The 65,604-nt window shown below is 39.9% G+C and overlaps 3 protein-coding genes across 4 annotated transcripts; 2 read left to right on the top strand and 1 right to left on the bottom strand.

Annotated features, from left to right (window-relative positions):
- Positions 1 to 5,839: 5,839 nt before the first annotated feature.
- Positions 5,840 to 35,228, top strand: vps11 (VPS11 core subunit of CORVET and HOPS complexes). Of its 2 annotated transcripts, none has more exons than XM_085288314.1 (16): positions 5,840 to 6,040; positions 12,331 to 12,438; positions 12,525 to 12,660; positions 12,745 to 12,908; positions 16,006 to 16,253; positions 16,455 to 16,656; positions 16,784 to 16,935; positions 17,189 to 17,375; positions 17,530 to 17,673; positions 18,915 to 19,112; positions 19,216 to 19,377; positions 24,990 to 25,123; positions 28,142 to 28,344; positions 28,480 to 28,651; positions 34,298 to 34,520; positions 34,691 to 35,228. In XM_085288314.1, exons 1-16 carry the CDS (start codon positions 5,855 to 5,857, stop codon positions 34,853 to 34,855), a joined length of 2,784 nt encoding a protein of 927 aa, XP_085144440.1. In that variant the 5' UTR covers positions 5,840 to 5,854; the 3' UTR covers positions 34,856 to 35,228. The 2 variants fall into 2 exon arrangements, with proteins under 2 accessions (XP_085144440.1, XP_085144439.1); XM_085288313.1 differs by lacking the exon at positions 5,840 to 6,040 and adding an exon at positions 9,103 to 9,693 and having other exon boundaries at positions 12,294 to 12,438.
- Positions 35,229 to 35,383: 155 nt separating this feature from the next.
- On the top strand, positions 35,384 to 52,461 carry hyou1 (hypoxia up-regulated 1). The gene is made up of 24 exons (XM_085288312.1): positions 35,384 to 36,252; positions 37,113 to 37,188; positions 37,382 to 37,475; positions 37,596 to 37,674; positions 37,788 to 37,942; positions 38,525 to 38,601; positions 38,698 to 38,879; positions 40,795 to 40,910; positions 41,767 to 41,953; positions 42,172 to 42,306; positions 42,426 to 42,508; positions 42,594 to 42,726; positions 42,876 to 43,063; positions 43,236 to 43,374; positions 43,719 to 43,776; positions 44,555 to 44,631; positions 44,791 to 44,964; positions 45,142 to 45,296; positions 45,374 to 45,461; positions 49,967 to 50,223; positions 50,298 to 50,382; positions 50,557 to 50,812; positions 50,917 to 51,015; positions 51,420 to 52,461. The coding sequence occupies exons 2-24, from the start codon at positions 37,119 to 37,121 to the stop codon at positions 51,467 to 51,469; spliced, it is 2,937 nt and encodes a 978-aa protein (XP_085144438.1). The 5' UTR covers positions 35,384 to 36,252; positions 37,113 to 37,118; the 3' UTR covers positions 51,470 to 52,461.
- Positions 52,462 to 54,566: 2,105 nt separating this feature from the next.
- On the bottom strand, positions 54,567 to 55,420 carry h2ax1 (H2A.X variant histone family member 1). Its single transcript, XM_085288315.1, has one exon. It carries the CDS (start codon positions 55,325 to 55,327, stop codon positions 54,941 to 54,943), a length of 387 nt encoding a protein of 128 aa, XP_085144441.1. The 5' UTR covers positions 55,328 to 55,420; the 3' UTR covers positions 54,567 to 54,940.
- Between the last annotated feature and the right edge of the window lie 10,184 nt (positions 55,421 to 65,604).

Genomic DNA, 65,604 nt, shown 5'->3' with positions numbered 1-65,604 from the left:
TATATATATGTATATATATATATGTATATATATTCATTCCACTGAGACTCCTGTCATGTATGTACCACGAGGAGCCTTCCTCTTTGGAGACCAATACTTAGATTCAGTCACATTTAATAACTTTTATAGCTTTTAGCTTTCTATTTGATCGTTCTTTTTTGGGTGTGTGTTTATGATATTCTTTCAACTAAGTCCCTTAAGAACTTCACTGTTTTTCCTGAGGTGAAGTTTACTGGATTAGGACTGTTGTTAAAAAAAAAAAATTAAGCTCACGGATGACAAATGTGTCTCTACTGTGATAAGCAGAGAGGCACCAAAAAATGCACTGTCTTCAAATAATGAGGTGTCTTTCAGTGCTTTCAGACACTTAATGACAGGAGACAGAAATATTGTAATATTGGATCTCAGAGAAGTCATTTTTTTAGAAATACATTATTTCAGAGTCATTCATATCTTATATAGGCCTTACAATGCAAATATTCCTGTACATGCAACAAGTCTTTAATTCATCTAAGAACTTGTTTTATTAAAAAAAAAAAGAGTCAAAGTTAAAGGAACCCCAAAATGCTTTATGATAATCCTAAGAATGGATGTATGTAGTTTTTTTCTGATATAAAAGAAAGTTACATTTCTGTCACTTGGTACAATGGTAAACTGTATAGTTCTTCCACTGGTGGAAATCAGTGTAGTTCTTTGTAAAGACAAAGAAGTTGTCTTCCCCCAGACCACACAGAGAAAAAAAAGAGACAGATACTAGCTTGTAGCAAGTGAGTATGTTGACATTTGCCAAAGAAGGGAAAGGTATATTCAGCCACAAATCCTGCTTTTTTTTTTTTTTTGGGGGGGGGGGGGTGCTCTAGATTGTTTCTTTTTGTTTGTTTTTTAGGTATTTAAATATTCAGGTAACATTATCAGCACAATTCATCCTGTGTGGGATACAGAGTTGGAATTAAGTGCAACAAAAAGGCACCACTAATGCCTGTATATATTCAGTATTTGCACCTTATGACCCAAGGCAAAATGGTCATGGTCTTGGAAGCATATATAAATTTTACCCACTCTGTGGAAATTATGCATTTTAATGATATATGTATACAGTGTCATGGAAAAGTATTTGCCACCTTGCTAATTTCTTTGTTTCTTTGCCTGTTTGTGAAACACAGAGGTTTGAGAGCATTAAACAAAACGAATATTAGACAAAGATCCAAGTCCTTGGTGGCAAGAACTCATACACTGCACTCAGTCATCTCTGATAACTGGTGATTTTTTTCATAGTGCTGTGGAGGAATGTTGTTACATTCTTCTTTGCGGAATTGAAATCTGCCACATTGGAGTGTTTTAAGAATGAAAAACCTTTGACTAGGCCACACCAAACCCCTCACAGGTGGACTTTCTAGTGTGGTCTCTGGTAAGTCCAAATTCTCCTTCAGGATTTTCTAGTAGAGAGCAGAATTAATAGTTTAAACAATCATGCAAAGTCATCTGGGTCCCAGACCTCACACTACCATCATACTGTTTAACTGTTGGTATGATGTACTTTTTATGAAATGCTATTTTGGTTTTATGTTAAATTGTACGAAATGTATCATTTCCAAAGGAGTTCAACTTTTCCCTCGTCAGTCCATAGAGTATTTTTACCAAAATTCTTGGATCATCAAATTGGAGTTTTTTTGTTTATTTGTTTTTTGACAGCAGTGGCTTTGACCTTGGGTCTCTTCCATAGATATCCCTTATTGTTGAATCATGAACACTGCTTCATAACTGAGGCAAGTGAGCCTTGCTGTTCTTTACAAGTTGTTCAGTGTACTCTTGCAGTAATTTTGGTAGGCTGGCCACTCCAGAAAAAGAATCCCACTGTTCGCTGGAGTCTCAAAGCCATAGAAATCCTTTCCAGTCTGATAGATGTCATCTTTTTCTTTAAGTTATGGGATGATGTCCTTTCGTTTAGCCTACTTTTCTTTGTCAGACAGGTTCTGTTTAAGTAATGTCTTAATTCAGCAGGTCTGGCAGGAGTGTGGATAGTGAAAGTGAACTCGGGTTTCTAAAAATGTGGTTCATCACAATTTATTATGTAACATGTTGGGGCAAATACTTTTTCAAGGCACTATGTGTGTGTGTCAGTAACAAAACCACACATCTACAATACAGCCATAATTTTGTCATTTTCCCTCACTTTTTCTACCTAGAAAATGCTTCTATAATGTTGAATTCCTATATTAATGACCTAAATGATTATAATACCCTTTTGTGTTAGCACTGTCTTCTTGAATGTAATCATTTTGTACCTGTATTTTTCTAATTCAGTCTTGATTGTACTGTATTGTATGCTATGATGGTATACTGTTTCTAAGGTACATAGTTGTTACAACCAACAGTTCTCATGACAGAAAAGCTGCTGCACCTTATAGTCACTGGAAATGTGGGGCAGTTTTAAGTCCAAAGGACTGTCATGTCACCATCCATAAGACTGATAAAAGAAAGATTTGTGCATATTGAGTGGTTGGAAAATCTCTTTCCCCGGTTTGTTACTTTTTTCCTTTGCAGTAAAAGTAAAAGTCTGTTCAGAAGAGTTCAACTGGGACACTTCTGCAATCACAACAATGAAATGCTTGAGTCCCGGTTTATTTATTACTGCTCCTTTTTATAGTTTTAGTCAAATAAAAAAACAAACAAACAGTGAAATATAGAAATGAATATGCATCTGTTTATACATGCACATGTATAAGGTTATTTACCCTTTACTGGATGTAGATCATGACTTTTTTGTGATGAAGAGATTGTCGGATCTTCTAAGTATCTTTCCTCCAATAGGGTTGTATATCATGTGCTTACTCTAATTTATGTTACTGTAATCATTATGAAACGTCTGTTTTTGATTGTTAAAGCCCAGTTGTTACATGCAGCCTTGCCTTACTGGAACCCCTGCTTAGTGTGGGATCCCTTAGCCACCCGACCTTCCATACCCCACATCGTCCTAAACTATGTCATGACACTGTTTGCTGATGCAACTGTTATTCCTTTGACACTTTCTTCTGACGCAACTTTTGCTTCTTGAACACCTATTAAAATAACATCTACTACATCTGTGTGGAATAAGTGTTTTTATATACATTCTTCCATTGCCTCATTATATTTATAATGAACAGCTAGTGCCCTGTTTTGTGTGTGTGTGTGTGTGTGTGTGTGTGTGTGTGTGTGTGTGTGTGTGTGTGTGTGTGTGTGTGTGTGTGTGTGTGTGTGTGTGTGTGTGTGTGTGTATTAGGGGTGGGCTATGAGGTGCCGTAAGGGACATTATTACTGAAACGCTCTCACACACACTACTGAAATTTTAGCTCTCACACACACTACTGAAACACTCTCACACACACTACTGAAACGCTCTCACACACACTACTGAAATTTTAGCTCTCACACACACTACTGAAACGCTCTCACACACACTACTGAAACGCTCTCACACACACTACAAACACAAATAAATATACCAAAAAAATAGTTGATAACTGTACATGGACCACAGCACAACCACCATACTAACGTTGTTTAAAACAGATCTGACCTGTAAAGGTGTCCTGTGGAATCTGCCAATACGGCGAGAGCAGCAGGTTCTTTAAGTCATGCAAGTTGAGAGGAGGGGACTCCATTGATCAGACTTGGGATTTGGGAGGATTATCCATTTGAAAGAGGCCACTGCCACGAAGGGGTGTACATGGTCTGCAGTACTGTTCAGGTATGTGCTATGTCTAGAAATGACATCCACGTGAAGTCCAGGACCCAGGGTTTCTCAGAAGAATTTTGCCCAGAGTGTCACACTATCCTTGCCAACTTGCTTTCCTTCCCTCTTGCTGCCATGGATAGCTGTGGATCAGTCCCCATCTTCTCTGGTCTGCATGCCAAATATCCTTGGGCAAGATACTAATCCCATGCATGTCAATGTTAGATAAAAAGCACTTACATAGCAGAGCATAGAAAAAAGTGCTTGTGCGAATGGGTGAACGAACCAAGTTGTCTAAAGTGCTCAGAGTAGAAAGGCGCTATATGAGAACCAGTCCATTTACCATCTCGTCCACAGATAAATGCTGCACATGCATCTGTCTGTCCTCATCACGTAAAAGAAACCGTGATTCACCAGATCAGACTACCTTCTTCCAGCGCTCCAAGGTCAAGTTTTGATGCTCACATGCAAAGGGACTGTGACTGACCTGTGACTTTGCAATCCCATACAAAGCAAGCTGTGGTGCACTGTGTTTGGACTCTTATATGAAACTCTTTTCTGCTATTTCTGTTATATTAGCTCTTTTTTTTTTTTTTTTTTTTTAAATATTGTACCACATGGGCCAGCCTTTGTTCCCTGCGCCAATCAATGAGCATTGGGCGCCTATGTCCCTGTCACCGGTTTACTGGTAGCCCTTCCTTGGACCGCTTTTGGTTGGTACTCACCACTGCAAGATATTTTTTAAAACACAAGTGTAATTTGGTCTTGCATTCTTTTAGTTTCTTCTCCACATTCAATGGCTGATTTTGTTTTAGGTCCTTTGATATCAAATATTCTATTTGTAATTAAACAAGAATATGTCAAATATCTCTTTGTTGTGTATCATGGATAAAAAGAATTCACTTTTTTAGTAGGATTGGAATTCAATTTCCAATATTTTTGGAAGATTACATTGGCCTCCAGCAACACTGTGAGGAATGCTGGAGTTGTTTTTGATCAGGATATTTCCTTCAATGCACATATTACACAAATATGCAGGACTGCTTTCTTCCATTTCCACAATATCTCCAAAATTAGAAACATTCTGTCTCAAAGTAATGCTAAAAACTAGTTCATGGAACTGTTACTTCTGGGACTTCTGTAATTCATTATTATCAGTCAGATTATCAGATTATTATTTATCCTAAAACTCCCTGATCCAAAATGTTGCAGTAAGAATCACTGGCATTGGCACTTGCATGCTCACTCAGCCCCATTTATCTCAAAGACCTTATAGTACCCTATCAACCCAATAGAGCACTTCACTCTTCAGATTACCGGCTTACTTGGTAAATAGACTGATTCTTATATAGCACTTTTCTACTATCCTAGAGTATGCCAACTGCTTGTGACTTTACTTGTGGCATTTAAAAGTAGAATGGGAAGCAAAGCTTTCAGGCCTCTCTTCTGTGGAGCCAGTTTCCAATTTGGATTCAGGAGACAGACACTATCTCTACTTTTAAGATTAGGCTTAGTGGCGCAAAGGTCAGCACTTTGTGAAATAGTCCATCTGTCACAAGCAACCTTGCCAAAGTCACTTAAACCACTTTTCTTCCTCATTCTGAGGTTCGATTAGAACTTAAACAGGTTTTTTTCAACATTCCTAAATACACTAAGGTACTGTGACTTGATTGGTTGATTAGATATTTTTGGAGGATCTGCTAAACAGGTGTACCTAACGAAGCCCCAGTAACCCCCCTCTCACCTTTATCTGTACCATATATAACCAGTGTTGGGGAGTAACGGAATACATGTACCGCGGTTACGTATTTAAAATACAAAATATGAGTAACTGTATTCCGTTACAGTTACCGTTTAAAAAGGTGGTATTCAGAATACAGTTACTTTGTTGAAATAAATGGATTACACTGCGGTACTTTCCTGTTTAATATTGTCGCGGGTCAGGACTGTTTGGGTTTTGTTTGACAGCTACGTGCTGTTGTTCCAGGCGGCAGCGTTACGGTTGCCATGGTTACAGGGCGACGCTCTCTCTCTCTCTCTTTTGACTGTGTGTTTCCTGAGAGCCTTTTCGTTGTTGTTGTTGTTGTGCTAAGCTAACAGGCTGAATGCTACAAGCATAGCTCTAAAGAATGTAGCATCATGGGCAGTGTAGTCCGTGTTGCAGGGAGAATGGACTGCCATACACGTTATGGGTCTGTGAGCGCGAGGAGGGAGAAAAAGGGGAGTGGAAAGGTACGAGTTGTCGTCGAGGAAAAACGGGAGCTGGAAGCATGTAAATATAATAATAACCACTGCAGCCAAGAAGAGTGCCTGACGAGCCCAGTTGTAAGTAAGCTATTAAGACTCGACTGTACACCGTGTTGGTGTTTTCCTCCGAAAACAATAAGTTCCGTTGGAGCAGTCTTTCAACGCCTCTCTCTGTCTCTCTCAAGAAAAGTTGACCCACACAACAAAGTAAAGCTATTTTTCGGCTGAGCCGACAGGGACCCCGCCGTATTAGTCAGAGGTCCCTTTACTACAGTTCGGAGTCGCGGACCTTCAGTAATAGTAATAAATCACACAGCAATAGTACATTCACGTTGTTGTAAAAAGCATGATAATATATTAAGTAATCCAAAGTATTCAGAATACGTTACTGTCATTGAGTAACGTAACGGAATACGTTACAGAATACATTTTGGGGCATGTATTCTGTATTCTGTAATGGAATACATTTTAAAAGTAACCCTCCCAACACTGTATATAACTGTAAACTGTATAACCGCTGCCATAGCTGGACTGGCCATCGGGCATACCGGGCATCTGCCCGGTGGGCTGATGGTGATTTTTCGTTTTTAATGGGCCGACGGTTACAATGAAAGGTGGTGGATTGGCCAAATGGTCATGATCGACTCTGGGCTGGACCAATTACAGCCGATGAGGTCGAACTTTAAAGTTCTGTATTTTGGTGTAAAGGAACGTCATTTGTCCCGAACTTCAGCAATTTTTTTTAATAAAAAAGACACAAAGCTGGAGTTATTCTGTGTCTTTACGCTGCATAGCTGCCTCTTCTTCTCTCATTCTCTCCCCCTCCATCTCCTGTTGCTACTTCAATCATGAAACTCATCAATGATCAGCTGATCGGCTTTGCTGTCCTAAGTCCGTCTCGTTTGTTTATCCCCCACTTTGCGCCAGAAAGACGAAACCAGCGGATGTCGCGCTAAACAACAGCAACACGTTTAAGCTTGATAAGCTGTTGTTATAATTTATTTGATATTACTTTCTAGTATCAGCTGATGTTTGCTGGAGCCACAGCCGTAAACTTTTCTTTCTTATTCTCATTTAAAATGTCTAGGTTTTAATAAATACAACCAAATCTTACAACCAAAGTGGTCATCTGATGTAAAATATATAAAAATTCATTATTGTATATAGTAAATATTAAGTCTAATATATGCCCTAATAAGCTATAGTACCATGTGTGCAGTCTGCAATTCTGTTGCAGAAAGATATTGAATCTATTTAATTACTGTAGAAAAATAACTGGTTTCTGTGCATTTGTTTTACCCTGGCAATACATTAAAGTCGATTACGTCGATTAAGCATCATGAGGCGGAGGGTGGGGGGGTGGTCCCCTATTTTTTTTACTGGGAGTTGGCAACCCTGCTAGTTAGGTATATGTAATTATTGATTAGGTTGTTTGATATTTCTGGTAAGTAAGTACCAGAATAGGGAGGATGGTGTAGGTTTAAGTTTATTAGATTGATACATATATACCAACAAGACAGTGTACATCACTGTCACAACAGCATTTGTTTTCATTCAAAGGCTTTATGGCTTTTCCTATAATACCTGGTGGGCCGTTCTCTAGTCAAAATGCCCAGGCTGATTTTTTTGTCCCAGTCAAGTCCTGACCGCTGCTATATGAACAAATACACACATTTTTCTCTGCAGGGCCCTATTTCAGGAAGCCGGTTTAGTGCAAACTTTGAGTAAGTATACCCTGAGTTAACGAAAACTCTGGGTTTTCGGTTTCACAAAGCGAGTTTAGATTAATTCTGAGTGAGTTACTATGACGACACACTCCGTGAAGCTAACCTGCCCCCTAGCAGGTTTACTTCAACTAACCCTGACGTTCTCTGCCTCTTTGTCGGAAACCTGACTGTAGGAAGTGTCAGACATGGCGTGCCCCTTCCTTGAAGAGCCAGTAGATGTTGAAGCCCAAATTCTCCGCAGAGCTCTCCGCCGGGAGAGAGTGATTAGAGCGCGTTTGGACATTTTATCATTTCCTGATGATTTCCTGTGTGAACGTTACCATTTTTCAGCACAATCTATCATTTATTTGAATAACATCCTCAGGCCTAATATTGCTCATGTGACACATCGCGGACATTCTCTCAGTTCTGTACATATTATTTGTATTGCACTTCGGTTTTTTGCAAACGGGAGCTTTCTGTATAATATTGGTGACGCTGAGCACGTTTCCAAGGCTACCGTCTGTCGGGCAGTCAGGAATGTTACAGTTGCACTGAAACGTCTCCTGTACTCGTTTGTGGTGTTCCCCGGTCATAGACCCACACGATTTATCAAAGAGGGATGCCACAAAATTGCAGGTATCAGGATGAACAAAACTTAATTCATGATGTGGTGATATTTGAACTACTACTTAAATTTTACATTTATTCTCACGGTTCCCAGGCGTGATTGGCTGTATAGATGGCACTCACATTCCAATCATTGCTCCTTCAGTAAATGAAGGAGACTATGTGAACAGGAAGTCTTTCCACAGCATTAATGTACAGGTACATAGTTCCCTGTAGCATTTCAAACTAACAAATTATTTCACTATAGTAATGGATGCTAATTTGTGTTCTCTGCACTGTGAAGATCATATGTGATGCTGCCAACATTATCACAAATGTGGAAGCCAACTGCTCAGCCTCTGTGAGTGGTGGTGGTGGAGGACCCCCACCTGTTTTTCGGGCCTCCGCTTTTTTTTCTGTTGGCTATAACGGGTCACATTTGAGCATACAGAGTAAGCAAATATGTACTTGTAATGTGCTCAGATAATTTCAATAAGTGCTTACAGAAAGAAAATTAATGTAGCCTCTAACTGCAATCGATTTACATCGGACAAACAGACCAAGCACTATGGCTCATAATACAATTACACCACCTGTTTGGACTATATTTTTATATTTCATTTTTACTTGCTGCCAGGAACGTTTGGGGCCTGTTGGGTTGCACCTGCGCTCACATCACGTCACAAAATAAAATGTATGAAATAAAAAATAAAATATAATAAAATAACGTGTTAAATGGGTGGAAATCCCTAGATCAATGTTTAAATTAACACTCACGCATTGACTCTGTCGGCTATGTTTTGCCATGCATGCTCCCTTTCTTTTGCAGCTGAGCCTGTGTTACTTTTTTTCCGCGGAATTTGCATGTTATCGGCATATGCTGCCATCAGAATTTCGGCCTCAAGCGCTGTAAAATACATTGACCGCGCCTTCTTTCCCTCCGTCTCCATGGTGACTCGCTTAATCTGTGCTCCACTAATCAGGGCTTTATGTATCCTCGTGCGCGCGCTTAACTTGGGGTTAAAGCAACTCCGCGTTGACTGAACTACTTGTTATCAGCCTTTCTGAAACCGAATATTCCGAGTTGGACAGTTCGGGGTTACTCAACCCTGAGTATCGTTTTTCACTCTGAGTTTTCTAAACCGGCTTCCTGAAATAGGGCCCAGAGGTCTGCCTCATGCCTGCTATAGCCAGGAAATGGAGAACCAGCGATTTGGTCATGTGACTCACGTGTCACATGACAACACCCCAGTCTGCAAATACTAACAAAATGGCAGCGTTCTTACAGTGGAGGAAATTTGTCTTCTTTGATAAGGATACGGTGAAGGACCCAGATGACAATGGGAAAAACTTTCTTCTCCCAAAAGGGATCTCGGCTTCTGACTCCGGTCGGGGTCATATCGTTCTCGGAGATATCCTTAAATGGCAACAGTTAGCTACGTTAGCTGATGTGATGCTAGCTTGCTGATAACTGACGCTAAATAACCCAGAATTCGTGACAGTAAAATTTTAATTCAGGTAATGTAGAGCATATCTTCGAGATAAGTAACTATTGTCTTTGCAGGTTATTGAAGCAGTAGGTTGTAGGCGGCGACAGAGCTAGGCTGGCTTCGTTTTCTGCGCCATATCAATCTACATGCAAATGTATACGTTATCGTTGGAGTTGAGGCTCGACTGCTTGTCTGAGACTGCACGAACCCTCGTGGACTTCTTTCCGTCTAAAGCTACATTTTACGTATTTCCCACTTAATCTTTAGCTTTACTGGGAACTTGTAGTTAGTCATCGTGTTTATTCCAGCAAGAAAAAGTAAGGGAAAAGCCGCGTAAAGTTCGTAAAAAATAGTGTACAACAGAAAGGGTTGACATGCACACCAGCACGTTAGATGCTAATCGAGCTTATTATAACCGCCTTGCACGGGTTTCCGATGGAGACCCACAGGGCTTTAGAAAATGATTAATACTGGCCTAGTATCCGCCTATATCCATTGTATCTACATAAATAATATATTTTTTAATATGCACCTTTTAAGACACACCTTGGAATGAAAATGTGTTTTAAGACTATCTTTTAAGATGAATAGATGTTAAATAAATGTTGGGAATGTGGTGCGGGAGACAGCTCCAAAGATTAGGGGCCACTCAACTGAGATGTTCAGAAAATCATGAAACTGCAAGACTGTGGAAAAAGTTCAATTAAGAAGCAGAATCTTAAAATTGATTCACTATTTTACATGATGCCAGTTGAATGACAGGAGTACACATGGTCTCTGAAAGTGTTTCTGGTAATGACATGATCACCAACATTTTGGAAGGTTTAAGGCAATAGAGGTGTCTGTGGTCAGCCAGAGAGGATGGATTTACTGTAACCAGAGCATAAACAAGAGCTGTAAGGGATGGGCTTAGCCAACTACATAAATGTAAATCTCCAGACGGTCTGATATAATTTTAACCTGGGAGGGAGGAAAGATTAGAGAATTTCAGCTAGGGCAGTGCGATATGACCAAAATCTCATATCCCGATATAAGACATCTATCATCCTGATAACGATATAAACCACAAAAATGTAACATTTTCTGTAATTCTGTGAATCTCGGGCAGCTCGACTTGCGTGAAGTGTTTCCAGCTGGGCGTTGTTTACCTGGAGGCGAGTTTTTTAACCTTTGTATGAAACTATACATTTTTAGACATAAGTTGTAACGGCCGCCATTTTTTGTGTAAGTATTTATTACACAGCCTGCTGCTGGGAAAAGCCTATTCTAACGTTTGAGTATAAGGTTTATTTTTTAGCACCTGACGGCTCTTTTTTCTGCTTCTCATCCGTAAATACTCTGCATAGTCTTTCAAGTGATTCAGTTTATTTTGAAAAGTCTCAACAGGATCTTGAGCTTTATTGTGAAAGGTTTATGTGGAAAATAAACAAGCGGACACGCGATGGTTATACCGTCATTGTTGCTAACAATGCATAAAAACAGGCGCTTGTCCGTCCATAGTGTGGTTATATTAAATATAAGAGAAAGAGTGAACTTTAAGAAATTAATATAGCCACTACAGTGACCATCAAAACGATGACAAAATATAGCCGTAAACAGTTTATTTTGCCACGCCTGGAAACAAACCATAGCGTAAAATGAAACGATAGACGTTTTTATATTGTCATCCGATATATATCGTTATATCGAACAGCCCTAATTTCAGTACACATAGAGATTTTTGGTTTCTACTAGAAGAACATCTGTTTTAGTGAGAGAAAAAGTTGAGACAGCGGAACTCAATTGAATGGCCATGAAACTATGTCATTTCTATGTCATTGGCATAGAAATGAAATTGAGTAAAAATCTGACCAAAACATAAATAATAAAATGGTGATCTAAGAAAGACCCACGTGGAAAAAAACCACTGACAACTGGAGCAGCACAAGTATAGTTAAAATCATAAATGATCTTAAGTTTCTGTGGCTGAAAACGAGACTGCAATTGTTTAAACAGGTTAAACATTGTCTAGTAAGGTGATAGTAAGTTTTTCTTTTGAAAGAAAAGGTAGTTAAGGTGAAAGGGTCTGCACCAGGTTCCTCAAGTGTTGGAATTATCACAATTGTTTTAAGAGCGGAACAGTTAAATTAGACAAGAGTGAATAACGTCAGGAGAGGGGATAAACAGGACTTCCACTTGAGTTGAAGTGGGTTAAGATGACAGGCAGAAGGCCTAGATTTATTAATAAATTCAGGTATTTCCTCATCAGTCACAAGTATGAAACTACAAAGGAAAGGAGTATGACACTTTCACAATATAATATAACTTGTGAAATTACTTGGAACCAGGTCTTGATGAATAATATTAAAATAAAATATACTGTGCATATAGTATGTAAGCATATACATTTATGTAAGTATATTGAAAAGAGAAAAGGATGGGGTATTTTTTTTAATTAATTTTGCAGCAATTTTATAAACAGCTTTTTTGTATTTTAGAAATTGTTTTGTAAATATATTTATCCTTAACCTTTGTAGTGTTACATATGGAAGGTAAGATCTGGCTTTTGATGCGCTCCTTGCAGCTGATGTCTTTTCAGGCCTACAAGTTGCGAGTTACACATCTCTACCAGCTTAAGCAACACAGCATCCTTGTGTCAGTGGGTCAGGATGAACATGGAATAAACCCTGTAGTAAGTCTGATGTTTCCCAGAGAAGTCTCATTTTCAAAACACACATACAGAAACCACTGCTAAACTGAATAATTCTTATTTCTTAGGTAAAGGTCTGGAACCTGGACAAGAGGGACAGTGGAAATCCTCTCTGCACTAGGATATTTCCTGCAATTCCAGGCAACAAACCAACTGAAGTTTCTTGCCTCAGTGTGCACGAAAACCTGAACTTTATGGCAATTGGTAAGACTCGAAGAAAGGTTCTTTTGGTCTACTGACCCAGTCGTCATTCTGAAAGGTTATAGCAGATTCTGTGTTTCCTGGCAGGCTTCACGGATGGCAGTGTGGTTTTGACCAAAGGTGACATCACCAGAGATCGTCACAGTAAAACTCTGACTCTGCATGAGGGAGCTAGCCCTGTCACTGGCCTCGCCTTCCGCCAAGTAGCAAAAGTTACCCATCTGTTTGTTGCCACCCTGGAGAAAGTCTACGTAAGTCACCATGTGCTATACAGAAATGAGGACCATCCTGTGCAATATCTTTGAAATGTCAATTAATGGAAGTGACCTAACAGTCGCTACATTCCTTCAAAGTTGAACACTTTGGCATTTGCTATTCAGGGATCTAGACTAACTTTTAGCCACGGTTACTTAACAAAAGTTAAGTCGCACCCAAATTTTTCAACTGCACCGCTTAACACTGCAGTTTTACATGTTCACTTTTTTGTGGGGAAAATTGCTGTCCATATAGACAATATTCATTTGTAAATGATTAACTAACAATCTTGTCAGCACAACGTTCTTTATTTGGAGCACAGTTCTACAAGAAAGATAAGTTACTGAAAAAGTGCTTGTGCTTAAAGTGCCAAAAAAGTATTAGTACTTGTATTGTAGACAATGTTAAACTTAATCATCATCTCTGCCTCCTCTGATGAGCTGTTTGCTGATTCGATTCAATTTTGCCTCAGACATACAGAAATATTATAATTCTGATCATCTATCAGTACTGACACTGTGAGACTTCATCAGAGGTGTGAGCATCACAGCAGATGCTTTTGTGTCAAAATAATTGAGGATAAAACAGAAAAACATGAAGCAGAGTTTCCTGGCCTGGCTTTTTATATTATATAACCTTAAAAATATTCTGCAATTTTGCATAATTTTAAAAGTGTAGTTTCTTTAGTATTGAACAGCAGAAATTAGGCTCTCTTGTCCGAGGCTCATTTGAGTTATTAAAAACAAACAAAACAAAAACAAACAAACAAACAAAAAAAAAAATATATATATATATAGCGGCCAACAGCGCTGTAAACAACGGTATGAATAATGCCGTTTTGCTTCGTGGTGGAAGCAAAATAGCAGAAGTTAGAGCGAATTAATGAAGACATTTTTCAAATGTGAAGCGTAGTTTGGATCTTCTTTTGCTGCTGGTTCAGTGAATTTTGGTTGGAGAGAGACAAAACCTGCAGCTCAGAATCTAGCGCAAAAAAGACATAAACACAAAGGGCGAACCCACCGACGCATCAGAATCAGTGAGCTCTTGGCTTTCAGCCCCAACGGCGTGTCCCTGTATGGGCCGTCGGGTGAGAAAGCCGAGTAAGAGAAAGCTGATGCGCCGGGTCCGTGCTCTGTGTTTACGTCTTTGTGTTTACCTGTTCTCATTTGCTGTTTGGTGGTTGTTGAAATAGTTTTGTGATCTTTAACCTCAGATTCTGGCATTTCTGGCAAAATACATTTATATTTAAAAGTTGATTCAGGATTTAATGAATCGATATCGCTTTATTCAAGCTACTCACCTCCCTCTATACACCTGCACTTTCAAACGTACACATGAAGGACTACAGAAATATCTGGACCACGGCCAATCAGAGAGGTCCCACCCTTGACTATCTCTGATTGGTTTAGACCACGATAGGGGCATAATGTGTGTATGTTGTTGACCACACGGAGACTTGAACAGCTGTTGGTCGCACCGGTGTGACCTAGGATGCTTTTTTCAGTCGTACCATTGAAAAAATTTGGTCGCATTTGAAACCACATTGGTCGCACTCTAGAGCCCTGCTTTTATGTAAGATTTAAAAGTGAAGGTTTACATTTACTAATATCAAAAAAGTACAGGACCCACAGTAAAAAACAAACAAAAAAAACCACACAGTCTGCTGAGCAAATTCTCCTCGCCATCCAGAGGTCCAGATTAAAGGATTGGGCCTTTGCAATTTGTGTTCTGAAACTGTGGCCGAACTACCCCTTCAGATCAGGAACTCTCCCACATCAGCTGCTTTCAAAACCCATTTGAAAACTAATTTTTATTCTCTGCTTTCAAATCAGAATGAGTTCAGACGACTTTTTTTTGTGTTGTTTTTTACTCGTGCTTTCTCATTTTATCTTATACTGTTATTTTGTTCTGTGATTTATGCTGTTAGAATATATTACATGTACAGCAGCGGTCCCTGACCCCCAGGCCAGTCATTTGGTACCGGGCTGTGAGAGTTGAGGCTCGGGTGTGAAATTTATGGTTTTCAGGGATTTTATTGTTTTTTGGGGTTTTTTTTAATAGTTTTTATCGTTAACTCGGTGTCCCTGGGATTTTCCTGTGTGTTATGAATGAATCTTTTTTTTTTTGGGGGGGGGGGGTGTACTGGTTTTATTTTGTTGCATTTATCCACGAGACCTTAAAGGCCAGTCCGTGAAAATATTGTCGGACATAAACCGGTCCGTGGCGCAAAAAAGGTTGGTACAGCAATTTGGTCACCAGCTGTTGTTTTTAAATGTCCTGCAGAAATGACTAAAGGTTAATCTTTCACTTTTGTGCCAAAGATTAAATATGTTTTTGTGATACTATGCAATATCTATAGCACTTAGCCATCTTAAGAAGTTGATTCAATTCACCTGGATATATAATGGAGAAAAGAGGAGGTAGAAGAAAAATTTCACCCAAGTGATGTCTTCAGAGTTATTAAAAGAACAATCAAAATCAGCACTACTGCATAGCTTTCAGCCACAATATCAGTTTCATGATCATTAATATATCAGTTGTCATGACCTTAAGTCATGAATACTATTTGCATATAGTTGGGGGATCACGGTATTGTAAGATGGTGAAAGATGTACCTAGTCCCCCTCAGTGATTCAGAGATTGTTGTTTGTTGGCCATTAATTAATTTCTCGGATTATTGAGCGTGTATCAAGACACATACCCATCTATTATTGAGTGCTAGATTGTGCAGAGTCTGTATTGTCTTTTCAATGGTTTACTGATGCGGCTTTGTTCCCACTGGGGATTTAATTGGTCAGTGATCTTAATGTTCTGTCATTACAAAGGCTGACAATCATCATGTGGAGCCAAAAAGAACACATGCAGTAAACGTGGTGTTGATGTTGTCTAAATGTTTTTATTGTTCATAAGAGTTGAGATTATTTGAAATATTGGACATTTAAGTGATATTAAACAAAGGTGTGCTCATTTCGGTTTTATATTGGATTACCTTGTTTATCCTGTAGGTTTTAAAGAGAATGTTCTCATAGTTTGAAGGTGAGCATACAGTCTTTCAGTCTTTTGAAGTACTCTTTGTCATCTTTATTTGTTTAGTGTTACACCCTGTCCATCAAGGAGTATCCAAAAGTGGAGCTGGATACACACGGCTGTGCACTGCGCTGCTCATCCCTGGCAGATCCATCCCAGGATTCTCAGTTCATTGTAGCTGGTGAAGAATGTGTGTACCTGTATCAGCCTGATGAACGAGGGCCCTGTTTTGCTTTTGATGGACACAAGCTATTGGCCCACTGGCACCGTGGATATCTGTTTTTACTCATAAGGGATGTAAAGTCACCCAACAAGTAAGAACAGGACTGAAAGAATGAGGTGACAGTAATATTCACGGAGTATTTCATCTGAAAGAAGAGAATATTGAATTTTAATATTCCGTTATTCAAAGCCATCTTTAAATCACAAATCTTAATTCAATAATCCATATTCATCAGGTGACTTACAAAAATACATGTCCTATGAGACAATGATTCTATTCATTTTTAATTCAGGACATGCTTCAGTAGTGGAGAGAGCTCGCCATCAGACAAACAGCTGCTAACTATCTATGACCTGGACAACAAATTCATTGCCTACAGTGCCTCTTTTGATGATGTCATTGACGTGGTAGCAGAGTGGGGTTCCTTCTACATTCTGACTAGAGATGGAAAAATGTTTGTTCTCCAGGAGAAAGACACACAGACCAAACTGGAGGTCAGTTCAGTCTCTGTAACTGCTGATTGAGGAGTTGTTTAAAAGCAGTGATGAACAGTGAATTGAATCATCTATAAATCTAGTTATTCAGGTAGAATAACTTTTACCTGAATGTTTGTCTTTAAAGATGCTGTTTAAGAAGAATCTGTTTGTGATGGCCATAAACCTGGCTAAGAGTCAGCACCTGGACAGTGATGGAGTATCAGATATCTTCAGACAATATGGTGATCACCTGTACCTTAAGGGGGACCACGACGGTGCCATTCAGCAGTATATTCGGTAATTGCATTTGCCAGGACTGGAACTCGCTGGATGAGAATGAGTTTTGCCATTATTCAAAGGCTCAATTTATTGAAAAGAGTGCAAAGATAGCAAGTGCTGAAATTGAGAAATTTCATTATTGAATGATGATATTATTATTTCTTAATTTTCAAGTGTTTTAATCACTGAACATATTTAGTGATATATACATTACAGATCAAATGAGCCATTAATAAAATCTCTCTTAAAAATACATTGTTTTCTCACACAGCACCATTGGGAAGCTGGAGCCATCATATGTCATCAGGAAATTTCTAGATGCACAGAGGATCCACAATCTGACAGCCTATCTGCAAGCCCTGCACAGGCAGTCACTGGCCAATGCAGATCACACTACACTGCTGCTCAACTGTTATACCAAGCTCAAGGACAGTTCCAAGCTGGAAGAGTTCATTAAGGTGACTGACTGGTGAACGTGAGCACTGATGTGTTGGGCTTTTGATGATTAAGACTGCTATTTAATTCGGACTGTCATTAAAACCCAGATTGGCAAGAGTCAATAATGGTTGGTATATCATAAATGTGTTGTCTTCCCACACTGTATTTAAACAGAGCAGTGAAAATGAAGTACACTTTGATGTTGAAATCGCCATCAAGGTTCTCCGGCAGGCTGGCTACCACAGCCACGCTGTCTTCTTGGCTGAGAAACATATGCACCACGAGTGGTACCTAAAGATCCAGCTGGAGGACTTGAAGGTACAAATGTTCAAACCTTTCTTTAGAGATAGATGTTCATCACTTCTCTGGGCTACTAGGAATTGTCCTCTTCTTTTTTTTTTTCTTAACCTTAAAAAGCCATCCAATGCATTACTAACGTTTCGTTTGGCAAACATTGCAACTTGTAAACATTTTTTTATTAGCAACTAAGAGTCTTTCAGTTCTTGTCTGAAAGATTTTGGTCTGTTTTTCGTTCAAAGTTTTCTGTTTCTATGACGTTCCTAGACTGTCTGGACTTGCATTCACTGTTTTTGTGCTCTTAGAATTGAGATGGTCTTCAGGTAAGGCATATCTTGGATTTGGGTTACGATCACTGTGATATTTGCATTCAGAATTCTTCCATTCCACTACAGGACTTGTTTGCAAAATGGATCTACTGACGCTAAATTTTTGTTATGAGTGGGTCCCACAAATTGGTTTGTTATGTTCATAGCCATAGTATTATATTCTCTAAGCAGTGCTAGACAACTGCTTAGAGCAGCTCATGGCTGATTATTATTGATATAAGGTGGTGATTAGTCAAAATAATTTTTAAAGCTAATTAAGACCTTTTAACATTGTAAAAGTTATTTGTGAACTTGTGCACAGTCCTGTCCTTTTTACCCCTCCACTGTAAAAGGTGAATCAGAATCAGAGAGACTTTATTTATCTGAAAGGGGGAATTAAGATAAGGGCAATTAATGAGGGGTAGTGTCCTCACCCAACCTTGGGCGGGCAGTGTGGACACCCGAAGGAGGCAACGTAGTATTATCAAATTCATTTCATAGGTGCGTCTACTATTAAAAGCTCAAACAAGTTGGAATTTTAGTAACTTTAGTGTCTGTAAGGTCAGATGTCAAGTTTTCTGAAAATCTTGTGAATGCAATTACTCAAGAAGAAAGTCAGCTAGAATTTTGGAATTTATACCACATCAAAAATAAAATAGTATTTAACATATTAACTCTCTTTCTAATGGAGAGTGGATATTTGGCAGAGAGTGGCAGCTTGATAGTTTAGTGGTAAGACTACACGTTTTTGGAGCGGGAGTTGCAAGTTCGATTCCCACCCAGTATTCAGTAAGGCTAGACCCCTCTTGCTAACCTAAAAAAAGCCCTGGAATGGTGCGGCTACGTCTGCAGCCTGTCCGCAGTACGAACACAAGAACATTTCACTACACATTGTACTCTATGATACCGTATGTGACAAATAATAAAAAGCTTGTTGTTATTATTTTCCCACAGAATTATCAAGAAGGGCTGCGCTACATTGGGCGTCTGCCTTTTGAACAAGCTGAAAGCAACATGAAGCGTTATGGCAAGACACTGATGCACCATGTCCCTGAAGGTACCACGCTCCTCCTGAAGGGCTTATGCACTAATTACCAACCCAGTGGAGACGCTGCTGAAAAAGACAGCCTGGACAGGAGTGTGGTCAATAAGGTCTCTGAGCAATACTGTTATTCTCCTAGATAATCATTAATTTTGATCATAAATTTGAAGTGTTTATCAGAAATATTCTCCTCCACTACTGTTTGTATTTTAGGCAAACTCTGAGGAATTCATCCCGATTTTTGCCAATAACCCTCGGGAGCTCAAAGCCTTCCTGGAGCACATGATTGAGGTGGACCCCCGTTCTCCCCAGGGTGTGTATGACACACTACTGGAACTACGGTTGCAAGACTGGGCACATGAACAAGATCCTGAGGTCAGTGCATAACATTTAGACAGTTATACAAGCTGCCATGAAGATTTTAAAAATCGAGTGTAATTGTCATTTCAGGAAATTGTTTTCCATTTACTTGTTTATTTATTTTAAACAAGGAAAGAATCCTTATAATAAACTTTTTTTTATATGGATAAAAGCATTTCAATAAATATTTAGACAAAACAAACCTATATGGAATATTATAAAAACTTGTGGATTGGCGAAATGATTGAAAATGTGATCCATTCTTAAAAATGTACCAAAAGAAACGGAAACCGATTCTCATGAATGGAAATATAGAGGGTTTGTAGCAAGACGCAAAGGACTGGTTATGCTCACAGTTCTTGTATAGTGCTTTTCTACTCTGCCTGAGGACTCAAAGTGCTTTATACAATCTTATTCACACCAGCACATTTTTCTATTCTGAAGTGCTTTCTATCTAACAATTGATGCATTGGTGAAGGGAGTATCTGCCATCAAACAAGAAGACAGCCGCATGTAACTACGACGGTGTTTGCTAGTTCACCTTACATGCATTAATGTAATAACGTGATTAGCCTACTCAACGTAAATCACACACAAACAACATTAAGCTACTCACGCAGAGAAGAACGGCTGCTGCTGCCATCATCATCCGTCATCATTTCTGCTACACTGGCAGGGCTAGGGGCCAGGACTCTACTCTTCAGGTTTTTGGGGGATTTTGCTAACTCCGGGTCTGATAACGGGCAACCCACCCACAGTAGATGTGCTCGGTGTGAGGTCTCGCAGCAAGCTATCAAATCCGGCGCATTTCTCGGCTTTTAACAAAATGCTATGCATCGCCAGGTGTTTCATCAGATTCGAGGAGTTACCTCTGCACAGTATCAGCTTAAAGCACTTGTTGGTCTCCTCCTGGTAGGATATAGTAGTTATACAGTGGTCCCTTGCTATTCACCTTTTGCAGCCTCGCTTTTTCGCTGATTTTTTTTTTTTTTTTGTGTGCAATTTTGCATGCTTTTTTAATTTTATTTTAAACAGCACATTGTGTTCTGTGTCCTGATTGGCTGTAGACCAGGGGTCACCAACTTTTTTGAAAGTGAGAGCTACTTCTTGGGTACTGATTAATGTGAAGGGCTACCAGTTTGACACACACTTCTGAAATAACAAATTTCCTCAATTTATCTTTAATTATATGTTATCATTAATAATTAATTATATTCATCTATGTAAAGACACTGATTATGTTAATTATTTTTCACCATAATTATAAAGAATGCAAGTAGGAAACAAGGTAGGAAACGGATAAATATCAATATGCAACACTTTATTTCTATAAATCTCTGCAAGTATTTACATTTTGAAGTGATCACTTCTACAACATTTTTACTTACCACTAACACATTTTAACAAATTATGCACTGTTACATAGGGCTGCTCAATTAATCGAATTTTAATCACGATTACGATCTGGGCTTTCAACGATCATTAAAAATGACTGAGCCGATTATTAGCCCCTCCCTCATTTATCCGCGACACCTTAAAGGCCGGTCCGTGAAAATATTGTCGGGCATAAACCGGTCCGTGGCGCAAAAAAGGTTGGAGACCGCTGATTAAGAGGACCCGAGGGAAGCTCGGAAAGCTAAGCAGAAGTTATTTGGAGAGTGACTGCCGTTGGTTGAAAAGAGAGTTAAAAAAAAAAAAAAAAACTTCAGTGGTGTTGCACACTATTTTATATTATTTTTTTAAAGTCATTGTTAACCCTTTAAAGCCGGTCAGAGCAGTAAGCTCCGTTTTGCGTAACTATTGTTAAATCCCTGTAGAACCTGAACCGTGTAAGCTAGCGCAATAATTTGTTTTGCATATGAAACCGGAGGAGTTGTACTCACATCTTATGCCATCAGCTTGTCCTCAGTCACGGTTTCGTTCCACATATAGCTTTGCAAAAATTGCATAAAAAGCGCTTGCAGGAACAAAAACATAATATTCCAGAAACACGCTTTGCCGTTCCTATCAGCTGTTCGTAACACTTCCCACAGTGAAATGATGCACATGCTGTTTTCTTTGCAAATTTGCATCATAGGATTGTTTTTTGTTTTTCCTGCAGTATATAAAAATTGCTGTATCTCCAAAATAAAACTATGAAGACACTCAAAATAAATTTCCTGTGGTGGGAAACTATTTTTTGCAACTTTACTGTATTTAAAGTTTTGAGGGATAAACCTCTTAAATTTCTCCAAGTAGAAATATATGTAAACAAAACAAAAGCGATTTTCAATTTTTTTTGTAGTTTATTGCACTTTTTTGCAATTTATGTAATTACTATGGACTTAATGCATACATATTATTAAAATATGGGCTATAACAGTTGTATTGATGTATAGCAACTTGAAATGCTCCCACAAATGGCACTACAGCATGTAAAAAAATAATATAAGCTCTGGTGGACTTGGTTCTATAGTAGGTCTTAAAGGGTTAAATAATTATCGTCAAATAATCGTGATCTCAATTTCAGTGAAAATAATCGTGATTATCATTTTTGCCATAATCGAGCAGCCCTACTGTTACATACATTATTTCTGTATGTATGTAACATACAAAAATCAACTTTCACATTTTACAGAACTTTTCACCAAATTTGCAGCATTTTAAAACAAATTATCATATGTTACACTTAACAAACACATTTGTTTTTCAATAATTAAATTCAACTTTGACATGACACTGTAATGTTGCCACTGAGAACATCTAGTATGGCTTTCTTTGTCTGTTAGTGGGAAACCTGGCATTGCATGCTGTTCACCAGTGTGTTGTAATCTGGGGTATAACTTGACACTGCAACTCTGAGTGAGTCTTGCAGATGTGCATCAGATAGGCGTGTTCTGTGTTTGTTCTTTCATTTCATTTATTTATTTCACACTTGGTACAACAGTTTCCACAGTTAGTTCTTTCAGACAAACCAACCACACTTTCTATCGGTAAAGCACTGCAACCATGTGTGAAAAGGAGCAGGAAGAAGAAAATATTCTTATTAAACCATGCCCCCTATCTACAATCCAATTTATATTGCAAGTGGGCACCAAAAATCAAGGAACAAAGTAACATTTATCTCCGGTCCTAACGCAAACCAAACAACAAATTTACAATCAGAATATACCACTCCACATAGTAACAAGGAGAAAAGATGAGTAAATAGAATAAAATGAGGCAAAAAATAAAGTTCTGACATGAACTTGATGAAGTTCATGTCAGAAAAGGCTGATTCACAAAGATAGGTTGAACCAAACAGGCTGGCAACTTTTGTAGCTGCTGTGCATACACCACTGTACTTTTCTGTGTCAACAAGGCACCAAAAGTTTGGTGTACCCTCATAGGCTTTGAGGTGGAGGTCATTTTGCAATGTTACAATTTCGATTTCCACCTGTCCAGCATCCAAGCTGAACACTGAACTTAGTTTCTCAGCAATGCATGTTGTGTCCACATTCATGAAAGGATTGGAAATGAATGACACGCATGGCTCAAGCTGATCAAGGTCACAAAACCTATTCTCAAACTCTTGACCAAGTCGGTTTATGACTTGTGTACTTTTCTGCAACTTTGTCAAAAGTCTCAGATGCAGAAGCATTGTCTTTCAGCACCATCTGCACAAACGGAAAGTGCAGCATCTTTTTTCTCTGTAAATTCACAGAGAAGATGCTCATCTGGGCTTTAAATCCATTTAAAGCACTTATCATGTCAGCAACAGTCTTACCTTTACCTTGCAGCTCACAGTTCAAATGGTTCAGTTTCCCAGTAATGTCCGTTAAAAACGCAAGGTGAAGTGTCCACTCAGTGTCCTCCAGCAGAGATGTGTCTTCCCCTTTGGATTGCATGAACTCTTTGATTTCACCCAAAAGTGACAAAAAATGAAGCAAAATCCATCCTCTGCTGAGCCATCGGATTTCCGTTTGTAGTAGCAAGTCACCATATTCAGCTGACAGCTCCTCCAATAGCACCTTGAATGTTCTGTGCTGTTTAGCTCTGGAGCGGATGCTGTTTATGATCTTCACAACGGGAGTCATGACGTGCTCGAAGCCGATCACCTTTGTGCATAACGCCTGCTGGTGAATGATGCAGTGGTAATGCATGAAGTTTGGGAACTCTGTGTCACCTTTACAGTGAGTGATGAATCCTGCATGTCGGCCGATCATAGCAGGAGCTCCGTCGGTAGTCATTGATACCAGCTTTTCCAGCGGTACCTTTTTCTTCGCAAAAAACTCCGTCACCGCGTTATAGATGGCAACTCCCCTCGTAGTTGTCTTTAACGGCAGTAATGTCAGAAGTTCTTCTTTTGTGGAGAAACCATCAAATACCACCCGATAAAGACCATCAGCCGTGCTCTACTGCTGCTGTCCACAGACTCGTCCCACTAGATGCTAAACCACCTGCACTTTGCCAGATCCTGATCCAACTGATCGGCCAAGTTCCCGGACATAGCCGACACTCTTCTAACAATTGTTAGAAGAGCGTTGGGCGACTCCTGTGGGTGTGCCTTTGGTTTCATTCTATAATACTGGACTTATTTTTCTACAAATGGTTGAACTTTGGGAGTGTTTAAACAAGATAGAAAAGCGAAAATTTTCTTCCCTGTTTGAGAAAAGTGTACAAAGTGTGTAGTGAGGGGTTTTACAGAATTAATAAATCTATAATTATAAAAAATACACTTGGCTACTCTGCGGATTTCACTTATCGCAGGTTTTTTTAGAACGTAAATCCCGCAATAAATGAGGGACCACTGTACTCTCATTTCCACTGCTTGTATGCACAATCTCATTCTAATGGTGTTAACAAAAAGATCAGGCCTAGACTAACAGATTCATGGTGCTTCTCAAAAACGATGCTCCATCTTCATCTGGTCGTACATGGCAGCATAACAGTTAGGATACATCATTTTACCAGAATTGTGCATCAATAAAAATTATTAACAATTAGATTAAATTATTAGTAAATCTCGTAACAACAACGACAATCAGTCATCTAGTCAACTAGTTACACACTTCTCTAGTTTATACATCACTATTAAATTTAATAACTCTTAAATTTAATAACTCTTGAATTGAATTCAAATGAAGTGTTCAAGGCTATGTTCTCTGCATAGATTCAGTCAAATGCTGCGAAACGGATGGGTTAGCACTTCATGATGCAAAAGGATAATGACCTAAAGCGTTATACAAAAGCTACCCAAGTGTTTGGTCACCTGATCTCAATCCAACAAAGCATTTTTTTTTTAGTTACTGAGGAAAAAACTAAAGGCAGCAACTGAACGGTTAACTGCAAAACACTTGAATCAATTTTATACATATTACATTAAAAATAATGTTATTTTGTTCAGAAAATGAGTAAGTGACTAAAACACTTTTAACTCATAAACATTTCACGCAAAACTTTTGTTAAACCACTTGAATTAAAGCAGATAATCTGCAGATCTGAATGTTTGATTTAAAGTTCATTATAGTAGTGTTTAACAAAAACAAACATATTACATTTCAGTGCTTCGAGGCAACTGCTGTGTGCATTTGACGTTATTCTAATAAAGCTCAATATTTATTGAATATGTAATATTCTGCTTCTCATTCTGTTTTTCTTTTTGGCAGAGAAAGAAGGTCCTGCAGGGGGAAGCTGTGTTGCTACTGAGGAGTGACAACACTGTGTTTGACAAGGCCCTTGTCCTGTGCCAGATGCACAACTTCAAAGAAGGCATCCTCTACCTGTATGAGAAAGGCAAACTGTAAGTGAGCAAACAGTCTGAATACTTATCAAGCACCACCTCACAACATCTCATTATTCACTGTTTTAGTGTGATAGGTAAAACCGAATGAAAGCTGTAAGATGTGTCAGTATCAGCAGAAGCCAGTTTAGTTCAGTAAATAAAGTCATTGTGTCACTGTTTGTGGTTGAATATTAATGATGCGAATGCACTCATTATGAGTTAATTTATGTTTTAAACATAACCCTAACATATTATTGAATCTAACACAGTAGTAATATGTAATAATTATCATTTCTAAATCTGGGTCTGGATTCAGATATAGTGTAGGTATAGTGCATGATGCAATCTTTTCACCAGAGCCACCTAACTGAGGGGAATTTTAGTCATGAATCACTTAAAAAGACACTCAGCTTTCATCAATATATCTCGTCTAATGAGGTGTAACAAAACATTGGATCATTGTTACACATCACTGAAGGATGTTTTATCAATAAAGGATGCTTTATTATACATCCTCAGCTTATGTGTACGTCAGCAAAAGATGCTTATAGGTCACTCCTGTTACCTACCTATGCTAATACCAAGCCCTGGAATGGCGTGGCTACGTCTGCAGCCTGTCCACAGCTCGGACACAAACACTTCACTACATGTTGTACTGTGTATGATTGTGTATGTGACAAATAATGGTTTGTTTGTTGGTGATCCTGCCTGTGTAAAATTACTGCTTTTTTATAAAACTGATGTAATTTACTTGTTCCAGTCTCTTGTGAAAACATGATAATTCCTTTCAAGCTTTTAAGTCCAACCCCATACTTGGATCTTCTCTTTGGGGTGATGGTTTGGATAATTATCTGTAAGAAACTGAAACTCATTCCATCAAATTGATAAATGGTCTGACTTGTGAGTTACAGCTGTACCAGCATGGCTGCATACCAGACAGTTAGAGCAATTAGCTGATTTAACTTGACTTTTTCCTTTGTGTAATGTCCTTCTAGATAAAGTTTTAAAAGTTTTAAAAAGTGCCCCAGCATGCATCAAATCATAGCTAGGATGTCCTACACAATGTGGTAAGGATTGTTTGTTGTACTGACTTGCACTGTGTTTCCAGATGACATTGTGATCTGTCATGAGAGGAATGAGTCATCTCTCATTCCTTTTTATTTTTCTAGAAAAAATTGAAGTCCCTCATTTAATGCGGGACTTATGTTCCCTAAAATAACCTGCGATCGGTGAAATCCGCAAAGTAGTCAACTTTATTTTTTACAATTATTACAGGTCTTTTAAGGTTGTAAAACCCTCACTACACACTTTATACACTTTTCTCCGACAAGCATGAACATTTTCACGCTTTTCTCTCTTGTTTAAACACTCTCAAAGTTCAAACCTTCGTAGAAAAAGAAGTCCAGTATTATAGAATGAAAACAAAGGCACCTGCAGGTGCCTTTCACGGTGCAAAACGTTTCGTCGACATTGTTGTGTTTGTTGGGGAGAAAACTTACAAACATACAGTACAGCACTTCATAGTCACACTGCCAGCGATCAAAGATTTCTGTAAGTTTGACAAGCCGAACACATTCTGTACTGTGCAGGAGATACAGCATGGAGGAGATCGATTGACAATGGTCTACAGCCGAGCAAGATGCAGAACACGATGCACTGAAAAGAAAAAAAAAAAAATTGCACACACAAAAAAATCAGCGAAAGTTGAACAGCGTTATAGCATGGGACCACTGTATTTGCAGTGATTAACCTTAAGTCAATATTTGGCAAGAGTACTTTTGTTCTTTACAACACAGCCTGAGCTGTCTTAGGCAGACTTGTCACTTCTTTAAGTAGCCTTCAGGAATAGTTCTCGAGGCCTCTTGAAAAATTGTCTGTACATACCGATGATGATTTGAACCAAAAAAAGAAAACCACAAAGGAATTCATCATAAAAAATGTCCTAGAAATATATAAGACTCGCTGGCACTGGTTTTGAGTCCAGCTCTTGTGCAGTTTGGCATACTTCAGCCTTTCCATTTCCCTTCCTTAAAAATGACTTCCTGGTGATGGTGAGGAGGATGGCTCTAAACAGAAGCCCTGTTGATTTCGCAATCAATTGTTTTTGCCCAAATTATGGTTATTGATGATTCTGTTTTGACACATATGAAGCTACAGACACCAACAACCACTGTGAAACAATATAGCATCCATAACTGCACCAAAGAGTAAAACAGTAAAATATGGATTATTAAATATTAGGTCTCTCTCTTCTCTGTTAGTACATGACTTAATAATTGATCAACAAATCGATTTATTCTACCTTACAGAAACCTGGTTACAGCAGGAGTTAGCTTAAATGAATCAACACCCCCAAGCCATTCTAACTATCAGGGGACTGGGAACAATCCTCCCCTCCAGCTTATTAATAAACCAAAGACCCAGACAGTTTTAATTAATTTGAAAGCCTGATGCTTAATCTTGTCAACCCCCCCCAAAAAACAGTTTTATTTGCTATCTGTCATCTACTTAGCCTTTACTCAGTTTCTATCTAATTTCTCAGACTTATCTGATTTAGTGCTCGGCTCAGATCAAATAATTATTGTGGGTGATTTTAACATCCATGCAGATACTAAAAATCACAGCCTTAATGTAGCTTTTAATCTTTTATTAAACTGAATTGGGTTCTCTCATAATGTTAAAAATAAAAACAAAAAACAAACACACAGCACTTTAATCAGACTCTAGATCTGAATATTTAACAGTATTCCCCAAAAACCCTTGTTTGTCTGATCATTTCCTAATAACATTAAAATTTACAATAATGGATTACTCAGCAGCGGAGAGTACTTTTCATTACAATACATGTCTTTCTGAAAGTGCTGTGTTGCTTATATAAACTCACACTTTAAAGCAGAAATGGTGTCTCACTCATTTGTAAGCTGTTCGTGTAGCCTAGAAAAATAGTTTGTTGCTCTATTTAAAACGGGGAAAAAAGCCCTGCGTAAAGCTAGAACATCTTACTATTTATCACTAACTGGAGACATTTGTATGCAGGTACCAGCAGATTATGCACTACCACATGCAGAATGAGGAGTATGGAAAAGTAGTGGAGGCCTGCAAAAGTTATGGGGACCAAGAGTGTTGCCTTTGGGAGCAGGCGCTGGGATACTTTGCCAGAAAGGAAGAAGACTGCAAAACTTATATCAGTGAGGTCCTACATCACATTGATCAAAACAACCTGATGCCTCCATTACTTGGTAAGTACATTTTTATCTTCATGCATTGGTTGTTTAGAGTGTGATCCACACGTTACAGTATAGGTTCAGGTAAAGATCATGTCAGTTGAATGTAATTTTAAAGGTGTCATATTTTTTTTTCTTTTGTTGCTGTAGTGGTGCAAACATTAGCCCACAACTCGACAGCCACTCTCTCCGTCATCAAAGACTACCTCATCAACAAATTGCTTAGAGAGAACCAACAGATTGAGGATGATGAACGGAAAATCCGACAGTATCGCGATGAAACGGCTCACCTTCGCTCAGAAATCCAGGAGCTCAAAACAAGGTTGGTCACATAAAGGATGGGATTTTCTGTAAACGTAACTCTTTCATAGCTAATACATCAAGTCCATGCCTATGAGTATTTGGAAAGTAACAATTATTTTTAACCCTGCTAAGAGGGTTTATGTGATTTGCTTGCTGTGTATTTGTCCGACTCTATTTCAGCTTAGGGGGAGCTACACAGTGGGGCTGCCACAAACGATTATTTTGATAGTCGACTAGTCGCCGATTATTTTTGCGATTAGTCGACTAATCAGATCATGCATCCATTGGACGTAAAACGTACAGCTTATTGCACTAGCATGCGTCTGCTCTTATATAACTATCATTAGCTTACAGCTTTAAGTGTTTAAGGTATGTGCTAACTAAAAATAAAGACAAGATGATAGTTTATTAAATTTTAATGAAATTTGCAGATTGTTTCGGTGAAGTTTAATAAACTCCTTGCTATCTAAAATATAACAGGACACCGGAGTATATTCTCCAGCATCTCACACTTCTGATAATCAGTTGTTTGCTTGACGTTTATTCAGCTGTGTAAAAACTATAACTTTCATCTCAGCCAAACCGATTTTGCCCAGGAACAAATAAAATACTAAAAAAAAGCCAAACAATAACATTTTTAAGTTATCAAAGTGACTTATATATGTTTAACCTGAGTAGCGAAAGACGGCGGTGGGTTTGAAAACGATTTGCCGGGAGTCCGCTGTTCTCACGGGCTCTAGTGAGCCTTGCCCCCGGCTAGCTATTGAGCTAGTGGGTAACAGACGTCTCCGAAAACGTCGGAGCACTTTTGAAAATATGTGGTGTCTTGATAAACTGAGCAGATATTTGAGGTTTACACAGTTACATTCTCGCCTGAAAATATGTTAAATGTTTATTTTGTGACCCAGAAAAAATAATAAGAGTAATATTAAAACTAACTAGCTGCCGCCATTGTTTGAAACTGAGCTGGGCTGCGCTATGAATTCTGGGACACAGCTGCTTCTTCGGGGTACAACGGCAGCTGGCATCCTTGTACATGCAGTGCTGCAATCTTCTGTTTCAGTCCGTTATTACACTCTTAAATCCTACCTAATCCGACGTGTTGACTATTAAATCAGTCGTCGACGATTTTGATAGTCGACGTAATCGTGACTAGTCGACTAATCGTGGCAGCCCTACTACACAGTCTCAGACTGCTCTTTGTTCATGATGTGTTCAGCTGATACTGGGAAGAAAAGTGTCCGTAAATATCAAAAACTTCATCAGATAGGAATTTTGCAGATCTCACATTCAGGTCATTTTCTGGGACATTTCCAAACAACTTGCAGTAGATACATTTCTCAGATATTTGTTCCATTCTGACTGCTTCCACTGTGAACTTTACTAAATTGTGTAAAAATCCAACTGTAGCTCTGACAAACTGACCTGATGTTCGTGTAATGGTGAGGAGAGTCGTGTCTGCTGCTATAAGGTCCTAAGCATCTGAGGGAGAATACTGAGAGAGAACAACCTGAACTGCAGTGTCATGGTTGCCAAGCCAATCTGTGTCTATGTGCATAAAGATTAATTTCGCATCACTCTAGCGACAATCCGCAGAGTGAATGGTAAATGGTAAATGGACTGGTTCTTATATAGCGCTTTTCTACTGAGCACTCAAAGCGCTTTACACAACTTGTGCATTCACAAGCACATTTTCTAAGTGCTTTCTAACTAACATTCACTGCACGTACCAGTGACACTACACGTACCAGGTACAAGATATTGTCGACAAGACATGGAAAGAAGTGTGGGCTTACCTGGACAGCGACCCTCGTTGTAAAGTCACGAACCAGGCTTCCATTTTTAAGATTTAGGCCAGCTCACTTGGTCCAGTCAATCTTGAGTTGTGGTTCCTCACCCCGCGAACAGCTCAGTGTTTAATTGATGAGACATAAAATAATAATAATTTCCAAATAAACAAGAGGAGGGAAGCAGAACCCCAGAGATGCTTGAGTGGCCTCTTCTTTCAAAACTCTGCGTCTCACAGCCTTGCCCTGATTGAGGACAGTTTAATACACCTGGAGGCTCTCAAACCCATTTCCTTCACATCCTAGTGGCTAAATCCTTGAATAGGCATATAATTTCATTCCGGCTGTAAGTTTATTGACCATATTTTGACCTGGCACAAAAAGGTATGGCAGCTGAGAGCAGCTGCAATAACATGCCAAATCCCACCGTTACACCTGCTTTATTTTCAGTACTTGTATGCTTTCAAGTGAGTGAAATCTGAAATCCTTGTAAATTGCCAAATTCTTTGGACTTCCTGCTGACTTGCTGCTTGTTTGTGGTTCTTTCTGCTGTTTTGACTTCATTTCAAAAACAAGAGGAATATTTGGATCATTCCATTTATTTACCTTGAAATGTGCTTGAGTTGCTTTCACTGTGTTCACCACAGCTGATGGTGGTGTATGATGAAGTGTTACTGGCTTTCCATCTCTTATGTGTCTGCTAGTTCATTTTAGTTTCATATATAAATTTGTTGTTTATAAGTGTAAACAGAGGTTTTCATATTGAGGTAAATTGTTTGAATATTGTTGAAGAAGTCTTTTATTGTTGACTTTGACAGTAAAACTTGTTTTCTGAACTTGGTCACATCCTATTTTCTAGGTGTTTTGGTGATGCAAAACTCTCCCCTTAAGGATTTATTGATTTTTGTGTCACACTCTTTGTCTTTCTCCTACTCTGCTCCTTCTCTGTAGCTTGTGTAAAAAGTGTTTACCCCCTTTTTGATTTTACTTTGTTTTTGCGTATTTGTCACACTTACATGTTTCTGAGTGAGTACAAAGATAACCTGAGTAAATACAAAATACAGTTTTGAAATGATGATTTAATTAATTAAATCACTACCAAATGTGAAATCATTAATTGACTGTAACCACATTTTTGGAAAGATGAGTTCAGTTTCACTAGACACACCCTGGTCTGATTAGTGAAACACCTATTAAATTAAAAGAAAATCACTTAAATGACAAAGTAAAAGTTCACAGAAGAAATAAGTTTTGACATCAGTCTGGAAGGGGTTACAAAGCCATTTGTAAGGCTTTTGGGATTGGAAAACAGACATGGCAAAAATGGCAGAAACCCCCTCCTTGGAACAAAGACTCATCTTACACAATGATCTCAAAGATTTTGCAGAAAATACTCTGTTGACCGACAAGAGAAAAGTTGAACTATTTGGAAAGTTTCTGCCCTATTACATCTGGTATGAAACTAACACAGCATTTCACAAAAAGAACATCATACCTACAAACAAACATGGTGGTGGTATGCAGCTGCTTTGTTGCTTCAGGATGACTTGTTGTAGTTAATAGAATAGAGAGCAAAATTCAAGGTTCTAAAATTCTGAAGGAGTATTTGGCCATCAGTTTGTGGCCTGAAGCTCAGGTGGAGTTAGGTTATGCAACAAAGATAACACAACAACAAGTCCACCTCATAATTCCTGAGGAATAAAAGGTGGTTTTGTAGTAGCCTAGTCAAAGTTTGGACAGATTATGTGTGAAAGCCCTCCAATGTGGCTGAACAAAAATGGTTCTCGAAAGAAGAGTGGGGCAAAATTCCTCCATAGCAATTTGCCTGTTATTACTGTTGCTTGTTCCAGCTCCAACTGTCAAGGGTAGCACAGCCACTTATTATTTTTAGGGGGCAGTTACTTTTCTATATGGCCAGATAGGTTTGGATAGCTTTTTTACCCTGATATATGAAATAATAATTTAAAATTGCATGTTGTATTTGTTTGGGTTGTCTTTAATAAAATTAGTTTGAAACATGTAAATCTGACAAATATTCAAAAGATAAGAAATCAGTACCCAGGCACCTACTTTTTCACAGCACAGTATATCAACACCTCTGTGGACAACTTAAAAATTCCTTTAAATAGTTACTAGAGATGGACCGATCCGATATTACGTATCGGTATCGGTCCGATACTGACCTAAATTACTGGATCGGATATCGGAGAAAAATAAAAAATGTAATCCGATCCATTAAATATCACGAAAGCACCTCACAAAACTTGCAACACGCCGTAACTCACCTCAGAAGTTAGCACGTCGGAGCAGTATGCATCACGTGATAGAGCGGCTGTGGCATGCGGGACCTGTGGTCTGGATAGCATGTGGAGCTTCGCTAGCAACCCAGCATTTCATCTCCGACAAAGTTATCCCCGAGAGAAGTAAAGCAAGTGTGTAAGTCCATCTCTGAATGTTTGTAAAGCATTCCTGCGTTAAGCTTAACAAGCGACTGCCTCTCCTGCTGCTACTTCAATCATGAAACTGCTTAAATGATCAGCTGATCGGCTTTTCTGTCGTGAGTCCGTGTCTCTAGTTTGCTTTTGGCCCACTTTGCACCAGAAAGAGGAAACCAGCGGCTGAACAACAGCAGCACGTTTAAGCTTGATCAGCTGTTGTTAGAATGTATTTAATATTACTTTCTACTCGAGGATCTTTTTCTACGTAGCTGACGCTGGTAACTGTGCAGGGGCGGATCTAGCAAAGTTTAGCCAGGGGGGCCGATAGGGCATTAACAGGGAAAAGGGGGCACAAAGACATACTTTTCTTTCTTATTCTCATTTAAAATGTCTAGCTTTTAATAAATAATTATCTGACACCCAAAGTTTTAATTTGATGTAAAATGAATAGAAGTCAATTACTGTATATAGTAACTATTACGTCTAATATATATACCCTAGTAAGCTATAGTACTTTTTCCTTTGGGAAGGTACCATCTGTGCAGTCTGCAATTTTGTTGAAGAAAGATGTTGAATCTATTTAATATTTCTTGAAAAATAATTGATTTCTGTGCATTTTTTTTCACACTGCATCAAATTAAGGTTGATTACGTCGATTAAGCATCATGAGGTGGAGCGTGAGGGGTGGTTCCCTATTTTTTATTTATTTATTTTTGTTGTTGCTGGGAGTTGGAACCCTATTAGTTAGGTTGCTTAATATTTATGCTAAGTACTCTTTAAAATACCAGAATAGGGAGGATGGTGCAGGTTTAAGTTTATTAGATTGATCAGTATTGCTGAACTATGAAATTTTTTTTTTTGCATACAGGTATAACAGAATAGCTTTAGTGTAGTTGTTGTTTTAAACTTGAGTATGAACTTATACAAAATGCAGCAAGATATTTAAAAAACAGTTTTGTTGATTAAAAAACATTATATCGGATTCATATCGGTATCGGCAGATATCCAAATTTATGATATCGGTATCGGTATCGGACATAAAAAAGTGGTATCGTGCCATCTCTAATAGTTACTATGCACAGATTGAGTACTTGTAATGAACTTCTGATGTCACGATACAAGCACAATTTTGTATCTGAGAACTAATTTTCCCATTGAGATTATGAAAGTAACTGAAACTGTTAATGCGGTATTTTTGGTGAACCCCTTAAATTAAACTCAAAAGTCTGGACTCCAGTCACATCTCGATCATGTTTCTTTCTATTGTAAGATGTATGAATCTTATTGTAGTGTACATCAGCAAAATAACAAAGAATATTGTCACCATCTATTTACTTATGCACCCAACTTATCTCTTACTGCTCATGTCAGTAGAGTGCTGTAGAGTTATAGAAACTGCCAAGTATGACCATAAATCTTAAACTTAATATTTCCACACAGTGCCAAGATATTCCAGAAGACAAAGTGTAACATGTGCAACAGCCCACTGGACCTGCCATCTGTTCACTTCCTGTGCTGCCACTCCTTCCACCAACACTGCTTTGAAAGCTATGCTGAGAGCGAGGCGGAGTGCCCAACTTGCACTCCAGAAAACCGAAAAGTCATGGACATGCTGCGTGCCCAGGACCAAAAACGCGATTTGCACGATCACTTCAACAGACAGGTAACAATAAGTCGTACACCAAAAGACAAAGAACGTGTTCATGTTGAATATGTGCGTGGTCTGCTTTAATATTGTCTAATAACCTGCTTTTGTTATTTAAAAAGCTTATTTGAAAACTACAGGAATATTGGAAAATACAAGTTTTCTTTTGTCTTTGCTCTGGTTTACAGTTACGCAGCTCTAACGATGGATTCTCTGTGGTAGCTGACTATTTTGGCCGAGGAGTCTTCAACAAATTGACCCTAGTTACTGACCCACCTGGCAGCAAATCTGTAGGGAATCTGGAAGTCAACCTGCAGAGGGACCTTCTCATCCACACCAAGAGAAACAGCTAGAAATCTTGTATTTACAATCTCAATTTTACCTGAGAGGCTACATCTTATTCAGGTTCAGGACAAGATGCTGCATGTGTTGCCCCCTTTATTTATCAGAAATTAAAGCCACCTGCTTTTAGTAATTTTGATGGTCCTTTTTACATAATTGTTTCAGTTTGGGCCAATGACTGGAAACTGCCTACATTTGTGTTTTAAAATGGTCATACTGTGATTTGAATAGTCACGTGTTGGAGGCTTTAGCTAATGCGTGTATGTGTATGTACTGTCTTGCACATAGCAATCAAAAACAAGTCAGCCATTGATCTTTATTGAAATTACGCCTGGCACTATAACCTGAGCATTACATTTGAAAATAAAGTCGTCATTAAGTGTTTCAGTGCTTCCTGACATATTTTGTGTTGTGTGCTCTGTAACCTTTAAACTGTCAACATTGCTCTTTGACATTACTGTTTATGGCATTCTGAGTATGTAGATGTATGTTGTTCGCTTTGAAGTGTTCATCATTTGGACTTGGCACGCAGCTTTTGTACACAAGCACCTTATAAACCACTAATTCTATTTCCTACATCAGGTAGTAATTTGCAACTGACTTCCATGCATGCATGCGGATTTCTATAGGGTATATATTAAAATCACACATGAAGACATTAAAACAGCCATTGTGAGAGCAAACAACATAAAGTTTATTAAAAAATTGACAAAAATGTCCTCACTTTTGTCAATAAAACAGTTTATTCCATGGAGGCACGTGGCGTGCTCACGCTTTACCTGGAAATTGCGTCATTCCGGATACGCCCACTATGTTGACGTGTAGCAATGGGATCGAGATTTGGGTTCAGGATTTCGCGTGGACCAATCACTAAGCAGTGCGTGGAACACGGTGGGCAGGCTCTAGCGTTACATTGGGACCAGTCGTCAAGACGGTGGAAAGTAATTACCGGAAGCTTAGAGGTGTCTCCTTCATAACAAGAGCACATAACTAGTTCAGCTCCTTTAATCAATAACACCAACTTTATACGACCCCCCCTGCGAAATTAGAAAATGTCAATGATAACAATTTTAATATATAAATATAAATGTGTTCTTTATTTCCAATTCAATCAACTGTAGGGAAAAACTAATAACTTGCGCTCGGTCGCTTTATCGTCAGTCTTCGATTGGTTTTCATCCCAAAAGGTAACCGGTTACAGTATACTTGGTTTTAAGTAACTTGACCACAGTTTTTCTCCCGGTCGCGGCTTCAGTGGATCCAATGAGGTGACGCCGCGTTCCGGGCCCGACAACTGAGAACAAGCCGGTGATAAGGGGAACCAAAACTACCGAGTGTGACAACAAAGAAGCTCTGAATAAAGATACCAACCGAGAAACTAACCTCATAACCCGCCTGGAAAAGCACAGTATGTTGGTGTCTTTCACTTTTATTTGTGCCGACTGAAGACTGATTCAATGCTAGCGCTGTAGCATTATATCGATAAATGTATGCTTTTATAGTGATGGTTTTGCAGACAGTATACTAGCTAACTGTAGCCTTCAACTTCTGTTAGTGGTCTTTGTATCAGCGTATCGGTACTTTTGTTTAGAGCGTACACTTCTGGTCCAGCTGTACTTGAGTAGACCGTTTACTGGTGTGTATCTCACCTGGCTCTGTAATGGTCAGGAGCGTGTTGGTCATCTTATCGTTAGCCAGCACGTATAGAGGTTCGGAAAAGCTAAAAAAGCGGTGGCGTATTAATATGTAATAAAATGAAAAAGTAAGGCTTTCTGGTGTACATCCGTTTTTCATTCATGTGTCATATCTCGATGGGTACTAGAAGTTTCTATTCGTGTTCCTTTTTGTTTTCTCCCTTTAACAAAAGCATTGTGCAGGTACTTGTGTGGATCTGAAGCTGTGGCTTCAGCACACTGTTTGATAATGCTATTAATGCCACGTGTTCAGAATAGTGTATGCCTTAGTAGGTGGAATCAGGTGCAATACATGTTTTTCATATCCTTAAGCCAAGGTCATCACCAGGCGAGGACACATTAAAACTTTTGGACAGTTGTTTAAAAACCGACACACAGCAGATAAAACAAGTCTGTTTTATCAAGACATATACTCTACAGTTGAAAAACGTTCAAGAAAAGTATAGGATAAATGAGCAAAAGAACATCTTAAAGCTTATGTGAGGATACTTGTTAGGACCAGCTAGGGTATATATCAGTTCTGCTAATGCCTTTATTTTTTTACTAAAATGTTTCCCTTTTCTGATTTTTACAGCTAGTGATGGAGGGTAGAAAGCTGGTGCCGGCTGCTCTCTTCTGTCTTGTTCTGGCAATGTTCCCTTCTCACATAGGTAACATAATAATTTAGCTTGACTTTTCTTCTGGTACTTAAGGTTAACAGTAACCATAGGTTACTGTTAAAAGCAGCACAGTTTGAAACATGGTCTCATTGATGAACACATGCAGTGGAATAGAAAAAGTACACTGTAGGTAGGTGTTAGCTGTCTGCCTGCTTTACTTAACAATTGATCTTTTTGTCTCCAGTGACCGTGGCTGTCATGTCAGTTGACCTGGGCAGCGAGTGGATGAAAATAGCAATAGTTAAACCTGGCGTGCCAATGGAGATTGTTCTAAACAAGTGAGAGCACATTCCCAAATAGAGAAAATGGCACCATTGCGTTCCTTATTTCTTGTATATGCTCAAAAATAGAAGAAAAGCATGCGTTGCTACCATTGTATGTATTGTCTTTTCCATCAGGGAGTCGAGGAGGAAAACACCCACAGTTGTATGTCTCAAGGAGAACGAGAGACTTTTTGGAGACAGTGCAATGGGAGTAGTAAGACTTCTTCTAAAATTTCCAGAATTGACTTAATCGGCTAAATCACAACTGCATATTCAGATATTGCCATGTATGCTGTTAATGTTTCCATGCTTTGTACCACATTTCAGTCCGTCAAGAACCCCAAAAGTGTTTATAGACATCTCCAAAGCCTCCTGGGTAAAAAGCATGAGAACCTCCAGGTGGCACTCTACCAGAAACGTTTTCCTGAACACCATCTGCAGGAGGACCCAGTGAGAGGCACTGTCCACTTTAAAAACTCAGAGTGAGCCTCTTTATATGCTACCTTGTTTTTATTTATTCACTACACATTCACGCATATTCATATTACAAAATCTGTATACACTAGGAACAGATGTAAAGTAAACACCAAAAGTGTGTTATTGTGTGCTACCAGTGTGGCTTCACAGCTTTGACATTGATTCTTGGATCTCTGGAATTTCACTGGTCAATGCCATTCCTCCAGAAATTATTACCTGATTTTGTGTTTTGTTGTTGAGAGTTCTGCCTAACACAGGGGTGGGCAATTCCAGGCCTCGAGGGCCGGTGTCCTGCAGGTTTTAGATCTCACCCTGGGTCAACACACCTGAATAAAATGATTAGCTCATTACCAGGCCTCTGGAGAACTTCAGGACATGTTGAGAAGCTAATTTAGCCATTTAAATCAGCTGTGTTGGTTTAAGGACACATCTAAAACCTGCAGGGACACCGGCCCTTGAGGCCTGGAGTTGCCCACCCCTGGCCTAACACATCAGTCCAGAATTTTACCGATGTTATTAATCGGTTATTACCAGAAACACAACACTCTCCTAGTGAGGCTCACCTAAGTGTATTATGTTTCTGTCAGAGAAATGCAGTACACACCAGAGGAGCTCTTGGGGATGGTCCTTAATTACTCTCGTGGACTGGCTCAGGACTTTGCAGGTTAGTTTGCTTGACGCAGATGATGTATCATTGTGAGGCATGTTCACATATGTTCAGGACATATTAAAAAATAAAAACATTCTCTTCAATTCACAGAACAGACAATCAAAGATGCAGTGATCACTGTCCCAGCCTTCTTCAACCAGGCAGAGCGCAGGGCAGTCCTGCATGCTGCACACATTGCAGGTCTAAAGGTCCTTCAGCTCATCAATGACAACACGGCCGTGGCCTTAAACTATGGGGTCTTCAGGAGGAAAGATATTGACAGCACAGCTAAGGTAAAGGTTCAAGCTTCATACCTAAATACATGCATTAACTCTCATCCTACCAACACATTTTACATACGTGGACTACCAACTGGCGATCTCTGCGGACACTGCAAATAAGCAATCATAATCAACAACTACTCTTCGAGTAGATCTTCCTACATTCAGCAATTGGAGTTTTCCTCACTTGCAGAAAGATCCTTATTCCTCAGATTGGAGCTTGTATTGTGTCGTGATCATGTCAGATTCGTCTCTCATGCTTTAGCTTTTAGGTACACTAGATTTAGCAACATCTCCAATTAGGGCTGGGCCATATTATACCGTTCACGGTAATACCGGTATAATGTTAGGCAACGATAGGAAAATGAAATATCGCGATAGAATGGGAGTAAAACGCGCATGCGCAGTGCCTTTGTTTTCATACGCACATGGCCGATTGTTGAGTGAAATAGATGAACCAGAATTGGTTTGTAAAAATGGTGCAACTTCCGTGATGTGGAACTGGTTTGGTGTTTGTCCGTCAGATACACAACAAAGCACATTTTTTTGCAGAACATGCAAGCGGCCGTTGTTATTGTCGTATTTGTCGGACTAAGATGCTCTTAAATCTGGGAGTAATCTGGGTCCTAAACTCCGTATGCAACACTTCAGCATCACTTAGAGTTAAAAACTGTCTAAATTCTTTCATCTTTAATAAAACGATCAGCATTGCTGCTTTACCAGGTGTAACTATAAAGTTTAACTTCCAGGCATCCATGAAAACAAAAGTTATTACATTTAACGGAGTTAGAAGTTAGCAGGAAGCTAGCGGAAGTTAGCTCGCTAGTTTCGCTAGTTACCTAAGCATGATATTACATGTTCTGACTGAGAGATTTCTGAAAAAAATCAAACGTACAGCTCTGCTATCACTTCCAACATAAATGAAGACAGGAAACTAAACAGCAGTGACGTTTGTAGGGTTACTGAAGTTGGGCTAGCTGGTATATAATGATGTGCTACGTGATCGCTAGCGACACAGCTATGTTAGCATAACATAAACAGTGAAGCTGGAGGACGAACACTAACACTTTTCCACTTATAAAAGTTAACGTGAAGGTTCTTCATGGTTAGAGACAAATGCAATCGCATGGCAGGATGCTGTAAACGGACCAAACTTCAGTCAGGAGAACAACTGAGATAATCCATCCACAATACGAGGTTAGTCATTAATATACTGCAACAACATGGGAATAGAGCAGCTGCCAGAGAATTCAACATTAATGAATCAATGGTACAGAAGTGGAGGAAGCAAGAAGAATGAGTTTAATAAAGTTTGATTTATCTGACTGCTTTGTTTCGCTTAATGTGCCTTATAATCCCGTGCACCTTATGGTCCGAAAAATGCGTACTGCACACTGCAGTTTAATGTTGCAAAGCACCTCTTTTTAACTTCAGTGGATATTATACATGGTTATGCTCAGGATATGTCAGCCCATTTCTACTGGAAATGCCTTTTGGTTAAACTTTCAGCAAGGAATTTGAATTTGCACTGTTACATTTTTATAAAGCTTTAATATACATAAAAACCAGCTTCTTGTTTAAGTGAAAATAAATGGAAGGTTGTCTTTTTGCGCTAGTAATGTTGTGGAGTTGTATTTTGTCTGGCATCAATTATATCGTCGGTTATATCGTTATCGCAAATTTTCAAATATATATCGTGATAAATATTTTTGGCCATATCGCCCTGCTCTATCTCCAATTATATGACAACTTGCAGTCTGGAAAATTCCCTTTCCATTTGATTTGATTTCATTTATTTCATAAAACTTTATTAATCTCAGAAAAAGTCTGACTACAGGGCTGATTGATCAGAGGTGATATTTGATGTTGTTTAAAAATGTGATGAGTGATTACAAACTGCTGAAAGCCTGATCTCGTTCCCTTCCAGCATGTGATGTTTTATGATATGGGCTCTGGCAGCACCACTGCCACAATCGTTACCTATCAGACTGTCAAAACCAAGGAGTCCGGGACTCAGCCCCAGTTACAGATCCGAGGTGTTGGGTGAGTCCATTGATCCATGCAGCGGCACTGCCACTGACAGAGAAGCAGATATTAGAGTTGATTCTGATAATGGTCGAACAAGAAAAAAACTTGGATATACCTAAACTAAAGGAGTTTGGAACTAGAGTAGAATAGAATAAACCTTTATTATCCCACGGATAAGAAATTTCGGTGTTACACAGCTCTTATAGCAAGGGGAATATAAAATATAAAAAGAAGACACAAAATGGTCCTCTATACATAAGCAACTGAAGTTCGTATATACAGGTAACAAAAATTGTATGGAGATGCGTACAAAATGTACAGGGATATGTATAAAATGTACAGTGGTCATCTTACTCATTCATACTTCTGATCATTTTACTTCCACTTAACGTTAATAACCACCTGTTTATTTGGCATCAGTGGGAAGTTTTTCCTTCCCCATGACGCTAAAGTGCTTGCTCACAGGGATTCGTCTGATTGTTCAGTTTTTCTGTGATATTGTAAGGTTTTTACCTTACAAAGTCCAAAAAGACATAGATGAGCGAGTTTGGTGTCGAAGTATAGAGTAGGTATGGCTGTTACTTATCTGCTGCATGGAAACAGGACAGTACTGTTTCCATTGTACGCCTCTGATTTCCAGTATATCTGCCATCTGCAGAAGTTCTCTGACACCGCAGTGGCAGGAGTTGGAATACAGGGAGCTGGTGCTTCATGCGTTTGCTTGTTTATCATGTTGTAGCTGTTACTAACTAGAAAGGGTTTTGTATTTGTTGGTCAGTATTAAAACTATTAAATTGTAATTTGCTCTATAAAATAACTGCCTACTTTACATCCATCCAGACTAAAGTGTGCAAATGTGTTCTAACTTAAGGTTTGATCGGGGTTTGGGGGGCTTTGAGATGGACCTGCGACTTCGTGACCACCTGGCCAGACTGTTCAATGAGCAAAAGAAGAGCAAGAAAGATGTGCGGGAAAATCACCGGGCTATGGCCAAGCTTCTCAAAGAAGCTCAGAGGCTCAAGACTGTGCTGAGTGCAAATGTAGACTTCATGGCCCAGGTGAGTCCAGAGACAGGAACTTCAAGCACTCACTCCGTCTTACCGGTTGCGTATGTCATTGTAATGGTCTATGTTGTAGCTAAAGTCACTGTGATAAACTGCAACACATGAAAACGCTTTGCCAGAATCTCAAAATCTGAAATCCACACTGCACTCTTAAACTCGCAGAAATCTTGCACTTTCTTACTTTATCTTTTTTCTTTTTTTAAATTACCCAGGTGGAAGGTTTGATGGATGACATTGACTTCAAAGCTAAGGTGACCAGGAGTGAGTTTGAAGAACTGTGTGCCGATCTGTTTGAAAGAGTGCCTCGGCCAGTGCAGGATGCCCTGACTGCTGCAGAGATGAAACTGGTCAGTATGCTCAACGTGACAGGATGTGGGCGGATTTGGCTCCAAACATGGGATACAACAACAGAATTAGAAGTTCTGTCATCACCAGACTATTAGACGTTTTATGTTTGTGACAACAGGAGGATATTGAGCAGGTGATTTTAGTAGGAGGCTCCACTCGTGTGCCAAAGGTCCAGGAAGTGCTCCTTAAAGCTGTGGGCAAGTAAGTGTTGTCCATAGAGATGTTTCCATCATTCTCAAAATTTTAATTTTCCAAACTATACTAAGTTTGTTTTCTCTACGTGCAGAGAGGAACTGGGGAAGAACATCAATGCAGATGAGGCAGCAGCCATGGGTGCAGTGTACCAGGCCGCTGCCCTGAGCAAGGCTTTTAAGGTCAAACCTTTCTTGGTTCGAGATGCAGCTGTTTTCCCCATTCAGGTCAGCATTCAGGTCCTCTGCTGCCTCAAACTGAGTGCATCATGAGTACAATCATACTTAACTGAGCTTTGATTAGTCTGATTAGAGTAATGAGAAATTCGGAGTAAAATCCATGTCAACACTGACTGCGTGACATCTCATTGTATTAGGTGGAGTTTACCCGGGAGGTGGAGGAGGAGGAAAGTGTCAAAACCTTGAAACATAACAAACGCATCCTGTTCCAGAGGATGGCAACCTACCCCCAGCGCAAGGTCATTACATTCAACCGTTACAACGATGACTTTGTTTTCAACATCAACTACGGTGACCTCAGCTTCCTCAGTCAGGAAGACCTCAGGTTGGAACTCTTTGAAAAATACTATGAAATGAGGTTCATTTTAACAGTTTATGGCAAAACCCCATAAAAAGAAGATATTTAAATGTATTCCATCCCATCAGTGTGTGCCCTCACGCTTTAATTGGATGCAAGTGTAAGGCAAAACTGTGTGCTTCTTGCTCGTGTGTCACAGTGTGTTCGGCTCTCTGAACCTGACCACAGTCAAGCTGTCTGGAGTGGGGAGTAGTTTTCAGAAGCATGCAGATGCAGAGTCGAAAGGAATTAAAGCCCACTTCAACATGGATGAAAGTGGAGTGCTCCTGCTAGACCGGGTCAGTTAAACTAACATGAGCTGCCTCACGACAGTCACTTATTCAAGTTCTGCCTTCTCCTCCTGGCAGAGTTTCAACAAAGCATTTCACTACTGTACTATCATTTGCAACTACTATTAAAAGAAGATAACTGTGCTTGTGGATTTCCTTTTTTTTAATCTTTGGCTGTAATGTTGGTAATTAGGATTGATGAATTTCAAGCCAAAACATTGGACTCCAAATGTGAAATCCAAACATGGGAGGATTGACGTTCCATGCTCACATAACAGCTTTCAGTGTTAATGGAAAAACTTTGTGATATTTAAGCAAACCAATGTTTAAAAAAATGTCATTTTCATACACAGGTGGAGTCTGTCTTTGAGACTGTGGTAGAGGAGAAAGAGGAGGAATCAACATTAACTAGTAGGTTTCTTGCAAACATGAGCCAGTGCTTGAATCCATTCTCAACTCATACTGCTAACATGAGGGGACTAACCCCAGACTGATATCTTGTGATGAAACTTTGACTGCAGCCAGACATCCAGTTAAAGCTGACACAAGCATCTGATACTGTTACATAAAAAGCTCTCTACTACAAAGTAGAAAAATGTAGCTTGACAGAGAAGTTAAATTGTTGGATTCTTGCTGATGTTTAGCACATAAGTTGATTAAGACTCTGTGCCCTTTACTTTCTGCTTCCTGCCTTATTTGCTCATTATGCTAATGTGATAGCTAGTATTTAGTCACAGCTCGGACTCCTTTGGTGTCAGTAACAGTAACTGTTCAAAATTATTAGCGCTAAGACCAGCTTTATCAGTTGCAGTCATAGCAGAGGAGTTTATGCACTCCAGCAGCCAGGTCATTTTTAATTAAAAAGTTAATCATCTTAAATATTTTTGATGTTAAGATAAAAATTAATACGTTTACTTTTATTGAGTGACCTAAAGTCTGTTATAGAATAACTGCAAACACCTGTAGATGAGAACCCTCGTTCCTTGGCGACTCACTGCTCTTGTCCATCATTAACTCCTTTTTTTTTTTTTTTTCCACTCACTTATGTTTCACTACTTCTGTTATGCAGCACACAGGAAGTTCTGCTCGTTTTGATTGATTTGACATCGTATGTACTTTTGCAATGGCCTATATTGTAGAGCGTGTGAGTTGTCGTATTTAACTGAGGGAACGATTTGCTGTCTTCCAGAACTCGGTAACACCATTTCCACTTTGTTTGGAGGAGGATCGTCAGAACCTGCTCCAAATGTAACTGAACCTGTTCAGGTAACGTCACCTATAAAAAGCAATACATGCTGGTCTAGGAATGTTAATACGTTCTTGCCAAGTGTGATTTAACTTTACCATTATATAAAGAACATAAATGGTTGTCCAACACTGAGCAAAGGGTCGGCATGGCATTGGCTCTTGATTTGTTGTGCCTAGGATGAGGAGGAAGTACCTCCAGAATCTGGGAAGGACAGCAAGGATGAGGACGGCAAGGATGAGAATCACAAAGACAAGGCTACCAGTGAGAAACCCAGTGATTCAGAGAAGAATTCAAGTGAAGACAAAAACCAAGAAAAAGCCAAAGAGGCAGGAAGCACGACCGAGGCCAAGGTAAGAGCTTCATTTATAATACTCTGTGAAATGCCTCGGTCTGAATTCAAATGCTGACATTTATCTGCCTGTGCACCTTTTTAAAATTTTGTGTAGTGTTTGGTGAAAATGTATATTCATGAGAGATTAGCCTTCACAAAGCTGTTATTGATATTACCCATCTGTCTCCCGGCGAAGGAGGAAAAAGACGGAGACAAATCTGTAAACACTGAGGTGGAGAAGAAGGCCAGACCTCAGAAAAAGAGCAAAATCTCTGAAGAAATCACACTGGAACTCCTTATCAATGACATTGTTGATCCCACGGCCGATGACCTGACATCCTCTAAGAAAAAGTACAGCTTGATTTTCATTTATTTTCTGTTTTGGTTTCCTGGTTTTCTCAGCTAAAGGAGTCTTTGTGTGATTTCAGACTGCAGGATTTGACAGACCGAGATCTGGCCAAACAGGAACGAGAGAAAACACTCAACAGCTTGGAAGCTTTTATATTTGAGACACAGGTAAACAACATGAACATCCTGTGTGTACCTGTTTATGTTTATTTATTTACTGCAAGTGTTTTCTATCTGACATTCACACAGAAATACCCCAGCCCTCCCTCTCCCTGGCCATCACCCAGGAACTTTGATTCCAAACTTTTTTGTGTTAGGGAATGGCGACATGAAGGCTGAAAACATGTTAGCTTTTGGACCTTCTGATACTGAGCTAGGTCCGGAAGGGCTGAAGAAAGCTTGCTGGAAGTGATGTTGTAGTTCATGGACTGATGGTTTTGCTTCTGCTGTTGAGAACATCACTCTCTAGACTGGGAGGGAGGCAGCAGTGGTGGTGAAGAGCTGGTTAGTGGTGAGGTGAATGGCTTGTTGATAGGCAGGGTTTGAGTGCAGGGGTGTGGCTATGAAACTCTGAGTCCTAAGCATCCCAGAAACGACACAGAAAGTCATAAAGTCAAACATAATTTTTAAAAACACCAGTATAGGCCCTGATGGTAAAAAACTACATTTCCGCAAAATGACGTCACTTCTGGTTTCGGGCAGGACATGGCGGACATGCGATAGTTCGCGCTGATGGACGTAGGAAGTGTTACAAACAGCTGATCGGATCGGCAAAGTGTTCCTGGAATATTATGTTTTTGTTGCTGCAAGCAGTGTTGGTCAAGTTACTTGAAAAAAGTAATCAGTAACTAATTACTGATTACTTCCCCCCAAAAGTAATCCCGTTACTTTACTGATTACTTATTTTCAAAAGTAATTAATTACTTAGTTACTTAGTTACTTTTTAAAAACACGATTTACAACCTGAAGAGGTGATAAAGCGATAGATCTACTTTCTACATTCTACTTTTTCTGCACAATTCATCATACAAAATGTAATCAAATGGAAAAGTCTCTTTTTTTAAACTTGTTTTATTAGTTTTAATCTTTTAACTTTATGCATCAAGCAAAAATTAAATTATATGCAACATTCACTGACTGGAAGAAATTTGTTTAACATTTAAACCTAATTTTTGCACATTCCAGCACATAAAATAAAATATTTTTTTGTGTTTACACTCACTCTTTCAAATAAATGCAAGTAAAACACAGCAGAAAATATATAAAATCAAAGACTAGCGGTTCTGTTGCTCTATTCTCACCTATAAAGCAGGAGTGGCGTAGGCGGAGGTTAGGGTGCAGGTGTGCCACAGCGGTCAGTTGAAGAATCCGCGAGTTTCTCTCTGAATTTCACATTACGTCGTAGGGCACTAGGTGCTTGCTCGGAAGTTAAGGGGTTTTTTTTCGCTGTAAAAAGAAGTTTTCTTCCCACGCAGTGATCAGCGGACGCTAATGTTTTTGTCACTTTTTATGGAATCAAACTCAAAGTAAGGTCAGTACTTCCACGCTTTAAACGCTGCACGCTCATACTCTCTCCCGCACTCGATATATTATCCATTGTTCATCTGCACACAGCTGTTGCCACAAACGTCGCACTCGCTTACGTCACTGTCATGAGACACTCTCGCAAGAAAATCACGGTTTTAGTAACGCAGTGTGCTTACGGGAAAGTAACAGTAATCTAATTACTGTTTTTGCAATGGTAATCCCTTACTTTACTCGTTACTCGAAAAAGTAATCGGATTACAGTAACTCGTTACAAGTAACGCGTTACTGCCCATCTCTGGCTGCAAGTGCTTTTTATTCAGTTTTTGCAAAGCTATATGTGGAAGGAAACTCTGACTTAGGACAAGCTGATGGCATAAGATGTAAGTACAACTCCTCCGGTTTCATATGCAAAAAAAATTATTGCGCTAGCTTACGTGGTTGCAGTGCTACCGGGATTTAAAAATAGTTATGCAAAACGGAGCGTGCCCGCTCCGACCGGCTTTAAAGGGTTAATAAACTCAGCCGTCTGCTCCTTGCTATCTAAAATATAACAGGACATTTGCGTAAATTCTCGATCATCTCACACTTCTGTTTAATCAGTTTGACGTTTGTTCAGCTGTAATCTCAGCCAAACCGATTTACTCACAAAGAAATAAAATACTGAAAAAAGCCAAACAATAACATTTTTAGGTTATCTAAGTGACTTATATTTCATGTTTAACCTGAGTAGCGAAAGACCGCGGGGAGTTTGAAAACGATGTGCCGGGAGTTCGCTGTTCTCGCCCTGACTAGCTATTGAGCTGGTGGGTAACAGACGTCTCCAAAAACGTCGGAGCATTTTTGCAAATATGTGATGTCTTGTTTGAAGCTGAAGGATGTGGCCCCTAAATTTGGACACAGTGGGGGCTGCATCCTCCCAAGGCCTATTACGTCACAGCGATGTGACGAAGGCTGTCCAAATTTGTAGACTCCTCCAACGGAGTCAAGGCTCGCTAGAGCCGGCGAGAACCGCGGCACATCATTTTCAGAAAAAATAAGGCGACTAGTCAACTAATCGTTTGTGGTAGCCTTATTAAAGACCCTCAAGGTCACCTTACAACAAAATAAAAACATAAGGTAAACAAAAACTAAAAAAAAGAAGTTAAACAAGGTAAAAAATAGACTAAGACTGTGTCATGATAAAGCATATAGATGGGTTTTAAGATGCCAAGCAGAGTGCTGTTGTGTCTTTTGAGATGTGAAGGTGATGGCTGACAACGACAAAGCTTGAGTGCAGGGCCGCTCTTACAGCAACAGGGATAAAAGAATGAAAACAAATTCCTCTTACCATTTTGGCAATATCTGCTGGGGGCAGGAGCGTAGCAGGATGCTAATTCTTTGCCCCACTTCTTCCTTGCAGCCCATGCAGAAGGAACATAGCCACCATCCCAGGAGAATGAGAAACTGATTTTGAAACTCCTCGGATGCTGCGTCCACTGGGTCCATTCTGAGCAGAGTGTACAGTCATTAGGTGGAGTGTGAGGAGTGAGAGCTCAAATATAGGACACGAACACAGGCAGGCAGAATTATAATCTATAGAAACAACACAGTGGGTCCACATGAACTGGCATTCAGACAAAGAACAAGACTCTAAATACATAGAACGTGTGACAGCGGGGGAGAGGGACATATGGCTGAAAGGGAAGCAAAACTAAAAGTAAAGCATAAGGAACAGGCACTCTTAAAAATAAAGCATTAAGTGAGAAAACAGACACATGCATGAATGTACACAAGAGGTTATTTCAAGTTTCTGTATTAACCCTAAAGCATGGGTGTCAGACTCATTTTACATGGTGGGCCACATGTAGCTCACTTCGATCTTAAGCAGGCCGGACCAGTGAAACTCTCGTCACTGTCAGTGTAAAGAAGTTACATGTTTAATTGTTTTTCTGCATAATGAAGAAAAAGCTGCTGTGACAAAGGTAGAAATCTGCCAGCATGAAAAAGTTCTGGTAGCTCACTGCCCAGAAGCTGCCCAGCTTTGTTTTTTGTTTTTTGTTTTTTTAACTGTAGTTGTGGAAAAAAAAAACTTGAAATTTCTATAGTCTGTTTTTCACAAAGTTAGAAAGGTTTTATTAGAGACATAGCTTTTGCAAGCAGTGTTTCACAAATTATGCCAAATTGGCATCCTTTGCTGCTGGTTCAGTGAATTTTGGTCTAAGAATGATGAAACCTGCAGTTTCAGAATCTGTGAGATGTCAGCTTACAGCACCGGTAAACAGACATGTGGATCGTGTTTACGTCTTTTTATGGAATCTCCTGCTCTTTAATCGTTTGGTGTTTTACCTGTTTGGTGGTTGTTGAAATGGTTTTGTTGCTGAGATTTTGAAGTTTCTGTGGATACCACACGTCTATATTTAAATATATAGAGATATGGAACATTCCGTTTAACCTAATGTTCTCCCTCTCGCCCCCAGTACTGGGTAGCATTGAGTTTCAATAAGTTAATTGTTTATTGCTCAATTACTTTGTTTAGTGCGAATGGCCATATGGGAAGTTTTAATCATTAAGAAAAACTGTAAATACAGTTACAAGTCCATTTGTGTCTGTGTGCGGTGAGCACAGATCGCGCAAGTTAGGAATTCCAAATAACTTCAAGCGCACATTCAGGCCTATGAAGACTCACTTAGACACTCAGGCACTCTGTATCATTGACATGCAACCAGATGCTGCTAATTTTATGTTTTTGCTTGTTTCTTCACTTTTTCCCAACACGCTTGCATTTAAATCTGGCCCCCCATCTCTCTGTGTACCTGGCTGGTACTACTATACTTGCTGTCTTCAGAATGTCTGCCCCTCCTTCTTTCACATAATGGTATGATCCCAGTCTGACTTTGAGTCTGACTGGGCACATGGTGTGTCCATCAAAATAAAGTCCCACCCCCACTTGCATGGATTCTCAGCAGACCTAAAGACTTGTATACCAGCGATTAATAACTGACATATGAAACTATGTGGCACCCAGGCTGTACGTTTGACACCCCTGCTCTGAAGCAACCGGGAACTAGGACTAGAGTGAAAATTTCAAAGTTAAAAACAAATATACAACAAAATAAGAAATTAAATTCTTTTTCCCCATGTAAGGGTTCAGTATGCTCTTTTTCCAGGACAAGCTGTACCAGGAGGATTACCAGCAGGTGGTAACCGAGGAGGAGCAGGAACAGATCTCAGCCAAGCTGAAAGAGGTGTCTGAGTGGATGGATGAGGATGGCTATGCTGCCACCACCAAACAGCTGAGAGAAAAACTCTTTCAGCTGAAGAGCCTGTGCAAGGACATGTTTTTCAGGGTTGACGAACGACGCAAGTGGCCGGAGCACCTGGCCCGCCTGGAAAGCCTGCTCAATAGCTCCAGTTTCTTCTTAAAGTAAGTGGTTAGAAGGAAGGAAATGTAAAGTTAGTCATGAGCCAGTCGTTGACTGAGTTTTTGTTCTCTTAAAGGAGTGCGAGGCTGATCCCAGAAGATGATCAGATCTTTACTGACGTCGAGCTAAACATGCTAGAAAAAGTCATCAATGAAACAATGGTAGGTGGTGACAAGCTTTTTCTTGCCTGAAAGCCTGTGTATCTGAAAAGCCTTTCCTCTTGAGAGAAATCCAGGGTTTCTCGCCCAGACTTTACATGCCTGTTCACATGGGCTGAATTTGTTGCTATGTTTATAACTGAGCTTCGTGTGTGAAGTCACCTCTGCTTACTTTAGGTGTGGAAGAACGAGACGACAGCAGAGCAGGAGAAACGCTCTCCAAAAGAGCGACCGGTCTTGTTGTCCAAAGACATAGAGTCCAAACGGACTCTTCTTGAGCGAGAGGTCAACTACTTGTTTAACAAGGCCAAGTTTGCCAAGCCTAAACCCAAAGCCAAAAACAGTACAAGCACAGATAAAAGCAGCAAGGCTAACAGCACAGCTGAAGAAAATGTCAGCCCTCCTATAGAGGAAAGCACAGACACCAAGAGTGGTGGGTCAAACAGAAAAACACACATTCTTTCCCCATTATTCTGTTAAACTAATTAGAAGTGTATTAAAAGAACTTCATTATATCTTTTTTTTTCTTAAATTTAGATACAGGAAGTTCAGAAGAGATACCATCTGATGAAACCCCATCCACTGAGAGTACTCTCGACAGCCAGTCACAACCTAAAGAAGAATCCGCAACTACAGGTTTGTACACCACACCTGTTAATTAGTGTTAGTTAATGGAGCCAATTAATGGTTTGACAATCTTACTGCTTCCATAGAAACTGGAAGCCAAAGTAGCAGTCAGATCCTCCTAATCAAATGTAGTTGATTAACTAATGATCCACCTGTGACCACATGTATACAAACTTTGACCAAGAACCAAGCTGAGGTGGGTGTCTCCCGAGTAGAACCCGGGATAGATTTGGGACCCGCTGGTGAGACTATATCTATCGGCTGGCTTGAGACACCTCCGGCAGACTTCAACACCTAAAAATATAATTTCACTCACTCACCACTGTATCTCCAGCTTGCAGAGAGAACATGGTCATAGTGGAGCTTTTACTGTTTTGCATATTTATGGTTCCGATCTCTGTCCTTTTTTCCAGGAAAACTGGAGAGAACCCAACCTGAAAACCACATAGAGGATGAATTATAACAGCTGGAACTGTAGAAGAAAAAATATTTATTGACAGTGTCTAAATGTTCAGCTTCTCTCTCAGACTGTTTTTTTTGTTTTGTTTTTTGTTTTTTTTTGTCTCATTGACTCATTTGTTGAACCTCTGGACACACGGTGAATAGGAACTGGACATTTTTCTGCTCCTTGTCTCCACTTGAGTGTTTCATCTTCATGGATTCTATAAATGAGAAGTAGTTTCACATGAATCAAGCCCCAGACTGCATTCTTCCTGACAAAATGCCTTTTCACCATTATCTTATCAATGCTAATCCAGAGGGAGCTGTTTGGCTAGTTTACAATGTCTTTAATAACAATATTTGATGTTTTAAGTTGGTGGATATACAAACCAAGTTAGTGCAGCACTTAACAGTTTTGGTTACAGTCACAGCGGATACAGTGTTCTTGTTTTTGCACCAACCTATAATTCCTTTGGCCCTTTAAATTGCTGCCAAAAGTGTCATCTAGTATATTAAGCATATGTAAAACTATAAGAATGAAAAATGTGTTAATTTATTGAAACTTTAACTACACATAATGTAGAGGAAGCCCCTATGTTTTTCAGCTAAAATTCTGAATCCAATGTTATCAGAAACATCCAGTGTAATGTTCAGAGGGTGGGATCCTGCCCTTCAGGGACAACTCGCTTATTTCTTTTTTTTTTTTCTTTTTTTTTAAACCTTTTTCCTAAAATTCTGCTACTCAATGGACATTTTATTTATTGGTAAATGTTCCGACATGTTATCCACCAGCAGCACTTACAGATATTCACATGGTAGTGTCCTTTATGTGGCCCTTAGTTTTGATAGTGGACTGCCCCCGTGTGTGCAGACAAAACAAGATAAATACTGAGCTCCCAAATGGTGATGATTTAACAGTTCAACAGTGAGTTCACGCATCTGCCTCCTGCTGTCATGATATGGCTGGATTTCAAAGACGTTTTCTACTGATGCTAATAAAGCTTTTGACAAGTGCTTCGATGTTGTTTTATGATGCCAGTCACACTGAGTGCTTTCAGAGTCTTCATATAAGCTGCTAGTAGAAGTGTTTAGCTTTTTGTTTACATAACAGTGTGGTGCACATGTTTGCACCATTTTTCCTGTTAGAACACGGGAGTAAGGGGTTTGGGTCTGCTATATCCTTCTCTGTACTCTGAATAATGCAAAAGAAATCAGGGTGGAACCAAGAATAAAATTTGGAATGGGAGATGGAAACGATTCCTGTATTCCTAAACTTAATAAAAATATTTTTGTTTGTAATTTTAAGACACTTTGAAGAGTAATGTATATGTTCCTCAGTTTTTGTAAGTGTCTTAGTAAGGCTGAACTGGGGTTGAACTGCATAGTCCCTGATTTACCATACTGTGTATGTTTAATATATGTACCTTTACAACTAAATTAAGGAAAAGATTTTAAAAGTGGCTTGGTTTGTAATTATTGAGGCTGCTCATTCAAAAACTGAAACAAAGTGAAAGGTGACATGAATCCTCCTGTCATTAGGATTATTACATTAAGAACTGAGGCTGGCTGAGGGGTTTAAGAATATATATAAATCACCCCTGGTGGCCAGAAATCCCAGGGCAGTTTTTTTTCCACACTTTGTGGAAAAAAACAACAAAAAATGGCATTGCATAAAGTATCTCCCACACAAATACCAGGACAGTAAATGAAATTCACCAGAAGTTGGAGGTGTCTGAGGATAATTCTCTCCAGGATCTTTATCAGGTGGGAAACAGACTACAGGTCAGGTTTGTGGCTCTGATTTGTCAAAACCACATAGAAAGTCTTACACTTCAGACCAATGCCCAGAGTACACTGCCGTACCCACTCCAAGGCTGGTTTTATGCTCTTGTGTCACGTAGCGATTTTCACATCACATCCTGTGTCACGAGACACAATCTTTGTTGCGCTTCAGCTGACAAGCAAAAGATCTTGGACAAGGGCAATGAGGTCATCAGCTGACTGGAAGAGAGCCAAGCAGATATGAATGGATATGGAACTAATTAAAAGCTCAAATTAATATTGTGTTTGTTCGTGGTTTTCACTTCAATTTATTTTAATATTTATGGTTATCTGCTAAAAGAATATGCAGACAGAAAATTCTGGTGGTCTCTTATTTTCTTGAATTATGCATATCTGTGGCTTATGGCATATTTAGGAGACCATCAAATATTGCTGGTATGTCAATATCAGTCACAGTAGTGTTGTTGTCAGCATGTAACTGTAACCATTTTCCAACACTATGTTGGTTGGCTGTTGTATTGAATGTGTAATATATGACTCACCACAAAGAAAACATCTATATGTGCAGTTTATGAAATGTTTGGACCCTGAAGATTAAATTATGACCAAGGCAGGTTTCATTTTTTAATTTGTGTTTGTGTAATAAACATTCATTATATTTGTAAGCTTAAGTGGAATATGTTGGTAATAACATTAAATGTTTTCCATGAATACTAATGACAATAATATTGAGCCAAGTAACAGTTAACATATACCCTGCTGCAATGAAACAGCTAAACACTCCGTGCCAAGCCTTTGTAAACAGCATATGGCTAACTACAGGATCCTTCTGATTCTCATTTTTGGTTATTTTAAAAACAGACATTGAAAATATTGTACGTATTATTGAGAAAATGCATTCACTTTCAATTCAAATGGCCCTTGCAGAACTAATACTGGCAAAGTCCAAGTGTACTATGTGTATTTGTTAATGCGTTTATGAACAACAGCATACACACGAGGACTTCAAGCACAGGAGGGTCAAGAAATTTACATCTTCCGTTTAAATCGGGAGAAAATGTTCATGAATCATAAAAGAACAAAATTTTTAGTTTATTACAGTAACGTGAACTCAAATTCATAGCAACCTACTTTGACATATTAGTCAATGTGAAATCTTGTAAACACCTCGCATTGTTCCACTGAAGGCCAATCTCTTTTGTGAAAGGAAGAATCTAAATGAAGAGAGAGGGGAAAAAATACTTAGTACCCCTGAACACAACACCACAGCCAGAGAGGCCATTTCTGCTCAGCTGTCGTTTGTTCCATCGAAGAGACGAACAGCAAAACAACAAAAATAAAGACTTAACAGATTTCTTTATTGAAACACCATGACATAAACAATAAAACACATTTGCACGTAGCAGCATTGCGAAACTAAAACATGTTCCGGCCCATACTTGGTCCACTTTAAGAATGGATTTTTTTCCCCCTATGGCCGTCATCACCACCCAGCCCGCAGAGTGCCTCCATTTTCCAGAGCCAAAAAACGCAACAACAGTCAATAAAAATGTCCCGATACTGTAAGTTATAACGCAGAAACAGCAACACCATCCCCGTTCGAAAGGTTGTTTATCAAAAAAAAAATATTAAAAAAAAAGTGGCTGGCCCCACGGGAAACCTTTTGTCCCGGCTGAATCCAGACCTCTAGGCAGTTTGTTTTGTCTGTTTTTTACTTGCTCTTGGTCGGTTTCTCCGTCTTCTTGGGAAGGAGGACAGCCTGAATGTTGGGCAGCACTCCTCCTTGGGCGATGGTCACTCCCCCCAGCAGCTTGTTGAGCTCCTCGTCGTTTCGTACTGCCAGCTGGAGGTGCCGGGGAATGATTCTGGTCTTCTTGTTGTCCCTGGCCGCATTCCCTGCGAGCTCCAGGATCTCAGCAGTCAGATACTCCAGCACGGCCGCAAGGTACACGGGAGCCCCGGCGCCGACCCGCTCCGCGTAGTTTCCTTTGCGCAGCAGCCTGTGGACTCGACCCACCGGGAACTGGAGTCCGGCTCGAGAGGAGCGGGACTTGGCCTTTGCTCGGGCTTTGCCTCCGGTCTTTCCTCTGCCAGACATCTTTGATAATGTGGCTATTGACGACGTAAACAGTATAACAACCGTACAATGACGCCCTTAGAGCTTTACGTAATGCATTCGTGAATATAGCGCTATAAACCAGAAAGCGTTCTCCGATTGGACGAAAGGAACTGAACTCCACGAACCAATGGCACACCACATCCTTTACCAATGCAGGTCCTCGGATGAGCAATGGCCCAATCCTAAAGAAGGATCGGCACGCTTAGATTTACATAGACATGCTATAAATAGGAGATTGTGCAGGAGGCGGTATTTTGAGCTGTGCTGTGTTGGGGATTTAGTCAACGCGACGGAGAAACTGCCTGAGCCGGCAAAATTAACCCCGGGCCACAGAAAAGGCTCCCAGAAGGCCGTGAGCAAAACCCATAAGAGAAGGGGGCGCAAAAAGCAGGAAAGAGCTATGTTATTTACTTGTGTAATGGCACGGTAAGATAATGGCCATTGTTTTACACATAAGCAGGCATTACATTTTGTACTATGTATTTAATATGGTTGAAATACATCAAATGCATCAATAAACACTGTATGTAACTTTCTCATTTTCTTTAGACCACATAATTAAACGTTTATGTTACATTAAAAAAAACTGAAGTAATAGTCTTTGGTGCCAAAGAAAAACGATTACAGGTCACCAGAGAACTTCAATCTATACACCTAAAAACCACAAACCAGGCGAGAAATTTGGGTGTAGTGATGGATGCAGACCTAAACTTAGAAAAACACATTAAGACAATAACAAAATCAGCTTACTATCACCTCAAGAATATATCAAGGATAAAAGCTCTGATGTCTCAACAGGACCTGGAAAAACTAGTCCATGCATTCATCTTTAGTAGGCTTGATTACTGTAACAGCATCTTTACAGGTCTAACCAAAAAATCAGTCAGACAACTACAGCTCATTCAGAACTCTGCTGCTCGAGTCCTCACTAAGACCAAAGAAGTGGACCACCTGAGGTCTTCACACCGGCTGCCTGACCGTCAGAGGATAGACTTTAAAGTTCTGATGCTGGTCTATAAAGCTCTGAATGGTTTAGGACCAAAATACATCAGTGACCTCCTGACCCAGTATGAACTTTCCAGATCCCTCAGGTCATCTGGATCCGGTTTTTTATCAGTTCCCAGAGTCAGAACCAGACATGGAGAAGCTGCATTCAGCTTTTATGCTCCATATATCTGGAACAAACTCCCAGAAAGCCTCAGATCAGCTGAAACACTCAGTTTATTTAAATCCAGGTTGAAGACTCCCCTATTCCCAGCTGCATTTGAATAAAACACCAAATCCACACTTGTAAGCTTAAATTTCAAAACTTACATTTTAACTACTGATTTTATCTAGTGTTTTTTTAATCAATTTTAAATCATGCTTTTTATTTGTTTTTGTTTTTTAATGTCTCTGTAAAGCACTTTGAATTACCTTGTTGTTGAATTGTGCTATATAAATAAACTTGCCTTGCCTTGCCTAAAAATGTATACCCCAATAAGTATATTACAGACAGCTACACAACACGAGGTCAGTCAGTTAGAAATACAAGTCTAATTTCAGCTTCACACTATTTTTCATTAGAAAAAAATCAGATGGTTACATACTTAAATTTACATAAAGTGTCATAAATCTGCACTGTCATCAGCACATTTTTCACCAATGCAAAGGTAGTGGAGCCCAGGGTACGACTGGCCATTTTTGACTACTTTTCATTTTACCTTTAAAAACTATTTACTTTCCCTTGTTTGGTAAAATTATTTTCAGCATAATCTGACATGTCTGAATTTACAGTTATTTTTTTCATTCTGAGATACTGCATAAACACCAAATCACACAAAAATGAATTCAAAGTAGGAAGGGTTAGGGTTAGGGGTTAGTGAACCCCCCCATGTTCAATGGTTTACTTTGCCAAATTCTTAATTTTTGCACCAGCACTGGAGAATGAAGAGAATGAATTCCATTAGAATCAGGCCTTACACTGAACGTCTTAATTCACTGGACCGGTCTGTTATGTTTTAATATAGTGTTTCATTTGTCTCCGATTTCTTCGTAGGGAACTTAAGTCTGACTTGTTAAAGTATGAATGTCTTTTTTTTTTTTTTTGCACAGCTTGTACACATTTTACTTTCACTTTACAAAATGGTTATTGTATTTAATTGTCATGAAGTGGAAAGAATGAGAGGACCCAAATGCAAACACTGGAACAGAACTTAAACTGAAAACGTGCCTTTATTTGTGGCAGAACAAAACACAAACGAAAAAGCAAAGGGAGACAAAGACTAAACTATCAAAACCTGAACTGGGAAACAACTAAACATAAGTACATGGAACATAAAGACCTGAAACCCAGACCATGAGGCACCTGAGACTCACAAACACAAGGGGAGATGAGCAGACAATCCAGCAACAAGCAATGAAAGATGGAAGATAGATTTATTTCACAAAGCAGCTGATGTGTAAGTGCTGTTTTAGCTTTGAAACTTAACATCGGCATTTTAATAAGTAAACTTAGTGGTTTGGCTAAAAAAGTGTATGCTCACTGGACACTTTATTAGGTACCCCTTGCTAGTGCCTTCCAGACCGCCTTAATTTGTACTAACAGATTCAACAAGGTTCCTTCAAAACTTTAGACTATATTCATGTGGGGTATATTACTGTGCATCGACACAGTGAGCAACAAACCCTCGGTAGGCTGTTGTAAAAAGGAAATGAAAATCAGATACGATTACGCCACCTGCAGCCTGAAATGTTGATACAAGGCATATCTATGCTGAATTCTGACCTGATCATGTAAATGTTGCAGCAGAAATTGAGACTTATCAGCTAAGGCAAGGTGTTTTATACCTACCACTGTCCCGTTTTGGTGAGCCTATGCTAAATGTATCCTCAGTTTCCTGTTCTTAGTTGACAGGAGTGGCCAACAGTGTGGTTTTCAGCAGCTGCAGCTCATGTTTTAAGCTTCATTTTCGGTCCATTTCGGTTACTATTGCTTTCTCCATCAGCTCGAAGCAAGTCCAGTTATTCTCTTATGACCTCTGAAATCAACAAGGCATTTTATTGCCACTCACTGGATATTTCACACAATTCTTTGTAAACCCTCGAGATGATTGTGTGGAAAAATTCCAAATCACCACCTGCAACTGCCATGTTCAAAGTCACTCAGTATAACCTTTCTTCCAGATTATAATGCTTGGTTTAACTAATGTGTCTATATGCTTAAATATACTGAGGTGCTGCCGTGTGACTGGCTGATACGAATATGATATAGATTAGATATTAACATTAATAAGCAGTTGAAAAGATGTACCTAACAAAGCAGCAGTGAGTGCACATCCATACATAGATAAAATCCATATTAGAAGAGTATATTAGTAATTTATAATAATGTTAAGAAATATACTCTAAAACACTTCTTCAGTAAAGACTCAGAGAAGAGAAACACACAGAACTTCTTGCTAGCAAAGGCAGCCTCCAGCACTGAGGCTCGCACTGAGAAACTGCCCCGGTCTTTATTTATACTTCAGTGAGCGTTTGTTCCTTACATTGGAATGTGGAGGTGTGTGTGTGTGTGTGTGTGGCCCCATAAACAACTTCCCTTAACCTGCTGGTCTGGAAAATCCAACAGTTCATCTATATGTAAAAAAAAGCACTTAAACTAAAACTGACATAGCTACGTTAATCCTACCGTAAAACAATAAGACAAGGTACGACCTCTCTCATGCTAGGATGTGGGGGTGAACACCCTAGAATGTTACAGACCTCCTAGGATGAGACATTCTTTCAATATGCCACCAACTATATACTTCTACACACAAATGATTACATGCAGTATTCTACCATATGCAAACTTATATCATTAAAAGACTATACTGACTACTAAGTACAATTTTCCATTGACAATTAATATACTTAATTTGTAATAGAACAATAAAATAATAAAACAGTAAAATAAAAACAATTTAAACTCAATTTAAAATAATCAATAAAAAAAAAAAAAAACAAACAAACAAAAAAACAAACAAACAAAAAGGTGATGCATAAAACTAACCACAGTTGGCCAGATTAGAGTCAAGTACAGCACAGATGTGATTACTTACATGCAGTTAAACAAAACAGGTCACAGTTGCTGCTAATAACACGATGAAACCAACACGAGCCTGCTCAGAATACACAAGATGCACCTGAGCTTATTTTTGATATCAACAAGTACAAGTTCAAAGAAAAGTTATTTGCTCTTTGTGTGTTTACTATGCTGTGAATTTAATTTAATAATTTTATTTCATTTAAAGTAGCCTCAACTCGTCTCACCTCATGTCTCAACCTCCACTGAGATCTCTGGTGCAAGGAGAGGATTTGAGGAAAGAAATGGCGAAACTGAAAAATAAGAACTGAGAAAGAGGATTGGATTCAACAGCTGCATTTAGTTTGTTCTTGAGCACAGTAGTGAACTCCAAATTGCTCCTGGTCTGATATAAAAGCTTAATATAAATGCCAGTAAATGAAGTACACTGTGTAACCTTGAGGTGCAAAACACAACATCAAAGTTCAAAAGACAAAAATGAACAACCTGATAATCAAATCAGTGAGCCCTTTCCTCATAGTATCTACCACCAACAAAACATTTTTAGAATGCTAACACTCTCCTCCAGTACCTTGGCGCACCCTGTACCCCCACAACATCCAAAGACTTGAGAAACTCAGCATGAATCTTATCTTGGGCCGCCCCCTCCAAACAGAGGCTAAAGAACCCCTTTGAAACCACAGACTGCAGTCCACATGGGGAGGACATTGACAGTCTTACCCACTGCATCACAGGTTTTACATCAGCTCTTTCAGTTGCTATCCATGTACAATGTCCCCACACCTCCAGTCCTGCTGGAGGTGTGATGGATGTAAACACTGCTCTCCCTGAAGTGTTCAGGACCCCAATCATCCACAATGACCTGGCCAAGATACTGAACTCTAAGTTGACCCTGCATTCAGAATAAAGTGGTGTAAAAAGTCAAAGGACTATATATAAATAACAGTGCATTTCCATCTGCTATTGGCTCTAATTCTCACTTCTAATGTCCAAACTACATCACTGACTTTAATGAACACACAACCTCAGAGTGATTTCTTTAGTCAAGGTAAATCCATTCATGTGCACGGTATAGCTGCCAAACATGGCCTTCCCTGATCATTCTTAGCTAGCTAGGAATGTTAACAACTGATTAGCTTACAAACACACATTTAACTTACAAGAAAGTGTGCCAGGGCCTCAAGTCTTTTTGTCAGTCCAGTTTACTGCAGAACACCTCACGCTGTCAGTTTGAAACAGTCAGGTTTGGTTTTGGAAAATAAAGGCTGGACCTCCTCTCTCCATCCCCACTCCATCCACCCTTCCCAAACTAACATATGCAAGTTTCTCTATGATTGCAGCTCCCAGTCAAAGCTGTCATTATGACGTTGCATGCCAATCTTACAACATTAAGTTAGTAATTGGAATTAAGCTTATGAGAAAGAATACCCCATGAACACTAAGCAACATGATGAGAACTACTAATATTGGCAGAAATATTTATTTGAAGATAACTTTACTGTTTTAGTTTACCCCATTTCCATCTGCCGAGTGTCATGTGATGGCTGTGTGCAGGCAGAAATGGTGGACCCAAAATGCAGACTCACGGAAACTAAACAAATTAAACACAAGGTGCTATAAATCAAAAACAGCAAATACTGGAGCCCAGAAAACAACTCTAAACAACCAAACAAGAAAAGGTTGCCAAAAGGTGCAGGCGGTCAGGAAAACAGTTCCAAAAAAATTCAGGGGCCAGCCTGGAGGTTGACAGCACAAAAGTCCAAACCTGGGCAGTTCAGGAAGCCGACCGTGCGAAAAGCAACGGCAGCGAGGCAAGCGAAGGAGGTCCGCAGGACGGCCATGCAGAGAGCAGCGGCGGCGACACAGCTGGCCGCGACAGCGATGATGTCCAGCCAACGGCCTGGAAAGTGGCCAGACAGGGCGAGGACAAGCAGGGACAGACGGTGCGGAGACCTCCGGCGTAGACAAAGTGAAACCAGCCCGTGCAAAGGCCTCAGGCAGAGACGAAGCAGGACCAGATGGCAGCATGGCAACCGCAGGCAACGAAACAGATGGTGGCGCTGCAGGCGACGGCGTGGAAGCCGCAAATGGTGGCGCTGCAGGCGACAAAGGCTATACAGGTCTCTCGGACCCTCCAGTGGAGACAGGAGACGGCTGGAGTAGTCCAGAACCCCCAGCAGGAACAACAGACCAAGGCCGGACGGGGCCCTCGGACTCTCCAGCAGGAACAGGTGGCTGAACGGGCCCCTCGGGTCCTCCAGCGGAGACGGAAGACAGCTGGAGCGGTTCTCCAGAACCCCCAGCAGGAACAGATGGATGGACGGGCCCCTCGGGTCCTCCAGCAGGACCAGGTTGCAGAACAGATGAATGAGGAGAGGAGTGACGATGGCGCCTGCGCCGTTTCCTACGGGATGAAGGAACAGGAACCAGTGAAGAAATGGAGACCTCCTCCTGATCCTCCGAGCACATAGCCGCTAGGAAAAACCCAGGCGAACGAGATCCCCACTGGCGTGGGGAGGGAGAGGAAGTCCATGGCAGCGGTGCGGAAACTGTCCCGTTGTGGTGACCACTGCGGAAGCTGCTTTACAGCGAGCTCAGACCGCTGCTGCATTGGCGTGGTGAGAGAGGGCAAGCTCACGTGCCCTGACCTACTCCCTCCATGCAGTGATGGTGCTGCCCAGATTGGCATCTGAAGCAAACTGCTGAAGCCGGGAGCTGGTTTTCACCATTGTTTCCACTGTGCTCAGTCCCACAGACATAGCCCGTAGGCTGTCGGACTGGGATATGCGGTCCAGCAATTTAACCAGCCTTTCCATCTCAGCGCCTGACTCCGAAGTGAAAAGGTTTGCGGGGTCCATGTTCTGGTTGTGATCTTCTGTCATGTGACGGCTGTGTGCAGGCAGGAATGGTGGACCCAAAATGTAGACTCACGGAAACGAAATGTGAACTCAAAACAGCTTTAATGCTGAATTCAAAAGGGAAACAAAACTAGGAATACAAAATAATAGTGATGGCCCGCTTGAAGCTGACGCTCCGGAGCGTGTGTCGAAAAAAACAACACACTGGTTCAGAAGCACTGTGTCGAGGCTTGCTTCGTTTGGCAAAAGTCACGTGACCAGTGACGTCCGAAGCTTCATTACGCACGTAACTGCTTCGGTACCTGATTCAAACGGATATAAGGAAGTGAATCATCCACGGGATTCGTGGAGTGTGTTGATGGTGACAGAGAGCGAAGAGGTGATCATTCCACTGACAGATATGGAGCCAGCGAGGAAGAGAGGACATTCTGGCGTGTGGGAATATTTTGAGTTGATTTTGCTCAATTCATTTTATCTGCCGAAGTGAAAAACTTGAAATGTCCAAAATCATGTTTTCATAATGGAAATATCATTACAGCATATGACTTTAGGAACACTTCCATGTGAATTAAAGCTAATGAAGACTACAACAATGTATTTGACACTATACGTACATTACATTGCTACAGTTTAGAAAATCATTTTGTTTATTGTTTTTAGGTGATAGTCTGCAGGACCCAGGAATACCTGCATATCTACCAGCTTGCAGTGTAGTTCCTGCACTCCACAGCCTCTTCTGTTCCATGCAAGTGGATTTTCTCCAGGGCAGGAGAAACTATTTCTAAGAAAAGAAACAGACTCAGCCAGCGCACAGTAACACTAATCCTCTTTTTAAATGTAAATAACAAAAGGGCTACCTGACATAGAGCATGTTTTTACTTTGCAAGTTCTTGATTAGGGGTGGGTTTTGATTATCGCCTTTCTGATTACAATCCATGCTAAATTGAATAAAGTGATATTGATTCATTAAAATCCCGTGTCGATTTGTAAATTAACGTTATTATGCCTGAAACGCCAGCATCTCAGGTTAAACCTCACAACATGTCGTCAAACACCATGCAGCTAAAACAGTAACTGGGAGCAGGTTTACGGATTCTGCATACAAACGTGAACACAGAGCGCGGACCCGACGCGTCAGAGTCAGATTTTGGTGCGTCGTCGGGTCCGCGCTGTGTTTGCCTCTTTTTTTTCCCGCTGGCTTCTGCAGCTGCAGGTTTCATAACTCTCTGTTTACATCTCTAATTAAGTCTCACATGTGTCAGCTTTCTTTATATATACTGTTAAATGATCAGAATTGTAATATTTCTGACTGAGGCAAAACTTTCCAGATTCCAATCAAATTGAATCGGATCCTGTATCGAATCAAAAATGATTCTACAAATCAGTGACGATGCAGCCGTACTCAGCTCCCTAAGCATTTTCCCTTTCCAGTTCACAATCAATCCCACCCCTAGGTCAAAAATATGTATAGGACAATTGGCCTCATCTAATATTTTGTATGAACCTGTCCAGCTGTCCAGTGATTAAACGACAAGTAGATGGAGGCAGGACTTCACAGCAGGGGCATACTCCATAATGTGCTGTGCATTCTCATATGTATATTATATATATTGCTCACTTATTGTATTTACCAACATCAAGGAGTTATGAGCAAAGAAAGGCCACACCATAGTGCATGTTTAAATAGGGAAAGTTTATTGATCAAAATGTATTACGCAGATACGCATTACATTTTTTTCAGCCCAATCGAGAAAACAAAACCAATTACATGTTCAAAGCAACGGAACGGTGGCCCAATATCAGAGAGAACTCCACTCTTGAGTGAGCAGTGATAATTGAGCAGTCCGTTTTATTTTGCAGATTCAAGCTGCTCTTCAAAATTTTCACCACCAGATGTCACCGGAGAGGACTGTGTTGAAAAGCTTCGAGTAATGAACCGTTTTTCAATACAAGCTTCAGTGCTTCGGAAAGCTTCATTTGGCCATCACTACAAAATAAGCTTATGCAGCCAGAACACACAGGAAGATGAGGGTAGAGCACAACACCAACAAACTGAAACACAGGGCTTAAATACATAGAGGGAGCAATCAGGGAATGGGCAACAGGAGGGAAAAACAGCTGGGGCAAATCAGGCCTAACGAGACAAAGGAAGCAAAACCAGACGCATTTACATGAGACACGGTCTTTCAAAGTAAAACAGGAAACATAACACAGACTGAACTTACAGACACTGGCTGTTTCCCAAGTAAGAGACTGCACGCTTGAAGTACGCGCACTACACGTACTACGTACGGTGCGTACTATAAGTACGAGAAGTGCGGAAGTGAGAGGCCTGTGAAATGGGACACTTCGTCGCGCTGTTCAGGTTGCCTAGCAACCATGATACGAACCGCGAGACACGTTACATACAGCTTTGTTTGACAGAAATGAAGGAGAAAAATGTTTTGTTGGTCATTCATTTTTGTCATGACATCACTTTAGTTGAGTATCTGAGGCTGAGACCACGGGACTGTAAAACATGATTGTTGGGCTTCATTTCTGTGCTGAACAGTCATTTAAGATTAGTTAGTAAATAACAATTAGTTAATGTTGCTCATGAGACTAAAGTCAACTCACTGTGGCAATGTAAATATAACATGGCCAATATTATAGTATTGTCAGATTATTATGATATATATATATATAAAAAACACCCAGCACGCCCCTGCGGGCGGTTTATCCTTCAAGCTCTACCAGAGGCCTGGGAGCTTGAGGGTCCTGCGCAGTATCTTAGCTGTTCCCAGGACTGCGCTCTTCTGGACAGAGATCTCCGATGTTGTTCCCGGGATCTGCTGGAGCCACTCGCCTAGCTTGGGAGTCACCGCACCTAGTGCTCCGATTACCACGGGGACCACCGTTACCTTCACCCTCCACATCCTCTCGAGCTCTTCTCTGAGCCCTTGGTATTTCTCCAGCTTCTCGTGTTCCTTCTTCCTGATATTGCTGTCATTCGGAACCGCTACATCGATCACTACGGCCGTCTTCTTCTGTTTGTCTACCACCACTATGTCCGGTTGGTTAGCCACCACCATTTTGTCCGTCTGTATTTGGAAGTCCCACAGGATCTTAGCTCGGTCATTCTCCACCACCCTTGGGGGCATCTCCCATTTTGACCTTGGGACTTCCAGGTTATACTCAGCACAGATGTTCCTGTACACTATGCCGGCCACTTGGTTATGGCGTTCCATGTATGCCTTGCCTGCTAGCATCTTGCACCCTGCTGTTATGTGCTGGATTGTCTCTGGGGCATCTTTACACAGCCTGCACCTGGGGTCTTGCCTGGTGTGATAGAC

This window comes from Mchenga conophoros, linkage group LG10, assembly GCF_057382185.1.
Source record: "Mchenga conophoros isolate Kocher_MC1m ecotype Shallow Benthic linkage group LG10, M_conophoros_male_GT1.1, whole genome shotgun sequence".
NCBI lineage: Eukaryota > Metazoa > Chordata > Actinopteri > Cichliformes > Cichlidae > Mchenga > Mchenga conophoros.
Note: the sequence above shows the minus strand (reverse complement) of the source record. Positions and strands in the feature narration are given on the sequence as shown.

Coding starts and splice junctions, on each gene's coding strand:
- hyou1 (XM_085288312.1), top strand. CDS start 37,119: ATGGAGGGTAGAAAGCTGGTGCCGGCTGCTCTCTTCTGTCTTGTTCTG. Junction 38,880..40,794: donor ATATTGACAGCACAGCTAAG/GTAAAGGTTCAA, acceptor GTTCCCTTCCAG/CATGTGATGTTTTATGATAT. Junction 41,954..42,171: donor ATGTAGACTTCATGGCCCAG/GTGAGTCCAGAG, acceptor TAAATTACCCAG/GTGGAAGGTTTGATGGATGA.
- h2ax1 (XM_085288315.1), bottom strand. CDS start 55,327: ATGTCTGGCAGAGGAAAGACCGGAGGCAAAGCCCGAGCAAAGGCCAAG.
- vps11 (XM_085288313.1), top strand. CDS start 9,515: ATGACAACACCCCAGTCTGCAAATACTAACAAAATGGCAGCGTTCTTA. Junction 12,909..16,005: donor CCACCCTGGAGAAAGTCTAC/GTAAGTCACCAT, acceptor TTATTTGTTTAG/TGTTACACCCTGTCCATCAA. Junction 16,936..17,188: donor GCCATTCAGCAGTATATTCG/GTAATTGCATTT, acceptor TTTCTCACACAG/CACCATTGGGAAGCTGGAGC.